The sequence below is a fragment of the Pongo pygmaeus genome, chromosome 2, assembly GCF_028885625.2.
Source record: "Pongo pygmaeus isolate AG05252 chromosome 2, NHGRI_mPonPyg2-v2.0_pri, whole genome shotgun sequence".
NCBI classification, from domain to species: Eukaryota; Metazoa; Chordata; class Mammalia; order Primates; family Hominidae; genus Pongo; species Pongo pygmaeus.
This window is the reverse complement of record NC_085930.1, coordinates 830,669-902,757: the sequence shown is the minus strand read 5'-3', so window position 1 is coordinate 902,757 and position 72,089 is coordinate 830,669. Positions and strand designations below refer to the sequence as shown.

Genomic DNA, 72,089 nt, shown 5'->3' with positions numbered 1-72,089 from the left:
CTATATTCTCTCTTCTTTCGTTTTAGTGATTGGCCAGGTCACACATGGCAGAAGAAAATAAGACTCTGGTGACTCACTTTGTCCTCACAGGACTTACAGATCATCCAGGGCTGCAGGTGCCCCTGTTCCTGGTGTTCTTGGTCATCTACCTCATCACCCTGGTGGGCAACCTTGGCCTGATGGCTCTCATCTGGAAGGACCCCCACCTTCACACCCCCATGTACTTATTTCTTGGCAGTTTAGCCTTTGCAGATGCATGCACTTCATCCTCTGTGACTCCTAAGACGCTTATCAATTTTTTATCAAAGAATCATATGCCATCCCTGGCTGAGTGTGCCACCCAGTTTTACTTTTTTGGTTCCAATGCAACCACAGAATGCTTCCTGCTGGTAGTGATGGCCTATGACCGCTGTGTAGCCATATGCAATCCCTTGCTTTATCCAGTGGTGATGTCCAATAGCCTCTGTACTCAGTTTATAGGTATTTCATATTTTATTGGTTTTCTGCATTCAGCGATTCATGTGGGTTTGTTATTTAGATTAACTTTCTGCAGGTCCAATATTATACATTATTTCTACTGTGAAATTTTACAGCTGTTCAAAATTTCTTGCACCAATCCTACAGTTAATATACTTCTGATTTTCATCTTTTCAGCATTTATACAAGTCTTCACTTTTATGACACTGATTGTCTCTTATTCCTATATTATCTCTGCCATCCTGAAAAAGAAGTCTGAGAAGGGTAGAAGCAAAGCCTTTTCCACTTGCAGTGCCCATCTGCTCTCTGTCTCTTTGTTCTATGGCACTCTCTTCTTCATGTATGTGAGTCCTAGGTCTGGATCAGCTGCAGATCAGGCCAAAATGTATTCCTTATTTTACACAATAATAATTCCTTTACTAAATCCTTTTATTTACAGCCTAAGGAACAAAGAGGTTATAGATGCCCTGAGAAGAATCATGAAGAAATAAATAGTTGTCAGACAACATTCAAACCATTTCTTCTTTATATTCTGCTGAGAAAACCCCAAGCCCTGTAGATTAGGACTAGTGGTCAGGGTGGTCCCTGAGCTCTGTGTAAAGGATCTCAGCTTCATATTATGTTTACTTGGATATGGATCCAGTGAAAGTCTGGTAACGTTTCCCAAAATTAGCTTATTTAGAAACGTTGTGCTTCATTTTAATCTGAGCATTTAGCTTTTGCAAAATAGCTATTTGCTAGGGACTTCCAAAGTTATAGGTAGTAACTGGCAATTTTACTGAGAAATATTTATAGTTGCACAAGAAAGACATAATTTTATCAGGATTATTTTTAACAAAATCCAAGCTATTATACCATATTACCTTGAAAAGAAAAGGGAGCGTTGAATTGTAGTTGTTTCCCCCAGTTTGAGAGGCTCCTGAGGCATGGACATCTAGACAGGCAGGTTATATTGCTGGGATTGGTGTGAACTGATTGCTGATCTAAAATGTTCCCAAGTATATTGTATCAGGTTTTAAGATTGTTTATTATATAAAGTATATTTTATGGAATGCAGCTGTACTGAAAAGTGGAGGTGAGGCAAACATACCTCCAGGTGCTAGGTGACAAGCAAGTTACTTAAGCTAAGAGACACTAGACCCTGCACTTTTCTTGTGCTAATTTGAGCTGTACTTATTTCAGTTTGCATTCAGTTATTGAAACTTGGGCAGTTGTGTCTGGGTATCCAAGACCTCTGTAATGCTGCTGCTTTGCATTATTTGGTATTCTTGCTTAAAGCTAAATAAACTTGGGTAATAAACATGGCTAAATAAACACTGGGTAAGTGTGATTGTCATTGTACACTTGAAACTTACTACGGTGGTCCAATGATTAAATGACGCTCATACAGAAGGATGGATAGGGAAAATCTTTTGAGACTTTAGTGCTGGGATGGCTGCTAACTTATTCTTGGTTTGTGGTAGTGAAAGATTTTTGAGGCAAATTTTGGGGGACAAATCTCATCAATGGAATTTAGATGATTTAGCTTCAAAGCTCTACTATTAAGCAAAATTAATTAATAAAAAAGGCAAATGGAAAATAGCTATATTTCTTGATTGTTATCAGTGATATTAGCACAATGGAAATTCTATCAGAAGAACACAAAAATTAGACTTGACTTATAAGAGGTGAGGAAAATATGAAAATAGAAGATGAGCTGTAACATGTTTTGCTGGAAATCTGGCAGAGATTATATTTACTTGTCAACTAGAAGTCACTTAGTGTGACCACTGACTTTTCAAGAGGTGTGAGGACAAGGCCAGATGACCACAGAAACTAGGAGGTACTGTTAAATAATTGAAGCATTTTGCCAACAGATAAACACTGGAAACCTGATGAGGTTTTGTTAGTCTGGATGCTCAGACTGTGTGTTCAAGGAAGTAATAATTTAAAGATAAGGAATCCATTCAGTTTGAATGGAATTATATGGCCAGCCTATATAAACTTTAGTATACATTTCTCATTCCCAATTATGATACACAATAGTTAAAGTAAAAATCCAACAAGCTTGCCTGCCCAATTCTTCCTCTTAATGGTAGATGGAGGATCCCTGCAGAGATAGTAGAAATATTCTAATGCAGACACTTTAGGTTGATTATAGATATAACATATAATTACTCTTAATGGAAAATGCCTTTAACACAAACTATGATAAATGCAGTGATAAGGACAGTTCATGATGCTTGGTACCCTTACATAATCTTCCTTTTATTAGAATATAATACTATACAGACGGCCATGACAAACATGTTAGCAAGCTGCTACTCTTGGATCTTGATGACAGAAGAAAGGTATGTAATATTTAAAAGGAAAGAAATGATCAAAAATGGTCTAGCTATGTGGAATTATTTTGGTGGCTAATGAAAGCAGTATGAAAAGGAAATAAACTGATGAAGGTGCTGTATAAAATATGGTGGTGAATTGTTACTGGCTAGGAGGTGGAAAACTCTTGGTACTTTGGACGACCATGCTTGCCTCACTGAACAAACTCGTCGAGTTTGTTCTATTTACTCCTGTTTGGGATATGTCAAAGAGTACTGGGAAAATAAAGTGGGTAAGCAAGGTGCAGAGGATACCTCTGTTAAGGCAATAGAATTTTTAAAAAGTTAAAATCTACTTACAAAATTTCAGCAGAGAAATCTAAAGATGTACACTTGTTCTAACTTAAATGGCTTTGGGGTGGTGAACAGAGTTTCCAGGGATTACCAGAAGCTGGAACACAATATATTGAGATACCAGCAAAAGGCAGAGAGGGCAACATTAAGGACGAAGATAAAACTTTGAGGATAATGTGATGCTGTCATAGTAGGTACCAGAGCTGTATTAAATAACAAGTTGGAAAATATGAAAGTAAGAATGCCCTGTAGAAATGTCACCTCTACACAAGTGTCTTATTGGATTTGATGTTATGTGAATAGAGAGATTCACCATTGCCTGCTGATTTCTAATCAGGTATCAATTGAGCATGTCTGTACCCATTTCTAATTTGACATACAAATGAGAACCTTTAGAATTGTGCAAATTTTCCTCTGCAGTGATAATTAAGCAAAACCAGATCTCAGGAGGACAATGACAAATTTCTTCTTTGATTAAAAAGATAGTAGAAACAGGAATATTAATCCCTATCAACTAATTATATAAAAGTCCTGTCTGGTCTCTAGGGAAAAAGACAGTTCATGAAGACTAACCATAGACTACTGAGGACTAAATAAGATCCTTCTTCTGATGATATTCTCTGTGGCATGAATGGTAAAAGTCGTTCAAGAAGTATAGCAAACTAAAGGTGACTGTCTACTATAGAGCTGGCCAAGGATTTTTATTTTCATTCCAGTTTCAGAAGAAAGTAAAACAATTTGCTTCTTTTTGTAAAGCCTGCAATACACATTTAAGATAATTAATTTTTCCAGTATAGACATGTATCTTGGCTAGGTAAGATCTAGACTTGATTCCTATAAGAGAAAATTAGTTTATTACATTGATAATATTATGATAATTTATCTTTCAGAGGAACTAAGAAATTAAAGACTTAAGAACTGTGATGACACATATGACTAACCCAAAGTGGCTAATCAACCTCATTAAACTATAGGGCCTTGCACAATCTGTAAAATTTTAGGGAATAATTTTGACTGGAATCACAATAGACATTCTACACACAACAGAATAAATTGCTGTCTTTGCAGCCCTGATGGATAAGAAGAGGACTATCTGCGTGTTGGTGAGTGCATTTATTGCACTTGAACATTTTATGAAGCCCCATATTGAGTTACTCAAAAGAAATCTGAGTTTTAATGAAGTCAGGAAAAACCATGAACTTTGAGACTTACAATCTATATTCCAAACAGTCTTTCTAGAACCACATCATCCATCATCCTAAAGTCCAAATGAATTTAAAAGTGTCTGTACAGCTGGAGTCCCTGGCAAACATCAACATTACCAAACAATGACACCATCAGGAATTTGGAATTTTTAATTACTTGATATGCAGCAACGAAAAGCCTTCTTGAAAGACAAGTGTAGGCCTGTTATTAGGCCTTGGTGGAAATAGCGCCCTCCATGGAAACACAGCAAATAATATTATTTTATTTTATTATTTATTGTTTGTTTGTTTCACTTTTTAAAAGAGCAGTTTTAGGTTTATAGCAAAATTGAAAAGAAGGTACAGAGATTTCCTGTATACCAGACACACGCATTATCCTGCATTATCAACACCCCCAACAGAGTAGCACATTCATTTCAGCTGATATGCCTATGTTGACATACCATAGGCACCCAAAGTCCATAGTTTACATTAGGGCTCAATCTTGGTTTTGTGCATTCTATGTGTTTGGACAAATGTATAATAACATGTACCCACTATACTAGCATCATATAGAATAAACCTGAGATAACTATTGTGTTATGAGCAATGTCAAATACATGTTTTAAAAAACCTGAGGCAAGTCAACAAAAGTCATTGATTAAATGAAAAGTATATATAGGAATATCCACTGATGATGGCTCTAGGGGAGTGCTTCATATTCGTGACCAGTTTTTAGCACTGCCACTGGGACTGAATATAAGACACCCCAAGGAGATACTAGCTGTTAGTACTGAATAATCTGAACCTTATAATTATTCCCCTGCTATAGAAAAGCATGCTACCTGGTTTATCAACAGAAGATCCAGAATTGAAGGACAAGATGCATTTTGAAAATCTGTAGTTACTTACTCCAAAAATAAAGGATAAGATCTTGGTTGAAGAATGTAGAAGTAAATATATACAATGGGCAGAATAAGGGTAGGGTATAAGAGCCTTCGCAGTCTTATCTGGTGGATCAAAATTTGATTTTCTCCTCATTTTCTGTTGAAATTAAGAAATATTTTGATTTATTTTAAATATTAAGAAAACCTTGCTTTCCTGAGATAAACCTGACTTGGTCATAATGTATTATTATTTTTATATGTGGTTGTATATTATTTATTAATGTTTTTATTAGGGATATCTAAATTTGAGATCATGAGGTATATCAGAATTTCTTTGTCTTTGTCTGGTTTTGATATGAGATGTTTCTGGCCTTCGAGTAAAAGTGTTCCCTACTCCTTCATTTTCTTAAAATGTTTGTGTAGGATGACTATTTTTTCCTTAAGTATTTGTTAAAATTTGCCAGTAGCTATTTGTTTTATGATGAGAATTTATATATTGCAGCTAGATGATTAAATTATTGTAATATTTTAGTATAATAATATTCCCTTTTTCAAATGTTTGTAGTATCCTTAATGATGTTCCTCTTTCATTCCTGGCATTGGTAGCTTATTTTCCTCTTTTTAAAAATAATTATTCTAGTAAGAGTCTCATCATTATTTTTGACCTTTTCAAGGAAATAGTTTTTAGTTTATTAATTTTTTTCAATTGTTTTTATTCCATTTTATTGACTTATTTATTTACTATTTCCTTCCTTTACCTTATTTTGGGCTTAATTTGCTTTTTCACTTTTTAACTTCTTAGAGAGTAAATGTAGATAAATGACTTTAGACCTTTGTTCTTTTTCCATATAAATATTTAAAGCTATACATTTCCATTTAGGTGCCACTTTTATCTGTATTGTATATTTGATATATTGTATTTTTATTTTCATTCAATTCAAAATGTTTTCTATGTGTAAGACCTTTAAACTGAACAATTCACCCAATAATAATGCAAATTCTTTGAAGTGCACATGGTACATTCACAATATAGACTACAAAATTGGCCATTAAATAATCCCAGTAGATTTTAAAGGATTGAAATAATACAAAGTGTGTTCTCTGACAACAATGGAATTAAATCAGAAATGAATAACAGATATTTGGAAAATCTCCATCTATTCAGAAATTAATGGACACACTTCTAAATAACCCATGGGGGAAAGAAGAAATCTAAAGAAAAATTATTTATATGTCCCCAACAATTTTGTATGTTGAAGTCCTAAACTCCAATTTGATAGTATTTGGAGGTGGAGCCTTTGAGAGGCAATGAGGTTTAGATGAGGTCATGAGAGCAGGGCTTTCCTGATAGGATTAGTGTCCTTATAAGAGAAGATACTGAAGCTTGCTCTCTTTCTCTCTGCCCTGTGAGGACACAGTGAGAAGCTACCATCTGCAAGCCAGGAAGAGAGCCCTTACCAGAATCCCAATCAAGAACTTACAGCCTTCAAGCTGAGAAAATTAATTTCGGTTGTTTAACACACCCAGTCTATGTTATTTTTTAATGACAGACTGAGAAAACTGATACCTATCTCATGCAATTCTTGAAATTCTTTTAAAAAATTTGTTTCACTCATCTTTGTTCCATCTTATTCTTTTCTTGTATTCTTTTGTATTATTGATTTTTTAGCATTCAATGTTATCTCTACTTTTAGCTTACTAGTTAAACCTCTTTTTAAATAGTTGCTCTCTGTTTAAAATATACAGTCAATTTTTCACAGTCTGCCTTCAAATAATATTTCTTCCTATGTGTAATGTAAGGACTTTATAACTGTGTGCCTCTGTCCTTTTTGTCTTTTTATTATTTTTGTCACATATTTAATTTCTACATGTTATGATTTTCACAATTGTTATTACTTGTGCTTTAAGGAGTCATTTATTTAGAAAGGCATTAAAAACAGAAAAATATTCACATATTTACCCATTTTTTTCTTCATTTCTTTGTGTAAACTCAAATTTCCATCTGCTTTCAATTATTTTCCCTTTTATTTTTGAAAGATATTTTCACTGAGGAAAGTCTTCTACAGTTCCTTTTTGCTCTCAGCACTTTTATTTTTTTATTCTGTTGTTTTCAGCTTGGAAAATTTTGACAAGAAATCCATTATCTTTATTTTTTCTGTTTAAGATGTGTTTTTTTCTGGATATTTTTCATATTTTGTCTTTCAGAAATTTAATTATGATGTGCCTTGGTGTAGTTTTATTTGTGCTTATGTTGTTTGGAGTTAATTGACCTTTGATCTCCTAATTTTAGTTTTAAAATTTGCAAAATTTTTGGCCATTATTTCTTCAGCAATATTTTTGTCCATTACTTTCCTTCTGGAATATGAATTTCATTATGTTGTACCACCTGATATTGACCAACAATGAGACTCTATTAATCTATTTTCAAACTTCTACAAATCTTTTTATGCTTCATATTGGATTGTTTATATTGCCATTTTTTCAAGTTCACTAATCCTTTTTTGTTTCTGCAGAGGCTAACCTTCTCTTAACCCTATCCAGGAAAATTTTAATATAAAATATGGCCTTTTTCATCTCTAGAAATTCCATTTGATTCTTCTTTATGTTTTTTATTTCTCTTCTTATTATGCTGACTTTTATTATATTGTTTTATAATAGCTGTTTTAATATGCTTGCCTGTCAATTCATCATTTCTGCCAGTTTAGCGTCTTTCTATTGATTGCATTTTCTTCTGATAATGTATCATGGTTTTTTACCTCTAAGTTGTCTAGAAATTTTTAATTGGAGTTTTGACATTATACATTTGGAAATTATTCTGGCAGGCAGTTACATTTTTGCATGTAAACTTACCCTTTTCAAGATTGTTTTTCAGGTTTTATTTGGTGAGTTTGTATTATCTTTAGAGCTAATTTAGCTCCATTACTTAGGCTTAGTCCTTCTGGGGTGTCTAATGAATGTCCCATGTATTCAAGGGTGTCTCTAAACTCTGATTATTGGTAACATGAAAAATTCATGCCTGTGTTATCTACTTGAATTTTTTAACTTACAGATACTGAGTTACTTTTTTTGCCCCCAGTTGTTTGCTTTTCCACTGAAGTTTTATTCATATGAAGATAGATGTTTAGACAAAACCTTATGTGTACCTTTATGCCGACCTACGTAGTGCTTTGTTTGCATAGCTTTCTCTTTTTTAGTACTTTTGTAAATTCTAGCTACAACAACTTCTCTTAGCTGAAGTCATTGTCTCCTCCTGTCAGCAAGATTGTCAGTTCTGTTTGTGTTCCTATTACTTAAGACACAGTCTGGAAATTGTCTCCAGGCAGAAATCTGAGGCAATTATAGCATTCACCTCATATATTCTCAGGGTTCACAGCTGTTCTCTTCTGCCTATTGTACACTATCTGAAAACAATAGTTGTTTTCTGTATTTGGTCCAATCTTCTATTGTTTACAGTGGAAGTGCAAGTCCCATAGGCATTACTTTTCCACTGAGGGAAATGGAAGTATAAGACACCGTTTTTTATCACTTATCTCTGATTAAAATCTTCTAATACTTCTTTTAGGCTATCCAAAGAGTCTGCATTTCTTAGTGTAGCATAAAGATTCATAAGGAAACCAAGCAAATTCTTCATACCTGCATTAAATATGTAATTTACTAGTTCTATAACTTTGCTCCTATTCTTCCTTTCTTCCTCAAGGAAAATGCTTCATCTTTATACTTTTCTAAACTGTGTCCATTACAATTACAATACAGCATGAATTCTGAAAGTGATCAGTTGCCTCTTTGAGCTTAATTTTGTTATTTATGTTAATTTGTTAATTTAGTTAATCATCCATGCAATTACTGAAGAAAAGTTATGATACATCTAACCACAATTTTTATTTTCAAGGAGTTCAGCCTAGGGGAGGAAATAGATTTATAAAAATAGTGACTGTAATAGAGATTAAAAATGCTGCAAAAGAACCAAGTACAGGCATAGAAGTGGTGCAGGAAAGAGTATTGCTCAACTCTTACATGGAGATAATGGGGAAGAATAAAAAATAACTTGCTAGAATCAGTGGCACTGAGGCAGAACTGGAAGCATAAGAGAGTTATAAGGTGTCCGCCAGATACTCATTTCAGAATGAGGGAGCACAATATGTAAAAATAGTGCTCTAAGTTTGAATCTGCAAGTGTTTAAATATAGACGGAACACAGGGAGAGAAGGAGACGGGAGTATCAGAGATAAGACTGGAGATGTAAGAAGGATTAGACGATGGGAAACCATTTATGCCATGATAATGAGTTGGACTTTATTATAGGTAAATGTGGTACCAAGGAAAGGTTATGAATTACTGATTAATAGCCATTATAAAATCTGGAACATTTTGTGCCATAATTCAATATATATTCTTAGCCAGGGGTAGTGGCAGGCACCTGTAATCCCAGCTACTCGGGAGGCTGAGGCAGGAGAATCACTTGAACTTGGGAGACAGAGGTTGCAGTGAGCCGATATCGCACCACTGCACTCCAGCCAGGGTGACAGAGTGACTTCATCTCAAAAACCAAACCAACTAACAAAAAACAATACATATTCAATATACAACATTCAATATATATTCAATATTCAACAATATTTTGGCCATTACTCTCTTTCTGGGATATCAATTGCATATATATATATCTGATGATAGCATGGAAAATAAATTGAAAATAAGGTAAGATTGGAGATCAATAGAACAATAAGGATATAATTACAAATTATTGAAAATATGTTTCCCTGAATTTCTGGAAATTCTGGTCTATTGAATATGTCTGGATTTATATGTTGCCATTGAAAAGGTCCTATGCCAACCTGGTTTTGTATTCTTTGCCTGAAAGCCCAGAGGGTATTTGTTTTACTTGATAACTTAATAGCTTTTAATGCTATGTTTCAAATTAATTGTTTCCCTTAATTTTCACAGGTGCATAGGTGCATAAGAAACTTACTGATATGTAGATTCATATTTTTTTATTTCTAGAAAATCTCATAATTTTAGTAATAATTCTATTTCATTGAATACTTTTTCAGAAACTCTAATTACATATATGTTGGATTTTATTCACCTGTAAGTGATATCAATCAGTTTTTCTCTGATAACTTTTTCTTTGTTTTCAGTTTTATATTTCTCACTTAGCTGTTTGTATGACTTTTCTTTTTTGTTGTTGCATTTAGGTCCCAGAAGATGGTTACATTTTTTCACATTTGAATTGTTTTAAGTCTGCCAGGCCCTATTTCTCCACGGGTTTTATATTTCATTCAAGTGGCAATCCAACACAATTTTCATCCACTTCATGAAATCGATCACATCTTTCTCAAGATCATTTCACACTAAAGTTAAGCATGTTTACTGTATCAGAAAATTAGTGGGTGAGATATTGGAACAATGGCTGAAGATAGACACTAGAGTGAAGCACGGAGAAATGGTTAAGGGGAAAGTAATTCTACAAGTGGTTGGTTCACTTAGAAATATTTGCGTTCTGACAATTCTTACTTGCCTAAACAGCATTGTCACTTCAGGAACTGGCATATTGAATGACATGATAACGTGAATCTTCCTGTTGACTCATCAGTTAATATCATAACTTTACCTCATTATATATACAAAAAATTAACATTTGAGCTAATTTGTAGGTATTTCTATTTTCATTACAATAGGTTTTGGGTGAACAGGTGGTATTTGGTTACATTGGTAAGTTCTTTTGTGGTGATTTCTGAGATTTTGATGCACCCATCACCGGAGTAGTATACACTGTAACCAGTGTGTTGTCTTTTATCCTTCACTCCCCTCTCACCCTTCCACCTGAGTCCCTTAAGTCCATTGTATCATTCTTACACCTTTGCATCCTCATAGCTTAGTTCTCACTTATAAATAAGAACATATGATGTTTGGCCTTCCATTCCTGAGTTACTTCACTTAGAATAATGGTTTCCAACTTCCAATTCAGGTTGCTGAAAATGACATCATTTTTTCCTCTTTTCATGGTGGAGTAGTATTCAATAGTATACATTTTCTTTATTCCTTGATTGATGGGCATTTGGGCTGGTTCCATATTTTTGGAATTGCTAATTGTGCTGCTGTAAACGTGTGTGCAAGTGTCTTTTTTATATAATGACTTCTTTTCCTCTGGGTAGATATGCAGTAGTGAGGTTGCTGGATCAAATGGTAGATTGACTTTTAGTTCTTTAAGGAATCTCCATACTGTTTTCCATAGTGGTTGTACTGTTTACAATCCCACCAGCAATGCATAAGTGTTCTCTTTTCACCACATCCATGCCAACATCTAATATTTTTGATTTTTAAATTATGGCCATTCCTGCAGGAGTAAGGTGGCATCACAATGTGGTTTTAATTTGCATTTCCCTGATAATTAGTGATGTTGAACATTTTTTCTTATGTTTGTTAGTCATTTGTATATCTTCTTTTGAGAATGATCTATTTCATCCTTAGCCCACTTTTTGATGGGATTATTTATTTTTTTCTCTTGCTTATTTGGAGTTCTTTGTAGATTTGAGGTATTAGTCTTTTGTTGGATGCAAATTTGTGAAAAATTTTCTCCCACTCTGTGAGTTGTCTGTTTAGGCTGCTGATTATTTTTTTGCTGTGCAGAATCTTTTTAGTTTAATTACGTCCCATCTGTTTATCTTTGTTTTTGTTGCATTTGCTTTTGGGTTATTGGTCATGAAGTCTTTGCCTATGCCAACATCTAGAAAGATTTTTCTGATGTTATCTTCTAGAATTTTTATAGTTTCAGGTCTTAGATTTGAGTCTTTGATGTATCTGGACTTGATTTTTGTATAAGGCAAGAGGTGAGGATCCAGTTTCAATCTTCTACATGTGGCTAGCCAATTATCCCAGCATCATTTGTTGAATAGGATGTCCTTTCCCCACTTTATGTTTTTCTTTGCTTTGTTGAAGATCAATGGGCTGTAAGTATTTGGCTTTATTTCTGGGTTCTCCATTTCATTCCATCGGTCTATGGGCTTATTTTTATATCAGTACCGTACTGTTTTGGTGGCTATAGCCTTACAGTATAGTTTGAAGTTGGGTCATGTGATGCCTCTAGGTTTGTTCCTTTTGCTTTGGCTATGCAAACTCTTTCTTGGCTCCATATACATTTTAGGATTGTTTTTTTCTGGTTTTGTGAAGAGTGATGGTGGTATTTTGATGGGAATTGCATTGAATTTGTAGATTGCTTTTGGCAGTATGGTATTTTCACGATATTGATTCTACATATCCATGAGCATGGGATATGTTTTCATTTGTTTGTGTTGTCTATGATTTCCTTCAGCAATGTTTTGAAGTTTTCCTTGTAGAGGTCTTTCACATACTTGGTTAGGTACGTTCCTAAGTAGTTTTTTTTTTTTTTTGGCAGCTATTGTGAAAGGGATTGAATTCTTGATTTGATTCTCGGCTTGGTCACTGTTGGTGTATAGCAGAGCTACTGATTTGTGTACATTAATTTTGTATCTTGAAACTTTGCTTAATGCATTTATCAGTTCTAAAAGCTTTTTGGATGAGTCTTTAAGGTTTTCTAGGTATATGATCATATCATCAGCAAACAGCAACAGTTTGACTTCCTCTTTACTAATTTGGATGCCCTTTATTTCTTTCTCTTGTGTGATTGCTCTGGCTAGGACTTCCAGTACTATATTGAATAGGAGTGGTGAAAGTGGGCATCCTTGTCTTGTTCCAGTTCTCAGGGGGAATGCTTTCAACTTTTCCCCATTCAGTATAATGTTGGCTGTGGGTTTGTCATAGATGGTGTTTATTATGTTAAGGTATGTCCCTTCTATGCCAAGTTCTTGATTTGATTCTCGGCTTGGTTACTGTTGGTGTATCGCAGAGCTACTGATTTATGCACATTAATCTTGTATCCTGAAATTTGCTGAACTTTCTTAATGTTTCTATTATTTATTTATGCATTAAAATGACCAAAATTTAGTGGTTCTTCAGCAATCTAATTATTATCTCTCACAATTCTATGGTTTGACCAGGGTCAGCAGGGCGGTCGTCAGTTGGTCTGCAGTCATCTGAGGTCACGATTGGTCTGGATTTTCCGAGATGACTCATTCACAAATCTGGTACATTGTTGAAGATGGCTAGAAGACTGGGCTCAGCTGAGAGGTTAAGATTTTTTAGCCTCCCTTTCTCTATGTATAGTTTCAGAACCTCTCTCACCATGTGATTTATCTGGCAGGATAACCTAACTTTAGATGAAGGCTCAGAGCTCCACAAAAGGCTAGTGGAAGCAACTTCTTAAGCTTGGACTGGCACAACGTAGCTTTTGCCACATAAAACACCCTTGGAGCAGGACATAATTGTAACACAGTTATAATTGTGTAACAATATAAAATATTAATAATGTATTATTAATAACTGTTGCAATATATTGTTTAAAGAGAGTCATTGAGAACCCCATTGGGGCTCTCAAAACATAAATGCCAGGAGATGCAGTTTGCAGGAACCGTCTTTGGAAAGTGGCTACTACATTCAATTTCTTTTAATATGTTTCAGTCAAATCTAGTTTTCCTTGGCACCTAATAATTGTCTTTATTTCTTAGAATAGTTTTGTCTTCTTTAATTATTTCCTGAACTTTTTCACATCTATATTTTAATCTTTTAGCTCATATCTGTTCTTAGTTTTAGAAGTTTTGATTTGAGGTTTTATTTAAAAATATCTGCTTGTTTAAGATGTTCAATTTTAGTTTGTGTCCTGTGTTACAATTATCCCTGCTCCATGGATGTTTTTAGGAGGAACAATATTCCTAAGCAGAAAGAAATGTATTGGGTTTTTTATTTTATAATTTATTTTTTTCTTTTAACACTTACCATGGGCATTCTCAGTTGCTTTCTGGCAATTTAAAATGTAAAATTTTTCAGGATCATCAATTACATTTATAGATAGACATGTATGAGTGGTTTGGATAGTTAACGAAATTTTGTTTGTTTTTATTTTATTTTGGTTTTGGTTTATCAGATATTTCTTCTATAGTGAAATGAAAGTTTCAAATTTTGGGGACCTTTCTTGGAGAAAATTTTAAAGTGTCTTCTAATTTTGATTGTCTTTTGTTTCTTTGGGACACTTAATTTCCTTTTTTTCTTTTACTCCCAAGCCTAAGAAGGGTTTCTCCCTCTTCTGTGTTCCCCCTTCCACAGAGGTTGAGCTTTCAGAGAGACTGCTTGTTTTACTCCTCTATACTCCCATGTCTCTTTCTTTTGATAGCTCATAGCCTTTGCTCTTTCTTATCAAGTTTTCTGTATTCCCTTCACTTAGGATGTAACTTCCTATTTCTCAGAGTGATTTTTGGGTTCTGCTACTTTGAGGCTTTAGTTCTTCTCTTCTTTTATTCTGTAGGCTCCATCTTCTCTTTAGTCTGGTCCAGTCTCCAGAGTAGATGTTTGGGCATAATTTACTGCTTATCTGTAAATTGAAGTTTATACTATTCTGTCTTCTAGTTATACTAAAGGTGTTTTGGAGGGATATATTTGTTCTTGTTCATCAATAAAGTTTTTGCTTTTTGTTTTTCCAATTTAAGGATGTGTGGAGAGATTTGGATTTTGCCAGTTTCCATTATCTTATGGAAACCATATGGATACAAATGATTAATTTGATTTTAAGAGCCACCATTATTTACTTTTTAATAAAATAGGGTACAAAAATAAATATCTACTGAGTCCATCATTTTAAAATCTCTGGATTAGAAGCATAGTATGGAGGTGAGTCAAATCTATTTAAAAAGCTTGGGACAGAAATGACTATTTTCTTCCAACAGGTAATAATGGTTGGAATAATTTTGACCTTCAGAGACCTTCGTATTTTAATAAAGATTTTTTACAGCAATATAGGGACCATAAAGACCTCCTTACCTGCTTGATTATCTGGACAGAAATGGTGTCAAGTCCCATTTTTTAAAAAATCATTTCTCACATCTTTGTCAACTATGATATATGCTATTGCTAAACCCGATGGCTAGGCTATTGATAGACTTCTATAGACTACTTGACGATTTGTGAATCTAGCTTTTATTCCACAGAAATTCTACTTTGCCAGCAGCCAGCATAATATTTTGTTCTGTTTTTTTGTTTTTTTGTTTTTTTTGAGACAGGGTCTTGTTCTGTCACCCAGGCTGAGTGCAATGGTGCAATCTCGACTCACTGCAACCTCCGCCTTCCAGGTTTAAATGATTCTCCTGCCTCAGCTTCCTGAGTAACTGGAACTACAGACATGAGCCACCATACCTGGTAATTTTTGTAATTTTAGTAAAGGTGGGGATTCACCAGATTGGCCAGGCTTGTCTCGAACTTCTGACCTCAATTGATCCACTCGCCTCGGCCTCCCAAAGTGCTGAGATTACAGGCGTGGACCACCGCGCCTGTCTTGCCAGTATAACGTTAAATACATCAGGCACTGTTAACAAAGAGGCATAATACTAAATCAATACTATGTTAATGTTCTTATTGGGGTTCTTATTTGCTTATGGATAAGCAAAACCTAATGTCAGTATAATATTAAAGCCCAAGCTAAGGCTGAAGAAGTAAAACTTGCCAATCTTCTCATAAAACTTAAATCTTCGAACAATGTCATATTTGGATTCTGCAGCAAGATTGATTCATGTCTTCTATACTTTAGATAAATATTTATCCATCCTGATACACAAGGATATCATTAGCTTGCCAACATGTTTATGTTGGGTATCACAGTGCAATCACAGAGGACTGATCACCATAAACAAAGAAGCAACCACTGTTTCTGTTTAGGGTAATATGAAACGAACACTAAACATAGGCAGGGAAGACAGATGGAACAGTTGAAAATTCGCAAATGTAAACACTTCTTTAGGACAAATTAGCTGCTACCAGATTTCACAGTTATCTGTTTAATTGTCAATACTGTGTGTAGTTTCATTTTATTAACTAATTCTTGGAGCATTAAAGATGATAAATTATCATGTATTCAATAAGGGGAATTAAAGTAAGTTGGGGATAAGCAAGACAAAACCTACTCTTTCCTAGTTTGATGAATGGTGAAGCTGGATTTTTACATATGTAAAAATATAATTTTTACATATGTTTTTAAATGGCTTAGAGAATATTGAAACAAGTTTTTCTGGGGGCAGTTAGCTTCCCTTTGTAGAGACCTCGGGTCAGTATCCAAGGTGGGTAAATGAATGAGAACAGGCTGACCCAAGGAAACCAGGTGGTTCTATTGAGGAGGAGATGCTGACACAAGAGAGCTTCTCCTTCCATGTAAGCCCATTGAAATCTTTTAGGGACTAAGGATGAAGGTGACTATGATGACTGAAATGCAGCCTGAGGTCAAGCTCTCTGTCACACCAGCCTTGAAAGTGATCATGTCTGTTCCTATGGAAAAAAACTTAATAAGTTGCCTTGAGAATGGTAGTCATTTGTGGTGACAAGAAATGACCCAAGGGAAATTTGCAGAAGTTTGGTGACAGGAAATTAGATAGCATTTTCACTAAATAACTTTCCAACTCTCGTATGAGGAGCAGTGGACGTTATTAGTAAGTAGGCCTTTCCATCAGTCCTCAAAACATCTCTAAATGAGTACTGGGCTGACAATGAGAGACTATGCCAAGATTTCAATTATATAGGGTTTTGTTTAATTCATATGAAGAAGCCTTTCAACACTTATTAATCCTAATTCAAATCATGTTCTTGTCAGCTGGAGATGATCAGTTTCTTCTTTCTTCCTGAACTCCATTAGTGTCAGGACTGCTCACTCAAATGTGATGTCAACGTCAGAATCTCTCACCCAACTGTCAGGTGAATTGATGGCATTAGTCTGCTAACTCCTAAAATATATTTGGAAATGACCAGTTCCCAATCTGTAATATTCATACTTTCAAGTTTCTTCTTATTATTATTGGTTTCAGAAACCATCTCAATCCTTTGAGTCACCAGTGTGACTTTCTCCAAAGTTTCAAAACTGAACCACGTGAGAAATACTTCCAAGAAATAAGAAAGTCAAACAATGTTTAATATTGGTATCTGCAATTTGCTCTGTCAAGTTTAAGAAGAAATCATGACAGGTTTATTTGTCTTTCTGCAACTTTCAACAAGAGAACAGAGAGAAGAAAAATAACATAATAAAAATATATTACACATATTCTAGACCATTGCACATTAAAAAAATCCCCTATGATGTTGCTTTATTTGATCTTGATACATTTTGTTCACTCCCTAATATTTTACACACACCTCATATTTTTCATAAATCTTCTCTAAGATATATAGGAGGGAAAGGCATAATATTTATTCTAAACTGTTCTCATCTCATGCTCAGATGAGTGGTTACCTAATTTTTTTTGCAAAATATCCCACATCCAGCATCCCATATCCAATAAATTGAGAAAAATTTATTTAACAGAGAAACTTGGTAAGAACAATGGAAGACAATGGCATTTGAGCTGGCTACTTCATGCATCCCCTCATGCACATTTGTGTTGCAGAAGACCTATTCCAACGGGCTGAAGAGCTGAGTGGCAACTGTCATTTCTCCCAGCTCTCTGGAGTAGAAGAGCTATCCAAGTAGATCTGGCAATGAAGAAATATTGGCAGATTCCATTTCTCTCAGCTCCATGCAGCAGAAGATTATATGGCGGCAGTTGGAGAGAGTGAGTAATGGATAGGTAGGTATAAAGAGATAAAGTTACCAGGCACGGTGGCTCATGCCTGTAATCCCAGCACTTTGGGAGGCTGAGGTGGGTGGATCACCTAAGGTCAGGAGTTCGAGACCAGCCTAACCAAGGTGGTGAAACCCTGTCTCTACTAAAAATGCAAAAATTAGCTGGATGTGGTGGTGGGTGCATGTAATCCCAGCTGCTTGGGAGGCTGAGGCAGGAGAATCGCTAGAACCCGGGAGGCAGAGGTTCCAGTGAGTTGAGATCATGCCATTGCACTGCAGCCTGGGGGACAGAGTGAGACTCCGTATCAAAAAAAAAAAAAAAAGAAAGATAAAATTTATGACTTGGCAATGGTTGATCCATAGATTTGAAGAGGAGTTCAACGTCAAGGATATCTTCCTGTTTATGGCTTGAATAACTGTCTAGTGGTGTTATTCCCCAAGATAAAAAACACTGAAAGATAACTGGGGATTCCAAATTTGGACATGGTGAATCTAATGTTCCTTTTAGACTTCCAAAAGGACATGTCAAGGAGATATTTGGATGATGGCATTGTAAATGAAAACAAGAGAAAAGAAAACAAACATTTCCTAAAGTCTGTTCATTGATATTCTGTATAGACGTCTGTACAGTATTCCCTTTGGATTACAAGTAGAGTTTTTAGTTGTTGCAGCTAGTTGCAGGGTAAAATGATGATTAAATCACAATGCCCAGTAGATTGAACTTAACTTTATCCTACAGGGAATCCTTTGGAAGTGTAAAGGGAATATCTTCCTTTCCTTTTCCTTTGGTTTTAAACAAAAACAAGTTTGGAAATAAAATACATATTATCTCCACTCATTTTGAAATTACTGGTTAAATTCAGTGTGTAAGTAACAATTACCTCATTTCTGCTTTTTTTAAGCTACTTTAGAAAATGTATCACTTTCCAATTTCCCAGTGTTTTTGTGGGAACTTGATGACAGTATAGTGATTTCTGCAGTTTCTATTATTTATCATTTTGCAATTTGTCTTTAGGTGATAATGAGGTATCTATATAAGAAACTAAAATTTCAGTGAGGCATTGAGATTTTCTCAACCAACCATAAAAACCTAGACAGATGGGACAGGATGTCTTTCTGTAGAGAAGACAAATTTCTCACAAAGTTTCATAAATAATATAGTTTAATAGAAGAAGGAAGTAAATGGGAAGACATTATAATAAAAATGATTAAACAGCTTTGAAATTTATTTTATAATATAGAGAGTTTAGAGCTGAGACACAAGCTATGCAGATTGTTATCTACGTGATTTGTGGTTTTGCAGAATGTAAATAATTGTAGCCTTTGAGTTAGTGGCTGTCTATAATACCTAGATTTTTAAATATCATGGAATCATGAGAGTAAAAGCTAAAGTCAATAAATACAGCTAGCATTATCTCCTTTACCCCAACTTGAAGGTATTTCTTTCATCTTCTTCTTAAGGAAAAAATTCCCAAACCTTACTACTTCTTGGCTTCATTATACCGAATTCATGAAATGAGACTAGAAATATCTATTATTTGGTGACTTGGATTGCAAAGAAAGTGAAGCCATTTTATTTAGGACAAAATCTCCACTTTGGAAAGAAAATTATATTTCCTTAATATAACCTATTTTCAGCAAATATACTCCAGTGAAACTGTTAGGTTTGGTGTATTATAACAGGGATCCTTATGGGTAAGTGTTTAGTTTGTTAAACTTATTAAACCTTTTGTTCAGCTTAGTGAAGATGGAGAATAACAACTTATCATTGTTCCTACTGTTTAAATAAACTAAATTCGTCTAATTCATTCTGGTATTACATTTCTATTTATTATAAATATGGCTATGAAATTATGAAATTGTTTTCTTCAATGAATGTTATAATTTATTTCAACTCAATTTTTGTGTTAAATATATCTTTGTTTCTCTTTCAAGGAACAAAGGAGATTATATGGTCATTTCAAAATATTTGGGAAATTCTACTCTAGGTATTTTTTCAGAGATAGTTTATAACCAAGTCATAGAAGAAAATCAATCTTATTACTTCATGAAAATATCAGATGCCATATTCATAATAGCAATAGAACCTATGAAACCCTTATGAGTAAAATTTAGTAAGAAAAGTGTTGAAAGTATATGAAAAAACTATGAAAACAACAACAACTATACTTGGATCTATCTTACATAATTTCCAGATATTTTTGACTATTTCAAAAAATCATTCCTGCTCTCAACAGTTGTCTATTACCAAATATTTAAATGTAAATTATCATGAAACATAAAAGATCATTAATAGATATTTTCTAAGAAAAATTTACAGATTATTTATTACTAATTTTACATTAGAACTATCAATGCCAAATATTCCTTACTAAAGGTAAAAATAGCATTTTATTATTCTTATTTCCATTAACATGCAGGTAATCATCATTTTGTATACATTTACCCCAAAACATTTGGGAACCTCTACACTGGAAATTCTTTCAAAGATAGTTTATAAGTTACAGAAAAAAATTAATCTTTATCTATGTTCATATCATATTTATTTATATTTATAAACAAAAAATTAAAAATAATATAAATGGAACTACGTAATTTATACTTCTTTCTATTTTGATTTTTTTACTTAATAATGCATTGAGAAAACGCTCCGATTTTTAATGGGTACAGCTCAAATCCATTTTCTTTATATCTGAAGACTATTCCACAGTCAGACTGTACCATAATTTATTCAGTCATTCTATAATTGATGAGTATTCTTTTTGTTTCCTGGCTTTGCCTTCATGAACGATGCTTTATTAGGTATCCTTGTGTTTCACGTTTGTGTCTGGTGACAATATTTCTAGAATATATATCCAGAAGTGAGATTGTTAGATCAAAGATATATAAATTACTAATTTTTATAGATAATGTCAGCTTTGAAAGGCAGCTAAAATTTATGTCCGTTATTTTAGATTTCTTTTTCACCTTTCTATCATCAGTAGATATTATTTCTCATTTTACTTTTTTGTTTATTTGACAAGCAAAAATGATGCAGCAATTTAAAAAATATCCTTATTTATTAAGGAGGTTGAACATTGTTTCATATATTTATTGGGTTTTTTTAACATATTTATATAGTCATGGTAAACATATCTGTTCATATTTTTCATCCATTTTTTTCATTGGGTTGTCTACTTGTTCCTGCCAAGTTGTAAGAGAGTATATGTGTTGTGTATATGTTTTTATAAGTATTAATGCAAATTACATTACAGATATTTTTCCAACATGTTTTGTCCTTTCCCATTGTTTATGAATTCTTTTGCCATGCCATAAAAATTAGGTAGCTATGCCTATATTCAATGATTAGCCTAATTCTCTTTCTCATGCAATGGTTTTGGATTTGCATCTTTTTCCATTGCAATGGTCTTCCACATGGTTTTAATATTCCCTCTGGAGGGTGGTAGAATATGCCACACCAAAATATGCCACTTTGGCAGATGGATTATTTTGAGCTAAAGGTACATAAAGAAACAGCAGATGGAAGAAGGGCATTCTAATTTCACCTCTTCTTCCTCAAAACAGGCGATTAAAAATTCCCATGTAAAAGATGCCCTCCCTGTACCAGAAGAAATGAAACATTATTTTCATTTTTTAATGAATTCTATCCAAGAGAATTCTATACAAACAACGCTTGTTAAAATAATTCTAATCTTCCTTTTACCTCGCTACATAATTTAGCTGCTTTTCCACAATTGCTTCTCTTTGTTCAACCTGGTATGAAAGCCTTTAGGTTTTGCCACATGTTCAGGTCTTCATTTACTTATGAGGACTTTTATGTTATGTAAAACTTCTATACATTTGTATGCTTTTCTCTTCTGAATCTGGCTTATGTCCATCTGATTCTCAGGCCAGCTGAAAACGCTGAGAGAGTAGAGGCAAAATTTTGCCTCCCCTACACCTCAAATATATGCATTCATTTCAGTATTTTCCAGTTTTAGTGTCAAATACCTAAACACACACTTTGTAAACAGATTTTACTAAGGGATGTAAGTTAGACTTTAAAAACCGTTAATTTAATGGGAAACTCAAAGGTATAAATACAATAAAATGCCACCGCTTTGTGTTATCTTTAGTGATTGCCTTTGTAACATGTTTTCTTATTACAGTGATGAGTATGGATATATCAGAGGGAAATAAGACTCTTGTGACAGAGTTTGGTCTCACAGGACTTACGGATCGACCATGGCTGCACGTCCTCTTCTTTGTTGTGTTTTTGATGGTCTATCTCATCACCATGGTGGGCAACCTTGGACTGATAGTTCTAATTTGGAAGGACCCCCGTCTTCACATGCCCATGTACTTATTCCTTGGTGGTTTAGCCTTTTCAGATGCTTGTACTTCAACCTCTGTAACCCCTAGGATGTTGGTCAATTTCTTAGACAAGACTGCAATGATATCCCTAGCTGAGTGCATCACTCAGTTTTACTTTTTTGCTTCCAGTGCAACTACAGAATGCTTCCTCCTGCTGGTGTTGGCCTATGACCGCTGTGTAGCCACATGTAATCCCTTGCTTTATCCAGCGGCGATGTCCAACGAACTCAGCGCTCAGTTGATAAGCATTTCATATGTAATGGGTTTCCTGCATCCCCTGGTTCATGTGAGTTGACTATTGCGACTAACTTTCTGCAGGTTTAACATAATACATTATTTCTACTGTGAAGTTTTACAACTGTTCAAAATTTCATGCAATGATCCATCTATTAACGCACAAATGATATTTATTTTTGGTCCTTTTATACAAATATCCACTTTAACGACTATCATAATCTCTTATACTCGTGTGCTCTTTGATATTCTGAAAAAAAAAAGTCTGAAAAGGGCAGAAGCAAAGCCTTCTCCGCATGCAGCGCCCATCTGCTTTCTGTCTCATTGTGCTATGGAACTCTGATCTTCATGTATGTGCGTCCTGCATCTGGCTTAGCTGAAGAGCAAGACAAAGTGTATTCTCTGTTTTACACGATTGTAATTCCCCTGCTAAACCCATTTATTTACAGCTTGAGAAATAAAGAAGTCATGCATGCACTGAGAAGAGTTATAAGGAAGTAAACAGTTCCAAAGGGAAATGTCAAATCATTTATTTTTTCACCCTTTGCATAAACAAGTCAACAAGTCTTGTGGTTAGCCATGGCTCTGCCATTTCATCAGAGGGCTAGTGGTCAGGGTGGTCACTGAGCAGTATGTGAAGAAACCCAGCTTTGTACACTGTTTACTTGGATTTGGGTCCAATTGAAGTGTCTTCACATCATCCATGGTTGATTTCTTTAAAAACATTTTACTTCCTTGTTTTCTGAACATTTAATCTTTGAAAATTTATTATTTTCCAGGGACCCTACACCTAAATTCCATTGAATAACCGACAATAATTGAAACCGTTATATAAGTGCCACTTAGTTCACAATCCTAGTTTACTGCACTAGGCTCTGTGATACTCTACCATACAAGAATAAAATGATGAAAACTCAGAGTCTTCCAGAAAAATTGTTCCAGAAATAAAAGTGACAAATAGTAATAAAAATTAAAAATTTAAAAAATGCTGTTTTTTAAAATTTTTTTATTATTTATTTATTATTATTATATTTTAAGTTTTAGGGTACATGTGCACAATGTGCAGGTTAGTTACATATGTATACATGTGCCATGCTGGTGCACTGCACCCACTAACTCGTCATCTAGCATTAGGTATATCTTCCAATGTTATCCCTCCCGCTTTCCCCCACCCGACAACAGTCCCCAGAGTGTGATGTTTCCCTTCCTGTGTCCATGTGTTCTCATTGTTCAATTCCTACCTATGAGTGAGATATGTGGTGTTTGGTTTTTTATTCTTGCGATAGTTTACTGAGAATGATGGTTTCTAGCTTCATCCATGTCCCTGCAAAGGACACGAACTCATCATTTTTTATGGCTGCATAGTATTCCATGGTGTATATGTGCCACATTTCTTAATCCAGTCTGTCATTGATGAACATTTGGGTTGGTTCCAAGTCTTTGCTATTGTGAATAGTGCCGCAATAAACATATGAGTGCATGTGTCTTTATAGTAGCATGATTTATAATCCTTTGGATGGTAATAGGATCGCTGGGTCAAATGGTATTTCTAGTTCTAGATCATTGAGGAATCGCCACACTGTCTTCCACAATGGTTGAACTAATTTACAGTCTCACCAACAGTTTAAAAGCATTCCTATTTCTCCACATCCCCTCCAGCTTCTGTTGTTTCCTGACTTTTTAATGATCACCATTCTAACTGGTGTGAGATGGTATCTCATTGTGGTTTTGATTTACATTTCTCTGATGACCAGTGATGATGAGCATTTTTTAATGTCTTTTGGCTGCATAAATGTCTTCTTTTGAGAAGTGTCTGTTCATATCCTTTGCCCACTTTTTGATGGGGTTGTTTGTTTTTTTCTTGTAAATTTGTTTAAGTTCTATGTAGATTCTGGATATTAATCCTTTGTCAGATGGGTAGATTGCAAAAACGTCCCATTCTGTAGGTTGCCTGTTCACTCTGATGATAGTTCATTTTGCTGTGCAGAAGCTCTTTAGTTTAATGAGATCCCATTTGTCTATTTTGGCTTTTGTTGCCATTGCTTTTGCTGTTTTAGTCATGAAGTCTTTGCCCATGTCTATGTCCTGAATAGTATTGCCTAGGTTTTCTTCTAGGGTTTTTATAGTTTTACATATGACATTTAAGTCTTTAATCCATCTTGGGTTAATTTTTGTGTAAAGTGTAAGGAAGGGATCCAGTTTCAGCTTTCTACGTATGGCTAGCCAGTTTTCCCAGCACCATTTATTAAATAGGGAATCCTTTCCCCATTGCTTGTTTTTGTCAAAGATCAGATGGTTGTAGATGTGTGGTATTATTTCTGAGGCCTCTGTTATGTTCCATTTTTCTATATATCTGTTTTGGTACCAGTACCATGCTGTTTTGGTACCAGTACCATGCTGTTTTGGTTACTGTAGCCTTGTAGTATAGTTTGAAGTCAGGTATGTGATGCTTCCAGCTTTGTTCTTTTTGCTTAGGATTGTCTTGGCTATGCAGGCTCTTTTTTGGTTCCATATGAAATTTAAAGTAGTTTTTTTCTAATTCTGTGAAGAAAGTCATTGGTAGCTTGATGGGGATGGCATTGAATTTATAAATTACCTTGGGCAGTATGGCCATTTTCACGATATTGATTCTATCCATGAGCATGGAATGTTCATCCATTTGTTCATGTCCTCTTTTATTTCATTGAGCAGTGGTTTGTAGTTCTCCTTGAAGAAGTCCTTCACACCCCTGTAAGTTGGATTCCTAGGTATTTTATTCTCTTTGTAGAAATTGTGAATGGGAGTTCGCTCATGATTTGGCTGTTTGTCTGTTGTGTATAGGAATGCTTGTGATTTTTGCACACTGATTTTGTATCCTGAGACTTTGCTGAAGTTGCTCATCAGCTTAAGGAGATTTTGGGCTGAGACGATGGGGTTTTCTAAATATACAATCATGTCTCTGCAAACAGAGGCAATTTGACTTCCTCTTTTCCTAATTGAATACTCTTTATTTCTTTCTCTTGCCTGATTGCCCTGGCCAGAACTTCCAGCACTATATTGAATAGGAGTGGTGAGAGAGGGCATCCTTGTCCTGTGTCTGTTTTCAAAGGGAATGCTTCCAGTTTTTGCCCATTCAGTAAGATGTTGGCTGTGGGTTTGTCATAAATAGCTCTTGTTTTCAGATACGTTCCAACAATACCTAGTTTATTGAGAGTTTTTAGCATGAAGGCTGTTCAATTTTGTCAAAGGCCTTTTCTGCATCTATTGAGATAATCATGTGGTTTTTGTCATTGGTTCTGTTTATGTGATGGATTATGTTTTTTGATTTGTGTATGTTGAACCAGTCTTGCATCCCAGGGATGAAGCCGACTTGATTGTGGTGGATAAGCTTTTTGATGTGCTGCTGGATTTAGTTTGCCAGTATTTTATTGATGATTTTTGCATTAATGTTCATCAGGGATATTGGCCTAAAATTCTGTTTTTTTGTTGTGTCTCTGCCAGGCTTTGGTATCAGGATGATGCTGGCCTCATAAAATGAATTAGGGAGGATTCCCTCTTTTTCTATTGATTGGAATAGTTTCAGGAGTGGTACCAGCTCCTCTTTGTACCTCTGGTAGAATTCGGCTGTGAATCCAACTGGTCCTGGACTTTTTTTGGTTGGTAGACTATTAATTATTGCCTCAATTTCAGCTCCTGTTTTGGTCTATTCAGAGATTCAGCTTCTTCCTGGTTTAGTCTTGGGAGGGTGTATGTGACCAGGAATTTATCCATTTCTTCTAGATTTTCTGGTTTATTTGCTTAGAGGTGTTTATAGTATTCTCTGATGGTAGTTTGTATTTCTGTGGGATCAGTGGTGATATCCCCTTTATCATTTTTTATTGAATCTATTTGATTCTTCTCTCTTTTCTTCTTTATTAGTCTGGCTAGTGGTCTATCTATTTTGTTGATAGTTTCAAAAAACCAGCTCCTGGATTCATTGATTTTTTGAAGGCTTTTCTGTGTCTCTATCTCCTTTAGTTCTGCTCTGATCTTAGTTGTTTCTTGCCTTCTGCTAGCTTTTGAATTTGTTTGCTCTTGCTTCTCTAGTTCTTTTAGTTGTGATGTTAGGGTGTCGATTTTGTTTTTTTATTTTTATTTATTTATTTTTTTGAGACAGAGTCTTGCTCTGTCGCCCAGGCTGGAGCACAGTGGCATGATCTCGGTTTACTGCAACCTCTCCCACCCGGGTTCAAGTGATTCTCCTGCCTCAGCCTCCTGAGTAGCTGGGACTTACAGGCATGCATCACTATGCCTAGCTAATTTTTGTATTTTTAGTAGATACAGGGTTTCACCATATTGGTTGGCCAGGATGGTCTGGATCTCTTGAACTCATGATCCACCTGCCTTGGCCTCCCAAAGGGCTGGGATTACAGGTGTGAGCCACTGCGCCTGGCCTAGGGTGTCAATTTTAGATCTTTCCTGTTTTATCTTGTGGGCATTTAGTGCTATAAATTTCCCTCTACACACTGCTTTAAATGTGTCCCAGAGATTGTGGTACATTGTCTCTTTGTTCTCATTGGTTTCAAAGAATATCTTTATTTCTGCTTTCATTTTGTTATTTACCCAGTAGTCATTCAGGAGCAGGTTGTTCAGTTTTGATGTAGTTATGTGGTTTTGAGTGAGTTTATCAATCCTGAGTTCTAATTTGATTGCACTGTGGTCTGAGAGATAGTTTGTTGTGATTTCTGTTCTTTTACATTTTCTGAGGAGTGTTTTACTTCCAATTATGTGGTCAATTTTAGACTAAGTGTAATGTGGTGCTGAGAAGAATGTATATTCTGTTGATTTGGGGTGGAGGGTTCTGTAGATGTCTATTAGGTCCATTTGGACCAGAGCTGAGTTCAAGTCCTGGCTATCCTTCTGTCTCATTGATCATCAGTCTAATATTGACAGTGGGGTGTTAAACTCTCCTATTAATATTGTGTGGCAGTCTAAGTCTCCTTGTAGGTCTCTAAGGACTTGCTTTATGAATTGAGTGCTCCTGTATTGGGTGCGTATATATTTAGGATAGTTAGCTTTTCTTGTTGAATTGATCCATTTACCATTACGTGTGGCCTTCTTTGTCTCTTTTGATCTTTGTCAGTTTAAAGTCCGTTTTATCAGAGAGTAAGATTGCAACCCTTGCTTTTTTTTTTTTTTGCTTTCCATTTGCTTGGTAGATCTTCCTCCATCCCTTTATTTTCATCCTATGTGTATCCCTGCACGTGAGAGAGGTCTCCTGAATACAGTACACCAATGGGTCTTGACTCTTTTTCTAATCTGCGAGTCTGTGTCTTTTAATTGGAGCATTTAGCCCATTTACATTTAAGGTTAATATTTTTATGTGTGAATTTGATCCTGTCATTAGGATGTTAGCTGGTTATTTTGCCCATTAATTGATCCAGTTTCTTCATAGTGTCAGTGACGTTTACCATTTGGCATGTTTTTGCAGTGGCTGGTACCGGTTGTTCCTTTCCATGTTTAGTGCTTCTTTCAGGAACTCTTGTAAGGCAGGCGTGGTGGTGACAAAATCTCTCAGCATTTGCTCGTCTGTAAAGATTTTATTTCTCCTTCACTTATGAAGCTTAGTTTGGCTGGATATGAGATTCTGGGTTAAAAATTCTTTTCTTTAAAAATGTTGAATATTGGCCCCCACTCTCTTCTGGCTTGTAGAGTTTCTGCTGAGAGATCCGCTGTTAGTGTGATGGGCTTCCCTTTGTGGGTAACCTGACCTTTCTCTCTGGCTGCCCTTAACATTTTTTCTTTCATTTCAACCTTGGTGAATCTGACAGTTATGTGTCTTGGGGTTGCTCTTCTCAAGGAGTACCCTTGTGGTGTTCTCTGTATTTCCTGAATTTGAATGTTGGCCTGCCTTGCTATGTTAGGGAAGTTCTCCTGGATAATATCCTGAAGAGTGTTTTCTAACTTGGTTCTGTTCTCCCTGTCACTTTCTGGTACACCAATCAAATGTATATTTGGTCTTTTCACATAGTCCATATTTCTTGGAGGCTTTGCTCATTTCTTTTCAGTCTTTTTTCTCTAATATTGTCTTCTCACTTTACTTCATTAATTTGATCTTCTATCACTGATATCCTTTCTTTCACTTGATTAAATCGGCTATTGAAGCTTATGCATGCATCACGAAGTTCTTGTGCTGTGGTTTTCAGCTCTGTCAGGTCATTGCAGGTCTTTTCTACACTGTTTATTCTAGTTAGCCATTCGTCTAACCTTTTTTCAAGGATTTTAGCTCCCTTGCGATGTGTTAGAACATGCTTCTTTAGCTCGGAGAAGTTTGTTATTACCGACCTTTTGAAGCCTACTTCTGTCAACTTGTCAAACACGTTCTCCATCCAGTTTTGTTCCCTTATTGGTGAGGACTGCAATCCTTTGGAGGAGAAGAGGTACTCTGGTTTTTGGAATTTTCAGCTTTTCTGGTCTGATTCTTCCCCATCTTTGTGGTTTCATCTACCTTTGGTCTTGATGGTGACCTACAGATGGGGTTTTGGTGTGGATGTCCTTTTTGTTGATGTTGATGCTGTTCCTTTCTGTTTGTTAGTTTTCCTCCTAGCAGTCAGGCCCCTCAGCTGCAGGTCTGTTGGAGTTTGCTGGCGGTCCACTCCAGACTCTATTTGCCTGGGTATCACCAGCAGAGGCTGAAGAATAGCAAATATTGCTGCCTGATCCATCCTCTGGAAGCTTTGTCCCAGAGGGGCACCCACCTGTTTGAGGTGTCTGTAGGCCCCTCCTGGGAAGTGTCTCCCAGTCAGGCTACACAGGGGGTCAGGCTCAAGACAGACTTGAGGAGGCAGTCCGTCTGTTCTCGGAGCTCAAACACCATGTTGAGAGAACCATTATTCTCTTCAGAGCTGTCAGACAGGGTTGTTTTTGTCTGCAGAAGCTGTCTGCTGCCTTTTGGTCTATGCCCTGCCCCCAGAGGTGGAATCTAGAGAGGCAGTAATCCTTGCTGAGCTGTGGCAGGCTCCACCCAGTTAAAGCTTCCCGGCCACTTTGTTTATACTGTGAGCTATTCAAGCCTCAGCAATGGCGGACTCTCCTCCCCACATCAAGCTGCAGTGTCACAGGTTGATCTCAGATGGCTGTGCTAGTAGTGAGCAAGGCTCTGTGGGCATGGGACCCACCAAGCCAGGCATTGGAGGGTATGTCCTGGTCTGCTCGTTGTTAAAACCATGGGAAAAGCACAGTATTTGGTCAAGAGTGTACCATCTCTCCAGGTACAGCCTGTCACGGCTTCCCTTGGCTAGGAGAGGGAAATCCCCTGACCTCTTGCACTTCCTGGATGAAGTGATGCCCCGCCCTGATTTGGCTCACCCTCCATGGGCTGCACCCACTGTCCAACCAGTCCCAATGAGATGAACCAGGTAGCTCAGTTGGAAATGCAGAAATCACCCATCTTCTGTGTCCATCTCACTGGGAGCTGCAGACTGGAGCTGTTCCTATTCGGCCATCTTGGAAGCAACTCGAATGTATTTTCTTTAGGAATATTATTGGCATCATGGAGATTCTGATTAAATTTCCCTTCTTGGTGGTTAACTTAACAATGACTATATAAGTTATAATTAATTTGCTATTACATTTTTAAAAAATTTTGAATTAGGGCCCTATTCCTATAATTTGTTGTTGATGGTCTGTTATAATCTCTTAAGTTCTTGTTATCATTTGACAAGAAATAAATTTATTTCCACTTGTACCTGTCTCAACCTTAAATTTTTTTTTTAGTTTGAGTGGCATTACATGTTTCTAATTTCTGCAGTGATACTTTATGACTGCATTGTTAAAACTACAACTGATTACTACATTCTTATTAACCTTCTAGTGGATATAATGGTAGCAAATACTTTGTTTTAAACTAATCATAATACTGTTATTTAATGCAGCAAAATTAATAACAGTTGTTGGATATTATTTAATGTCAGTGTGTGTTCAATATTCCCAATTTGCCTGAAAAATTTTGTTCTTTGGTTGAACCAGGATTTAAACAAGATGTGCACATTGTATTTATATTATGGTCTTTAATAGTTCCACTTTTAGTGATATTCACTGCTGGCCGTTCAGATGTTGTCATTGCAAGCCTTCCATTATTGTGTTCTCTATCAGCCCAAAACAAAATGATTTTAATGATTATTGGTTAGATCTTTTATTTCATCAGAGGTTGCAAAATGGGAATTCCCTAAGTGTATTATTCTTCTGCATTTGTTAGCTATAATTCTTCTACAAAGAAGAACTTTCTGTCGTGAATTTGGATTTCTGAAGTATGGTTCATGAAAGAGAGGCAGAATAAATTCCTGATTCTTTCCCTTCACTTATCTATTTTCAAAACATTTAGCTAGAGCTGTAGCAACTTCTCAAGGTGACCAATGAGGTTTATTTGTTTTTTTTCATTTGTTTAGAGGGGGTGTTACTATAAACTCAAAAATTTTAGTATATTTGATGTGATTAATCAATTGCAATAATTATACTTTTAAAGCTTAAATTATTACATAAAAGGAATTGCTTTAAGTTAGTTCCTGTGTCTTCTTTGGCCTTTTACACCATAGATTGGTTTTGCATGTTTTTGAACTTAGTATTATGGGAATCATGTGGTATGAAATACTTTAGATTGTGTCTAATATTTGGCTATTTCATTTAATGCTGTTGTGTAAATTCTGGTCAATGTGTTCTGGTACACAGGTATACACATTTTTGTTGGGCATATATGTAGGAATAAAACTTAAGTATCATAAAGTGTGCTTATTTTCAATATTTGGAGATATTACATTATCTATAAAAATCTGTACTCATCATCTTAGTTTATTAGCTGTTGCTTTGAATATCAATGATTCTTTGAGGGGAAAAACAGGTTAACTACTTTAGTCTCCCTTCTCTTCTGGATCTTGGCTCCATAATTGCCTTGCTGATCACTGATCCCTATAGACCAATTATTTCATAATATTTTGTCCAGCTTTTCTGTTTTTTACAGGAGGAAAAACAATCTACTCTGCCATTGCTATAAGCAGATATTATAATTTTTAAAGATAGTTATTTTTTGTTTCTGTTCCCTAATATTTTAAGATTTCTCCTATAATTTTGTGTGTGTGTGTGTGTGTGTGTGTGAGACAGGGTCTCACTCTGTTGCTCAGGCTGGAGTGCAGTAGTGTAATCCTGACTCACTGCAACCTCTACCTCCAAGTTCAAGTGATTATCCTGCCTCAGCCTCCCGAGTAGCTGGAACTACAGGCATGCACCACCATGCCTATCTAATTTTTGTATTTTTAGTAGAGACTGGGTTTTGCCATGTTGGCCAGGCTGGTCTCAAACTCCTGACCTCAAGTGACCCACTAGCCCCAACCTCCCAAAGTGCTGGGATTACAGGCATGAGCCACCACATCCAGCCTTTCCTATAATATTTTAAAAACATGATTTACTAGTAAATTTTTAATTTGTGCAAACTTTGTCAGAGTTGGTATTATTTTCTTTTTCTTATAACTTCTTTTATTTCTATTTTTTTAATTTTAGATTCAGGGGTACAGGTGCAGATTTGCTACATGGCTATACTGTGTGATGCTGAGGTTTGAGCTTCTAATGATCCCCATCCATCACCTAAGTAGTGAACATAGTACCCAACAGGTAATTTTTCAATCCTTGCCTCCTTCTCTCCTTCTCTCCTTCTCTCCTTTTGGAATCCCCAGTGTTTATTTTCACCATCTTTGTGTCTGTGTGTACCCGATGTTTAGCTCCCTCTTATAAGTGAGAACATGTGGTATTTTGTTTTCTGTCTCTGCGTTAGTTTGTTTAGGATAATGACCTCTAGCTCCATCCATGTTGCTACAAAGGACATGATTTCATTTCTTTTTATGGCTGTATAGTATTCCATGGTGTATATATACTACATTTTCTTTATCCAATTCAGATTTTATATCATTTTCTTAAAATTATTTGAAAAATTTAATCCTTTCTCTATGTTGTGGAATAATGGCATTGAAATGGTCTTATCCTTAAAATTTTGGTAACATTTTCCTGTAAAACCATCTTTTCTTGGCAATTTATTTTTACAAAGACTTGAGAGAGATTTCTCTAATTTTCCTGTCAAAATAGGCATTTTGATTTTTGTCTCTAATAGGGTCAAGTTTGGTGAGTTATATTGTTTTATTAAATTGTCAATTTTTTTCTAGGTTTACAAATTTATCTGCCTAGAATTGGACAAAGATTTTGTGTATGAAATTTGCACAAAACAGAGCTACCCACAGACAATACATTTTCCCTCCTCAGTAAGTGAGTCTTAATCACTATGCTCTAAGTATTTCTCAGAGGAAATCTTTGCAGCTCAAGAGAGCTGTAATAAATTCCCATATTTGTTGGACATTTGGGCTTTTAGTATCTTGTAACTGGTCATAGTTTGTTGTATTTTCTACTATGACTAAGGCAGTGAAAGGGAAAATTTTGTAACCCTTGCTGGTAATAATCAGACTTGGTAACTCTCACGGCCTGCTTTCAGAAGACATACTGTCGATTAGTTGGAGATTTCAGGGCTTCCATTTGGTTTCATGAACTCTGTTAGCTTCACTCACTGAGTATGTGTCCCTTCTCTCACCAGGCTGGCATGCCACACAGAAATGCAATGGGTCTGGAGATAAACTGGATGCTTGGACACTTTTAAAAGAGAACTCTTAATTTTTATAGTAAGATTTTTTAAAAAGCAATAAACTCATTTTTTTCACAGCAACATTGCATATGTGAGTCACAAATGAAATTCTGATTTTTAACTTCAACTCCTAGATTTATCTTATTGTCAAAAAATATCGGAATCATTCACCTGAAAAACCTGTTAATTACACTAGGCAAAAACTTTGTGTAGAATATTATTGAGTGTGAGGGAGGGGACATGTGAGCCTAAGGGTTTTGATTTTCCTTATAAGAGTCTTTCAAAGTTGTTTGAGAGTTTAAGTAGAGATGCTGTGATGGTCTGAGCAGTAGTGACATCAGCAATCTGGCATTTTGCCAAGATGACATTGGCTCAAATGTAGAGATTAGCAGGAGGACATGTTAGAAAAACACGTGGATTATTAAAAGGTCATTTAAGTATTCCAGACAGGTGACGGTTTTCTTGAATTTGGAGAGCAGTTGATGGTTTCATGAGACATTAAAGAGATAAAACAATGCGCTTGACAATGGCTTGATATCAGTTTAAGGGAGAGTTTTTTCTGTACGGTTGGTTTCCTCACAGTGAAACCTGAAAACACAAAGTGCGTGGTTTTAGTTGTTATACTTGCATTTACCTGGGGTGATTCATTGATTAGCTCATAATGCCCAGTAGAAAAACTTTGCCTTTATCCTACAGGGAATCTATTGGTACCTTTCACTGAGGGAATTCCCCACTGCTTCTTTTTTTCCCCATAAATAGATTTTAAAAAGAGTAAAAAATGTATCTTTTTGCTGTGGATATTTCCAAGGAAAATCTTTGCACAGTAACAATCACTTCAGCCTGCACCTTCCATTTTTCTTCATTTTAAGGATTTTAGGTGGAGTTGCAGTAGTAGATGTGAAAGCAATGGTGAATTCATCAGTTTGGCAATTTATAAAGATGACTCTGGCCCTAATCTATGGTATAGGAAATATAGGTATTTTTCTATTTTTTTTTTCAAGGAAACCACCAGCTTTCCTTCAGGAAAACTACCACCTTCTCAATCTTCAAAAGACTTACAGAAACTGAGTGGACACCTGAATCTGTCTAATTTTCACTATTTGCAGTCTGTCAATTTGCCTGTTTAAAAATAAAATATCCAGGTAAGAAATGAAAATCCTGGTAACCATGTGAAATTTTCTGTTTTCTTTCATGATAGACAGTTTTTGATGCCTACCATAAATACTAGGTTTTACTGCTGAAACATACACATTAAGATTTCTTTTTAATAGTAAACTTCGAATAATACAAGAAAGAGACAAATGAAAAATATAATAATGACTGAAAAGTTTCAGAGGTAATTTCATGCTGTAGAAACTTCCCTTTGTCAATATATGAACAATTAAATTATGCTGTTCAAGCTTCCTTGTTTTTTCATAGAATAATGAGAAGATGAGATAAAGTCATCAATGATAAATTTCTTAGGCTCCTTAATTCCAAACTAATAGGGAGATACATATGGAGATTTCATTTATCTATCTATCTATCTATCTATCTATCTAGTTTATCTAATCTATCATATCTATATCTATCATCTATCTCTATCTATCTATCTATCTATCTAGCTAGCTAGCTAGCTAGCTATCATCTATCTATCTAATTATCCATCTACTTTATCTAATCTATTATCTGTGTATCTATCTATCTATATTAAGGGAAAAGATTCAAAATACTTGATAGTTCTTGACCTAATTATCCAAATTGGAAATATCAATTATGGGCTGGGATTGAAAAGAAAGCTGGTCAGGCTCACTCAGAACACAACCTCCACTTTGGAAACTAAATGATGGGTCCATAGACTAAATTTTAGCTGAGACATGTCAATCAGTCTTCTTGCTGCTTGTGTTGTGTTTCCAGGGCTCCTTGGGAATATATACCTTCAAAGACAGATTTTTAAAACAAATATTCTCTCATTCTGTTCTCAGTGAAGATGGGAAATAACAACTCATCCTCCTTCTTAATGTGGACCTATTAAGAAAAAATTGCCTTTGGATATATTTTAAACAAATCCAATTTTAATCAACAGGTAAATTTCAAAAATGTATTTTAATCAACAAGAATTATGTGTATACAATTGTGTTATTCATTTTATTTTGAGAAACAACTAAATGTAAACACTAAATTATAGGTGCATTTTCTGCTTCTAGGTAATCTAAGACGCTTTCTATTCACCTCCAAATATCTTCAGATTTTTTCACTTAGATTTTCTTTAAGACAAAGTTTATAGTCACAGAACAAAATCAAACAAATTTCTTAAAAAATAACATCAAATATTCCATATATAATATTGACAAAAATTATACAATATTTAGCAATGTATCCAAAAGGTACTTGGATATGAAGAAAACTATTAAAACTTATACTTGATAACTTATTTATTTACCAACATTTTGACTACTCCCCTGCAAAAAATCACTCTTAATGGTTGGAATCAGATACCACTGAGAATATTTAAAAGAATTTGCTACATAATCAAAAAAATTGTGTGAGATACAGTTTTACAAAAAAATTGTTATTAATTTCTATTTTTTATTAAAATTTGTATTGCTGCCCACTAAGTACAGTAATAGTATTGTTATTCTTGTTTTGCTCCATTTCTCTTCCTCTCTATTAACAAGCTTATGCATATTCTTTAATGTAAAGCTTTATACATATAAAGAGATATATAATTGCATAAATAGGGTGATAACATATTTTGTTTTTATTACACCCTTTTTTAGGGGGACTGCTTATCTCTCTCATCTCCCTTATTCTCTCCTCTTCCTATACTCAGACAAGAAACATTAACAATATAATTTCATCCAATGTTTATGTTCATGTGGTTATATGCAAATAGGTGTGTGTGTTCACAGATACACATAGAATAAAATTTTTTAACAATTTATTATCTGTTAATGTGATCAAAACATAACCATTTCTCTACATCAGGCTTTTCTCACTTTACTAACAATTTTGGAAGTTTCTGAGTCAACTGGTAGAGCTGTAACTCACTTTTAAATGGCTGACACAATTTTGATTAGGATGATTACATCAGGATTTGTTCAACCTTTGCTTCATCCTGATTGGTTTTTATATTATTGCTAGTCTTTTGCCACCATGAATAATGTTTTGGTAGATCTCTCTTCCTATGAAGTGATGTTATTGCTCTAGAATAGATTACAGGCATGGATTGCTGAGTTGAAAGGTATGTGTATTTTTACTTAAAAACAAGTCAAATTTTATTTAAAAGACTTAGTAATTTATTTTCACCATTAAGTGTGAGAGCAATCTTTTCCAAATTCCTGCAAGCAGCAAATGTTGCTAACCTGAGGAGTGAAAAAGTTATATTTTATTGTTACTTTGTTAGTACATCATATATGCTGGAAAAGTTGAGCATTATTTTCCTAACTTTATTAGATATTTTAAAATATTTTCAGTGACTTGCCTTTTACTTCCTTTTTAATTTTTCTATGAATTATTTAACTTTTCTAATCAATTAGTAAGATTTCTTTGTATGTGACTAGCTACTAATTTTTATCTATCATATTTACTGTAAATATTTTTTCCAAACTTGTATTCATCTTTTACCTAGTAAGAGATTTGTCACATACTACATATTCATGAAATTAAAAATTAGATTAAATATGCCTATATCTTTCTTATAATTTATGGGATTCCTATCTTGGTTGGGTAATTAAATTATATTTATTTCATTAATTTTCTTAGAATGTTTAAATTGCTTATTTATTTATTTATTGTTTTTTGAGATGGAGTCTCGCTCTGTCACCCAGGTTGGAGTGTAGTGGCACAATCTCGGCTCACTGCAACAATCACCTCCTTGGTTCAAGTGATTCTCCTGTCTCAGCCTCCCGAGTAGCTGGGATTACAAGTGTGCACCACCATGCATGGCTAATTTTTTTTTTTTTTTTTTTTTTTTTAGTAGAGACGGGATTTCACCATGTTGGCCAGGCTGGTTTTGAACTCTTGATCTCAAGTGATCCTCCCACCTTGGCCTCCCAAAGAGCTGGGATTACAGTCATGAGCCACTGTGCCCAACCTAAATTGCTCTTTTAATTTTTACTTTCAAGTGCTTGATCTATTACAATTTTAAAATCAGGTATGAGAGAGAGAACTATTCTTACTTTATTTCCAGATAGATAGACACTTATTTACACTTGTACTATATATTGAATAAATCATTTTTTTCTCAATGATTCATCACCCATGCAATATACTAAATTTATATATATACTTGAAACTATCTCCCAGAGTCCTTATTTTGTTTTATTATTATATTTTTCTATTTCTAATCATGTCTTATTCTATGGAATGTCTTTATGTTTTAACACTACTGCACACTGTACTATTCATACTGTTCATATTGTCGCTTCAACTATTGTTATTTATTTAATTATAAAAAAATCAGCAAAAATAAGAATTTATCTTTTATAATTTTAATGACATTTTATTATATCTTTAATATATTATTTCATTTAATTTTAACATCTCGTGTGTATTAGAATTTCCAAGATAATTCTCCATAATAATGGTCATAGTGAGCATTTCAACCAGTTTTTAATGTGAAAGCTTTATTACTTAGAACATGTGTGCTCATTTAACAACATTTAGCATATCAAAATAGCTTATTCTATTTCAATTTAAAGTTTTTAAATTAGAAGATGATCATTAAATTGCAATAAAATTGTTCAAATTAAACAGTAAACCCACTTCTTTTATACTCGCAATGAAAGTCTTACTATATACATGTTTCTAATTTTTAGAATCAGTTTTCCAAACACTTATCATTTGGAAAGAATATTTACTGAAGGGTAAAGGGATACATAAACAAGGAAGATGCATTCCTTTTTTCAAATAAAATGTGACTACTTTCATCGTCTTTTATGACTGTGTTCTTCACTTACTTTTTCATTGCAGTGATCACCATGAGTGGGTATAATGGAAACAAATAAGACACAGATTAAGAACTTCGTCCTCCAAGGACTTACAGATCATCCAGAGCTGCAGGCGCCCCTGTTCCTGGTGTTCCTGGTGATCTACTTTATCACCATGGTGGGCAACCTTGGCCTGATGGCTCTCATCTGGAAGGATCCCCACCTTCACACCCCCATGTACTTATCCCTTGGCAGTTTAGCCTTTGCAGATGCATGCACTTCACCCTCTGTGACTCCCAAGATGCTTGTACATTTTTTATCTAAGAATCATATGATATCCCTGGTTGGGTGCATGATCCAGTTTTATATTTTTGCTTCCAGTGCAAACACAGAATGTTTCCTTCTGGTAGTGATGGCCTATGACCGTTATATGGCCATATGTAACCCTTTGCTTTATCCTCTAGTGATGTCCAATATCTTCTGCATTCAATTATTAGGTGTTTCATTTATTATTGGTTTTTTTCATTCTATAATGCATGTGGGTTTGTTATTTCGATTAACTTTCTGCAAGTCCAATGTAATACATTATTTCTACTGTGATATTTTACAACTGTTTAAAATTTCCTGTACTGACCCTGGAGTTAATATGCTCCTGGTTTTTGTATTTTCAGTCTTTATACAATCTTTCACTTTTATGACTATCATCATCTCTTACTCCTATGTCCTCTTGGCCATCCTGAAAAAGAAGTCTGAGAAGGGTAGAAGGAAAGCCTCTCCACTTGCAGTGCCCATCTGCTTTCTGTCTCTTTGTTCTACGGCACTCTCTTCTTCATGTATGTGCGTCCTGGGTCTGGATCAGCTGCAGATCAGGACAAAATGTATTCTTTATTTTACACGATAATAATTCCTCTGGTAAATCCTTTTATTTACAGTCTGAGGAATAAAGAGGTCATAGGTGCATTGAAGAGAATAATAAATAAATAAACAGTTTTTAAGGCAAATTTCCAACTTCTTCTTTTTAAACTTTGCAAAAATAGGGGGCCTCGAGTTATACAAATTAGCCTTGGCTTTACAATTTTAACAGAAGGTTGGTGTCCATGAGAGTTTCTGAGTGCTGCGTGATGAGAGTCTGCTCCAATAGAGATTTGCTTCAATGGAAAGGGGCCTTCATGTCACACAAAACTGAATTCCTTGTAAAATTCTTTCATGAAGAATAGAAAATCCTTTCTTTTAACTGAGCATTTAGAATTTAAGTGTTTACTTTGCAAATTCCTACTAGATTAGATATAGTAGTTTATAATTTTTCTGTGGCAGAAATTTGACTATTTCTTTTTTGGGTTTGTTATGACTGATCCCGAACAACTGTCCAGAGCCTGTGTTTTGAAAGTCTTGCTGCTTTTCAACTATTCAGAGACTCAGGTAAAGTGACTTCTTGGAGGAAGCTGCCCTTGAAGAGAAAACTTTCTTTGTAGTGAAGAAAAGTGTAGACTGTAGAACACTTGGTTATGTATCCCTTTAGACTTGGTAGAATTTAGGAGTAATGGAAAACGAGATAAAATAAAAAGTAGACTGTGGAATAAAAGTATGGCTTAAATTTGTGAGAACACAAGTACACCTTACCGGGGAAATTATAAGCAATAGTACTATTCAAGATTTTGTGGATTTTGGAAGATTTCAGGCTATGTGACCTCAAGAATTAATGGTCGGCTGTACTATATTTATGTACACTTAGTGTAGCAAAAACTCAGAAATTGTGTAATCACTATTCTTACAATTTCTTCAATTTTTATTATTCAAGTAAAACTATTTACTACTGCCTTTACACAATATAACATGTCTTCATTTGAGTAAGTGCCACTGTGGAATGGTTCTGATTTCTGAAATGCTTTTTAAAGGCCTTCAATATAATCTTTACTTTTCTGTCATTGACCATTCTGTAAGGAATGTATAGTGACTTTGTTGACAGAAGCAAAGTCTATGGACATAGGAACAGATAGTTTGTTGTTAGCGTATAGAAAAGCAACTGATTTCTGTATGTTCATTTTGTATCCTGCAACATCACTGAATTTGTATCAGTTTTAATAGTTTTTGGTGAAGTCATTAGAATTTTTCATGCAAAAGATCATGTAATCTGCAAAGAGAGACAATTGTCTTTCTCTCCTTCCAACTCAAATGCCTTTTATTTGTCATTTTTCTTGCCAAATTGCTCAGGTTTGAACTTCCAGTACTATGTTGAACAGAAATAGTGACAGTGGGCAATCTTGTTTTGCTCCTGATTTTGAAGGAAAATCTTTCAGCTTTTATTACTGAGTATGATAGCTGTGAGCTTATCATATGGATTTTATTAGGCAGAGGTACATTTCTTGTATACCTAATTTGTTGAGAGTTTTTATCATGAAAGGATGGTGAGTTTTGTCAAATGCTTTTTTCACGTCTATTGAGATAGTCCTATGGTGTGTTGTCCTTCATTCTGTTAGTGTGGCATTTCACATTCATTGATTTGCACACTTTGAAACATTCTTGCATCTAAAGAACCAATCACACTTGGTCATGATGTATGATGTTCCTTTTGTTGTATTAAATTTGGTTTGCCAATATTTTATTGAGAAGTTTGCATCTATGTTTATCAGAGATATTGGCCTGTAATTTTCTTTTCCTGTCCAGCTTCAGAGTTGTAGTTCAGAATGATTCTGGCCTTGTGAACAAGTTTGGAAGTATTCTTTCCTCTTTAATTTTCAGAAGAGTTTGAGAAGGATTGGTATTAATTCTTCTTTAAACGTTTTGTAGAATTCACCAATGATGCCATCTGATCCTGGGCTTTTTTTGTTAGGAGGGTTCTGATTACCAATTCTACCTTCTCACTCATTTTTGGTATGTTCAGGTTGCCTATTCATTATTCTCTTTTGGCTAGTTGTATGTGTCTAGGAATTTACCCATTTCTTCTAGGTTATCCATTTTTTTGGCAAATAAGTGCTCATAATAATCTCTTATGATCCTTTGTCTTTCTTTAAAATTAATTGTAATGTCTCCTCTTTCATTTCTTTATTTTATTTGTGTCTTTTTCCTTTGTTAGGTTTGTCAAATTTTAAAATCTTTTTAAAACACCAATCTTTGACCATTTCTATGTTTTTTTCTTGACTCCATTTCACTTATTTCTGCTCTTATCTTTACTATTGCTGTTGTCTTCCTTCTGCTAACTTTTGTTTGTCTTTCCTTTTCTAGTTCCTTTTGGTGTAAATTAGATTGCTTATTTGAGGTCTGCCTCAATGGAGGCACCTACTGCGATAAACTTCTTGCTCAGAACTGCTTTTGCTGCCTCCAGAAGTTTTGGGATGTTGTATTGCCATTGTCATTTTATCTCAAGATACTTTTAAATTTCCCTTTTGGTTTTTCCTTTAATGCATTGGTTTTTCTGGAATGTGTTATTTAATTTCTATGTACTAATGACTTTTCAATTTTCCTCTCTGTTTTGATTTCTAGTTTCATATCATTGTGACCAGAAAAAAACACAATATAATTTCAATCTTCTTAATTTTGTTAAGACTTGTTTTGTGGCCTAAAATATGATCTATCTTGATGAATGTTCTATGTGTACTTAAGAAGAATGTATATTCTGCTACTTTGTATGGAATGTTCGATATATGTCTGTCCACCTAGTCTAAAGTGTAATTTAGGTCTAAAGTTTCTTTACTGATTTTCTGTCCCAATGCTCTATCCATTGTTGGAAGTTGGATATTAAATTCCCTACTATCATTGTATTCTGTGTATTTCTCTCTTTACTTCTGTTAACTGTATTTTTAGGTGTGCCAGTGTTGGGTGCATGTATAATTGTTATATCTTCATGATGGATTGACCTCTTTATCACTATATAGTACCCTTCTTTATCTTGCTGCAATTTTGACTCAAAGTATATTTGGTCTCATATATGTATAGCAATCTGTTTTCTTTTGGTTTCCTTTTTCATTAAATATCTGTTTCCATTCCTTCACTTGCAGCCTGTAACTGTCCTTAAAGCTAAAGTGAATCTTCAGTGGGCTCAGTGGTTCGTGTCTGTAATCCAAGGACTTTGGGAGACTTGGGCAGAAGGATTGCTTGAGGGTAGGAATTTGAGACCACCATGGGCAGCATAGCAAGACCCTGTCTCTACAAAAAATTAAAATATTAGCCAGATGTGGTGGCATGCACCTGTAGTCCCAGCTACTTGTAGGCTGAGGTAAGAGCAGTGCTTGAGCCCAGGAGTTCAAGCCTGCATTGAGTTATGATTGTGCCACTGAGCTCCAGTTTGGGTGACGGAGTGAGACCCTGTCTCTAAACAAACAAGTAAATTAAGTCTCTTATAGCTAGCATATAGTAGCATCATATCTTTTATCCATTCAGCCACTCTATGTCTTTTGATGGGAAAATTTAAACTATTTTCATTTAAAGTAATTATTGATAGGTAATAATTATTGATGACATTTTATTAATTTTTTTCTTGTTGATTTTCAGGTCCTTTGTTTCTTCTTCCTCTTTCAGTGTCTTGCCTTGTGCTTTGTTGTTGTGTGTAGTGATATACTTTGATTCTATTCTTTTGGTGTGTCTTCAATTTGTTTTAATTTTGTGGTTACCAGAAGACTTACATAAAATATTTTCTAGTTACAATAGTGAGACAGCCAAGTATAAAGGGGTCCCCAGAGAACCTCTGACCAGTCTGCATTAAGAAGAATGCCCACTGGGGTGGAGCCTTGGGAAGTCTGTGCCCGTTTGCAGAAGGAAGGAGTCTGGCCCCTCCTCTTCCTGGGTGGAAACTGAGATTTAATCTATGAGGCAAGAAGCCTATACTAGCAGGACTGTCACTCTGCTGAGAGTCCCTGTTTCTCCCTTTCTTCCTTTTCACCCAATAAATTCCATTTTTCTCACCCTTCAAAGACCTGGCTCTTAGCTGAACTAAAGAGAAAGTCCTACAATAGCTTTGGCACCCAGAAAGTGGGGCTTGAGAAGGAGTGAGTGAAATGGGGACTCAAAACCTCTCACTGTTGCTTCTGAGCCTTTTGGTCCCAACTATGGCATTCCTCTTCTTTTTTTCCGGACAGTAACAGTGCCTATTTTTTCTTTTATAATACCTGAGCTCCCCAAAGGACACAGGTGTGCATGCAGGCCAGTTGGATGGGCAGCTCTCTGCTCCCCTTTCCCTACCAGCTGGGGTGCATGGCCATGTCTGCCACATGTGTGCATGGTGTCCAACATTCACACAGGGCGTGAATGAGCCACAGTGGCTGCCTGGGCCCCAAGGCACCTCGAGTGACTATCTAGCATTCTGTGCCATGCACCCAAGGAGTTTTCTCCTCCTTTGGCCAGGGAAGTCAGCTCTGTCCCACAGCAATTAAGCTTTTTTCCTCGGTGGAGGAACCAATTGCATAAAAATAAGAAGTTCTTCCTCAGGCTTGTTTAAATTGTTTTGTTTTTGTTCCTTTTTTCCACTCTGTCAGCAGTTAACTTTCAAACAAGGTTTTCTTTTTAGAAGATGTTTTACTAAGCTAGGAATGATGAGGATCACTGTTTATATTCTCTATAAACTTTTAATTGTGAAAAAGTATTTGTGAGGCTGGTCTTAAGCTGTAGCCAATCTGGTATGCTTTGCACATCTCTATGGTTTGTAGCAAACTTAGCTGCAGGCTTCCATCTTATTTTACATCCTAGGGGTGTGGCTTGTAACCCTCGAGCAAGGCTTTGTTTTGCAATCCTGCCTTAGGGAATGAGTCCTTTCTGGTTTTATATCTGCATGTTTTCCTAGCCCTGTCTCTTAAAGGGCTCATGGGTTTTCTTCTGCCTGTCTGTGTAGCTGTATGTGTTTTGTGTGTGTTTTCTATAAAAAGAGCTGTAATTAATTGGCCTAAAGAAAGACAGTTCTTGGATCAAATTTTTTTAAAGGGAATATAAAATCTCTGGTATCTTTCAGTTCATATTGCTTTAAACTTTGAGAAATAAAAACAACAGCCTTAAAGATTATTGGTAAAATGCAGATGCCATCAAAATGTAAATAGATGGACTAAATTATGCAGGCCAGATGCAAGGTTTTAAGTGTTTTAAGGTTATAACTGCTTTTTAGGTTTTGAGAACTATCTGACTTGCCTTCCTCACAACTGGTAAGGCCTGGGGACATACAGAAATAACCACACTCTTAATTATGCTGCAAGGAGTCAAACCTTGGCTGTACCTAGCATAGAATTAGAACGACTTACCAGGTTTTATATTAAAGTTGAAATTTCTAGTAGTTTCCATTATAATATGTAATGGAAACTACTGGAAATAGATTTACATGTGAGGTGTGTAAGAATGGTAAAATGTGCTTTTAATAAGATTATAAGAAGACACAAAATTGTAAATTCTTAAAGGATTGTTTTAAATTGCATAAGATAAAGCTAAAAGTTCAAGCAATTTGGTGGAAGGATTGTAAAATTAATCTTGCAAAAAAAATTTCATGTGTGAACATATTGGCTAAATTCAAAAAAGTTATATGGTTTTTCTGTAAATTGAGCATTGAAATAAAAGCACAACAAGGTTTTCTTAAGGCACTAATCTGCTGTTTAGCAAAATTTTTACAGGGTTATAAAAGGTTTTTGCTTCTTTTTTTTTTTTGAGTTGGAGTTTCCCTCTGTTGTGCAGGCTGGAGTGCGGTGGCACAATCTTGGCTCTCTGCAAACTCTGCCTCCCAGTTCAAGCGATTCTCCTACCTCAGCCTCCTGAGTAGCTGGGATTACAGGCACCTGCCCCCAGGCCTAGTTAATTTTTTGTACTTTTGGTAGAGATGGGTTTTCATCATGTTGGCCAGGCTTGTCTCAAACTCCTGACCTTAAGTGATCCACCCGCCTCAGTCTCCCAAAGTGCTGGGATTACAGGCATGAGCCACCATGCCCAGTCTAAAGGTTTTTGCTTCTTTAAAATCTGAGTCATCATTCTGGCAAAATAAATAATTTTTGATAATCTGGAATTCTATTTCATAACATCAAGTGTTTTAACCCTCTAACATATTTAATAGGCTTCCCAAAATCAAACTTAAGTTTCAAAATTGTCTTTCCTGATACTGTTTCAGAGACTCCAGAAGGGCCCTTGCAGTATCCATAAAAGAGATGTAAACAGAATTATTTGACATGTTTAGGTTCACAGGATTGCCAAAATGGTGTTCAATCCTCTTTAGGTTATATTTTGGTAAATAATAATAATATATGTTTCAAAATTGCATGGGATTTCTAAAATTCTGATGTCCAAGTATATGCTATGAATCATAATTAAGGTTATTAAGTTATTGTAAGCCATGGAGATAACCAAACTTCTTTGTCAGTTGTGTTTCTAACAACTACCCTGGACATTTTGTTATTCACAGACAATTGTTGTCTTGTTCTAATTCATTTCAAAAGATGGTTTATAATGAGCTACAGAACTTTGACAGGTGCTCTCAATACAGGTTTCTGATACCTTTGGAGATTGTGACATTGGAATAAAGAAAAATTTACAGGAGTCATGAAGAGCTGAAATGTTCACAAATATCAAGTGAATCGAGAACTACATGGACTGAACTGAGAAAGCTAAAGAATCTTTTTGGCTTTTGCTTGGAAAATTGCTGATCCTTATTTTGTTTCTCAGAGTCAAGGAAACTTATTTTGAACTATTTACAGCCTTTAATAATTGAGTAGGTATACTCCCATGAACCAACTTTGGAGCATATTTGTCTTTTTCTCTGCCTGGTTTCTCCAGAATTTGGAAACTATCTGAGAGTATTCTTAACTTATGGCAATATATATTTGTAGTTTAATAAGAATTCATTTTTCTTTTGCAACAGGATGCAATTGGAGAAACTGGTTATTTTACCAAGGCTTTGACTAGAAGGGTGTTGTTCCTTTTAAGGAGTCAATCTCAACTTGCAGAGCTGATAAACCCCCCTTGGGGATGCGGGGTGGAAACTGGCCTCATACCCTTGCCTACATAGTCCCTGTACTGGGTTTCTGACCTGTGGTCAGTAAAGAATGTCACTTTCCAGCAGGCCTAGGAGCTCCAAGTTTATCTTGGGATCTTAAGAAGAGAAGATCACTCAGTTCACAGGTATTTGAGGATAAAAACCCATGGCTGGGCTCAACTTTAATAGGTCTTATCTGAGACTCCTTGTGGAACAGAGTTACATCAAAGCCAGTCTAAAAGGCCTATGGAGAAATGATTACTCTTGCTGCACTTTATGCAAATAATCAGGCCAAGTATAAGACTAAAGTCTATTTTGCAAATCACTCAGTCCTATGATGACATAGTTTTTTCTTAACAAAAATGAGAACTGGAGGGACTTATCATACATTTGTCATTAAATTCTAAACTTATTAGTTGTTACTAAGTTTTTGCCTACATTTTAGACTAACCCTGCTTATTCCTGTGAACCAACCAGCAATCTCTGGCTGCAGCTCAGAAAGAACAAGAGGGATGGGTAATGTAAAAATCTACATCAATATTCTAGTTCTGAGCAATTATCCTGCAAATCCTGCCAGGTGATGGGAATACACATCATGTCCATCACCTGGAGGTTTCCTTTTTAAGAAAGTGAGACCAAGAGAGCTAACCAAAACCAAGTAAAATACACCTAAATCCTAGCAAGCATAACTATAGCCACCAGTTATCTGGATGTGTCACAAGACATCCTTTTCTCTCTCTTTTTGGAGGAGGACTCAGTTCCACAGTTTCATCTGAGCATTCAGCTTTTGATAAGGAATTCATGCAACAACCCCCCTCCACCTGCCCGAGACACATTTTTGACCCAAACTCAATTCCAAGCTTCGGGTAAAAACCCAAGGAAGGAAAACTGGATCTAAGGGATCCAGAGGCAGACAAAAACAGTGGTTAAAAGGAACAGTGCAAGTGAGAATGGGTAATTCCTGCTGATTAATCCAAACCTCCCATTTCATGGATAAAGGTCTTGCTAATATCCATGGAATAAATGAGGTCTAGGGAAATCCAAGGCTACTGACAGTAGGTGGGATAGAGACATAGGAGAGGGTGGATAATTCTTATTCTCTAGGTCCTCCCTGCTTCATGAGTGCAAGCCGGTTTGGCATCCATGGTGGCACCTGCCAAGGTTGCCGGGACTTGGGGATGCCAGGACAGAAGAGGGAAAGAGGATGCTCTTCCTTCTCTCCCTCATGTACCTCAGGTGTCTGCTAGGGAGTGATGGGAACCAGGGATGCCTGCTTCCCTCTTTCTAGATGGGTAGTAATTTATCTTCAGTCTGTACCTCTTTTGAATGTATCCTGAACCCCTGGAACTCCTTTGAAAAGCACCTTATTTTATCCTTTCTCCTCCTCTGCCCTCTCTTCACTGATAGACAATTGTGTCTCCATGCTATGAGACACTCCCCTCAGATGCATCCTCCAGACTGGAAAGAGTTAATTTCCCAAACCTTAAACTGGTTTGCTTAGGTTTGGGCTCAGAGGAAAGGAACATGCCAGCAAAAGGGTAAATTTTTTTTTCCATTTGGGCTTTTGGCCTCCCTCTCCAGGTGTAAACTGGCAAAAGGCCTTGGGATTTTTAAGCTGTTCTTACCCCTTCCCTTGTTTCATTTTGATAAATGTTTTCTCATAACTTGGTTTGTCTCTTCTTGCCTTCAGGCTGTCAAACTCCAAATGGTCATGCAACCAGAGCCTCAGTTGATGGCTTAGTCTGCTGGGAATCCTTAGATAGGCCTGTGAGGAAGATCTGACTGATGTTTCCTCAAAACAGCACCCCCTGTCAGCAGGAAGCAGTTAAGATGGATCTTTGTCCTTATCCTTACCCTGATTCTAATGGTAGTTAGATGTACTTCTTTTCAGGGGGCAATGAGACAGCCATGTATAAAGGGGTCCCCAGGAACCTCTGACCAGCCTAAGCACTGGGAATAATGTGCACCAGGGTGGGGCCTCGAGAAGTTTGCACCTGTTTACAGCCCGGAGGAGCTTGGCCCTTCCTTTTCCTGGGTGGAACCTGGGATTCAATCTGTGAGGTGGAAAGCCTATACTAGCAGGATTTTTGCTTGGCTGAGACTCCAGAGCAAGAGTCCCTGTTTTCCCTTTTTTTTCCCTTTTACCCAATAAATTCCATTTTTCTCATCCTTCAAAGTGTCTGTGAGCCTAATATTTCATGGCCATATGACAAGGACCTGGCTCTTAGCTGAACTAAGGAGAAAAGACCTACAGCAATAGTATATTTTAAGCTGATAATATCTCAACCCCAATTACACAGGAAAGTTCTCCAAGTTTTTCTGTCTCCTCTCCACATTTTATGTTGTTTATATAGTGAGTTACATCTTTTTATATTGTGTGTCCATTGACAAAATATTTGGCTCTAGATATTTTTAATACTTTTTTCTTTTGACCTCTATATTGAATTAGAAATTGCTCTTTATTTGCTTTAAGTACTATATACCTTCATTTTTGAGTATTCTGTATGTGATTATTTTTACTATTGCATTTTATAATTTCATATGCTTTAATGTTAATAGTTAGCATTCTTTTGTTTCAGCTTAAGAACTCCCTTTACCATTTTTGAAAGACAGGGCTAGTGGTGATGAATTTCCTCAGCTTTTGGTTATCTGAGAAAGTCTTTAACTGTCCTTCATTTATTAGAGATAACTTTACTAGATACAGTAAAGTTTCTGTAGCTAGTAAATACAGAAATTGCATTTACTAGTTTCTATTTACTGTAAATACAGAAACGGTATTTACTGTATTTACTATGACACTAGATACAGTATTCATGGTTGACAATTTTTATTTCACCACTTTAAATATACCATCCTATTCTCCTTTGGCCACAAGGTTTCTGCTGATAAATTCACTGATATCCTCATGAATTTTCCGTGGTATGTGACAAGTTGCTTTTCTCTTGCTGCTTTCAAAATTCTTTCTTAGTCTTTGACTTTTGACTATTTGATTATAATGTGTTTCAGTGAAGACCTCTTTTGATTTCATCTGTTTGGGGACTTTTGAGGTAAAATAATATGGATATTCATATCTTTCTCCAAATTTGGGAAATTTTCAGCTATTATTTATTCAAATAAATGTTCTGTCCCTTTCTCCTTTTTTTCTGCTTGACTCCCATAATGCTGATATTGGTTCACTTGATGATGTTCAATAAGTTCTGTAGGCTTTTTTTACTCTTTCATCCTGATTTTTTTGGGAGCAGGGAACAGGTGCACTTGTGGAGCGGGTAACACGTGCACTTGTTGCAGCAGTGGTGCCAGTGACTGATTTGTGGATTTGTACACATCATTTACAGAATCAAGTTGTAGGTCTCTTGGCCTTGCTGCAATGACTTAGCCCTAGGGGGATGGGATGCAACACTGGCATGAATCCAATGATGCCAGGACACAATGGAGGCAAGAGCCCCGTGGATGGGGTGCAATAGCATTGCAGCCCCAGGGATAGCAGGTCATAACTGGAAGTCAGGCACCTGAGGGCAGGCACACAACAGTTGTAGTGCAATGGGGTCTAAAGCAATGGAAGCATGGTACTCATGAGGGTGAATCGAAGCTCTGAGTCAATACTGGAGCATTCATCTTTAAGGGTATTTTAGAGAACTAACAACTATTGACATTCTCTAGTGTTTATACCCTCTAAACTGGTGACTCTAAAATTGTCAAATTAGGTCCCTCAGTCTAAAATTCATCAAGCCTTTACCTAGAAGCAAGGAAAATCTTGAATTCCTAATATAAGTAACATGCAAGGGATAGCACTTATAGTATACCAACCAAAGTATAATATACTCCTGGCAAAAAGTCCCAGATTCCAGGAATAAAGAGAGTATCTATAAACTTCCAGACAGAGAGACCAGTTATTAACAGAGAAAGGTAAATACAGTAATATCTGACTTTCTATATGTTGCACTGAAAGTACAGAAAATGGGGCCAGATTTATAAACTATTGAGGGAAAAATAAGGGCTTCTATGAATAGTATTGAGACAAGTGTTTGCAGAGGGATTGTGAATGGCTGTTCAGGCTGTGTGCGCTGTTCAATTCAAAAGCACTATTCACAGACACAATAGTGTGTTTCTGGCTGCCCTGTGTATAAGACACCATAAGTAATGAACCAATGGATGAAGATAATGTGACTAGGAATTGCTTTATAAGTGTTAGTTAGAGATGAAGACTATAACAAAAATTAGATAACATTCCATTACCATTTTAAAGGTATTTGGCAAAAATCAGAGAAGATTCTCTTTCAATTAAGAGGGCAAGTGTAAGTAGGTGTATGTATAAACTGTATACTATGACTCACTTTGAAACACTGTTTTTCAATTTCTTAAGCCTGTAAAAGCCAGTTTTATCATTTCTTTGATGACTTATGGAAAAACCAGAACTTCAGTTTTTTTGAGGATTGCTATAGTATCACTAGTGTTGAAGAGTTCATGAAATATGAGCCACAGATCACATTGCCCATTGATTCATATTGATTTCCTATCATGGATACTGTCTGTGTCCACCAATATTTTCTCTAATACTACATCTGAAGCTGAGGGCATGCTCTGATGGCTGAAGTCATTATACCCTCTCTTAAGACAGATTATAAGAGCTAGAAAATGAATGCTCCTCATAGAATCTCTCCTAGACTGCCTATAAAAAAGTAACTAATAGGAATTAGTTCATAAATGCTACCAATTTTTTGCTCTTTGGTTGAGATAAATTTAAATTTCATGCACTACACTGGCTCCCTTTTTTTTTAATTAAGCTGTTTGCCTACAATTGTAACTTGGCTGATAAGTTACCATTTAGTGGGTGCATTCCATTTCCTGTCTTACTTCACTTTTTCACTTATCAACTTTTCAAAAATAAATTACTTGTACTCAAATAATGTCTCAGGATTTTCTTCTGGTAGAACACAAACTAATATACCTCTGTTACCCTAAGTTAGAGTTGAATGTTTTATAGAGGAACCAAGTACAACTATGTATCCTGTTTTAATGACATAATGATTACTTTCACAGAAATATTATTGGTTGAGTGGTGACTCACTATTTTGGAAAGGTCTTGTCTATCCAGATGTTATTTAGATCTAAGAAGAATCTTAAAGTAGTTCATTCTTCTACCTCATACCTTTAAGGGCATGCCCTATCACTACCAAAGTTGAAAGTCAATGTCCATTTTAACTTCATATCTCAAATATATACTTCAGCTATTAAAAAAGAATTTTAGATTTTCATAATTCAGGATATACTATTTGTTTTTTAAAGTATTATTTATATTAATTTTTACTGTCCTACACACAATGACCAGATTTCAATTTAAAACAGTAAAATAAACAACAAAAGAGCAAGAAAGAACCCAAAGTAAAAAGAAAAAGCAGTCAAAAGAACCAGTCTCAGGTATAACTCAGAAACTGGAACTATCAGTCATGGAATTTAAAATGATTATGATTGATATGTTAAAGTTCTCATGTATGAACTGATAAAGAATTTCAGAGAGAGATGGAAAGTATTTTTGGAAAGTCAAGCAAAAATGCTAGAATTTTTTAAAAATATAACAGGAAGACAGATGAAAAGAATGCCTTTGGTGATATCATCAGTAAATTATACACAGCAGAGAAAAGAACAGTGAACCTGAATATAGATCAACAGATATTATCAAAATTAAACAAAAAAAAAGTAAAACCAAAATGGAACCTTCAGGTATCATGAAAGAATATCAAGTCATCTAAAGTATGTGTTATTAAAATCTTAAAGGAGAAGGGAGAGAGGCAGAAGAAATATTTGAAGATGTGATTGCCGTGAATTTTTCAAAAATAATGAAAGGAATCAAACTAAAGATCTGAAAAGCTCATACAACCTCAAGCACGATAAATACCAAAACAAACATATATCAGGAACAAATACAAATCCCGGATACATTTTGTTGAATTGTCTAAGAAGCAAAGATAAAAAGAAAAGTTTGAGGGGCCAGAGGAAAAAAAGAAAGTACACAAGCCAGATGGATTGAGTAACATTTCAAACTGGGTGGAGGAAAAACATGCCAACAGAGAATTCTATACTCAGCAAAAGATGCCTACCAGTTTCTCCATGGTGAGACATGTGACTTTGAATTTTGCCTTGTCAGCCCCACTAGATGATGGAGGCTATGGATCAGGATGGTGGAAGCTGGGCTTACTTGATTTCTGACCTGGCTGGGCTTCCAATAAATAGCGTGTCTCCCTGCCTCTCCTCCCTTCATCTCAAAGGACCAGAAAGTGGGCAGAGTTTGGGTGGACACTGAGGTATGGGGGATTCCCAGTGTTCTATGCTATGTGAGTTCTGCACAGGAATGGCATATTGCGCATCTCAGATTGGAATAGGGCTGGTAACCCATAGTGGCTAGAGACCTCTAAGCCCAAGGGCTAGGCCAGGGTCAGGGTTGACAGCAGCCCTGACTGGGCATCCCCTACACTTCAGCTCTGTTTCCCTGGTGTTGTGAACAAGGAAAAGCTGAAGGAAAAGCCAAGACATCAAAACTCTGTGGAAAGATCTGAAGCAATTTACCGAATTCCTGAAGCAGAAGAGTATCGCCTGCAGGAAGGTGTTCAGCTAAATAAACATCTGCTGTATTGAAGCTCTGCACCTTAGTTTTAAAAACACGTGTAAGCTGTGGTCCCTGCTGAAGAAGTTGATGGAGAGACAATAAAAAAAATTAGAGGATATGCAAAACAAAACCATCCTAAAGCAGGCTCTAGAGAGAAAGCAGGTGAGCACCAAGATTCAAATGATCAGGATTTAGAAGCACATGGTCTGAGTGTGGCTCTGTAATTGGTGCCAGAAAGGCACCAAGCAGTGAGTATTCGCAATGAGAAGACTTTGAGGCCACTGAGTATCCTTTCACAAGACCTGTGTGCTTTCCTCTGGTACCTTAGCCTCATTTTGGTACTTCAAACTATGGGGACCATCACATCAATACTCTGTACTTCTCAGTTCTTTTCACTCTTAAATGTAAAGCAGTCCCCTCTGTCTTGGACACCATTCTGAGCTCTCTCATGCATTCAGACTCCTCAATAAGAGAGGGTGTGGAACAGGAGAAAGGGGAGAAGCTGAGGAAACAAGACCTTGGGATTTGCCACAGAAATTTTGGGATTAAGCTATTGATTCACTAAAGACGAATTTGGGAACACAAAAAGTGGCTGTAGGGAGTTTTAGGGAAACTGGTTGGAAAGAAGGTAAAGGCCAATGTTGTTCTTGATTTTAATCCCAACGTTACTTATCACTTTTTTCTTAAATAATGAAGCCTGGGAAAACAAGGAAAAAGAAATGAAACAAAGACATTTAAGACAAAGCTGAAAAAATGTATTAGCATTAGACACTTAGGGTAAAAGAAAACCATGAAAGGAAGTTTTTCCGGCAGAAAGAATATGAAACCAAAGAGAAACTTTGTGCTACACAAAGAAATCAAGATATCTGAAAATCATTAAAATTAAGGTTCATATAGAAAATATTATTCTTATTATAAATTAATTTAAAAGATAATTGAATGTCCAAAAGAGTAGTAACATATTGTGTCTTTATAGTACAGGTGAAAGTAAAATATATAACAACATGGCATGAAAGGTTGGGGGGAAGAATAATGAGTATACTGCTTTTAGGTTATTATACTACTTATGTGGGTGGTATAATATTATTTGAAGGTAGATTTTGATTAATTAAAATGATGTATTGCATACACATAGAACACCACCAAAAAATAAACAACATATAAATAATAAACCACATATGAAGATAAAATGAAAAAAATTTATATTAATCCAAAGTCAGGCAGGAAAACAGGAAAAAGTGAACAAAAGACAGATGGAATAGATAGAAAAAAAGCACCTAGCAAGATGATAGCTTTTAACCTTGCATATCAATATATTTATTAGATATAAATGATATAAATACACCAAATGAAAGACAGATTGTCAGGTTGAATGCAAAAGCAAAATCTAACTATAAATTTTTGAGAATATTTTAATATAAAGACATTAATTAGAATTAAAAGAATGAAGAAAGACATATGATGCAAACACTAATAAAAAAAGCTGAGGTGGTTATCAAACAAAATAGACTTCAGGACAAGGAATATTACCAGAGATAAAGAGAGACGTTGCAAATTAATAAAGATCACTACAGACCAAATGAACTTAATAAAGGTATACAGGACTTTTCATTTAACAGCTAAAAATACACATTTTTTACAAGTGCAAAAGAACATACTTTAGGATAGCTCCCTTAGTAGGTCAAAAAACAAGCCTCAACAAATTTAAGAAGATTAAATCATATCAAGTGTCTTTTAAAACCACAATGTAATTAAACAAGTAATTAATAAAAAGAAAATTCAAAACTTCACAAATATGTGGAAACAAGAACCACCACTGAACCAAAAAGGGTATCAAGAGAGAATTTTAAAAAAATATTTTAAAAACAAACTAGCCCAAAGTCAACAGAATGAAGAAAATAATAAAGATCAGGGACAAACTAATAAAATAGAGACTAGAAGAAAAACAATATAAAATATCAGCAAAAGAGTTTACTTTCTGAAAAGATAGATGAAATCAACATAACTTTAGCTAATCTAAGACACAAAAAAAGAAGACTCAAATTAAAAAAAGATAAATGAAAGAAGAGACATTTCAATTGATACTGCAGAGAAAAGGATCACAACAGACTATGACCAATTATTTGTTAACAAATAGGATAATTGAAAATAAATGGATAAATTTCTAAAAAATGTACAACTTACCAAGACTAAATCATGAATAAATTAAAGCAATAATGAATTAAAGATTAAATCAGTAAAACAATCCCGTAAAAGAAAAACGCAGGGCCTGATGATTTCACTGCTGAATTATGCCAAAAATTTAAATAAGAATGAATACCAATTTTTCTCAACTCTTTCAAACAATTGAGGAAAAAGGACCAACACTTCAAAATACATTATACAAGTTCTGTGTCACTCTGATTCCAAAGCCAGACAAGCACACTGCAGGAAAAAGAAAATACAGGCCAATATCCTTTATGAAATTGCAAAATAGATGCAAAAACCCTCAACAAAATGCAAGCAAACAAAATTCAGCAGCACAATATAAAGATCATTCACCGTGACCAAGTGGGATTTAGCCATATGATGCAAGGATGCTTCAAAATATGTAAATCAAATAATACAATATACCATATTAACAGAATAAAAGGAAAAATCATATAATCATCTCAGTAGATGCAGAACAAGTATTTGACAAAATTTACTATTCTTTCATGAAATTCCTCTAAAAAAATGGAGGTAGAAAGAATGCACCACAACACATAAAATCCATATATAAAAAGCACACAGATAACATCACACAAACTGAAAGTTTTTAACCTAAAATGAGGAACAAGACAAGAATGCCTATTCTCACCAATTCCACTCAATATATTACTGGAAGTCCTAGCCAGAACAATTAGACAAGAAAATAAAATAAAAGGCATCCACATTAGGAAGAAGGAAATTAAATGGTCTCTCTCTGCAGATGACATAATTTTATATATACAAACCCCCAAAATTTTTACCCCAAAACTGCTAGAAATTATTTTAAAATTCAGTAAAATTGCAGGATGCAAAATCAGCATACAAAAAGCAATTTAATTTCTTTATATGAACAATAATCTATAAGAAAAATAAATCAAGAAAACAATTCTTTTATGGCAGCATCAAAAAAAGAATAAAATACTTAGAAAATGATTAAATAAATTAAATTTTGATAGCAACAAAAAGAATAAAATACTTAGAAATAAATTTAATAAGAGGAAAAAATTTGTACACTGAAAACTGTAAATATTGCTGAAATAAATTGAAAAAAGAAGTAAATGGAAAGACAACTCATTTTCATGTATCGAAAGAACAATTATTGTTAAAATGCCTATACTATCCAAAGTGATCTACAGATTTCATGCAATTCTTGTCATAATTTCAATGATATTTATAAAGAAAGAGAAAAAAATCCTAAAATTTTATTCGAACCCAAAATGACCACAAATAGCCAAAGCAATCTTGAGGAAAAACAGAGTCATAGGCACCACACTACCTGATTTCAAAATCTACTATGAGGCTAAAATAAAATGGCATTTATCTGTTGTACTGTCATAAAAACAGGCACATAGGCCAGAACTGAGAAGTTAGAAATAAATTTGCAAATTTTTGACAAAGGCACACACATACACACACACACACAATGGAAAAACGATAGTCTCTTCAATAAATGTTGTTTGGAAAACTGTATATCCACATGTAGAAAAATACAATTAGACCCTCATCTCACACCACATACAAAAATCAACTCAAAGGGGATTAAAAATTTAAATATGAGACCTAGGATTAAAGATTTAAATGTAAGACCTGAAGTGGTAAAACTACTGGAAGAAAACATAGGGGGAAAGGTCATGACATTGGTCTGAGCAGTGATTTTTTTGGATATGACTCCCAAATCACAGCCCACAAAAGTGAAAACAGACAAGTGGGATTACATCAAACTAAAAAGATTTTGCGTAGCACAGGAAATAATTAAGAATGAAGAGACAACCTAAAATGGGAGGAAATATTTGCAGAGCATACATCTGATAAGGGGTAATATCCAAAATATATAAGAAAGTCAAACAATTCAATAACAAGAATACACATAACCTGATTTTAAAAATGGGCAAAGGACTTGAACAGACATTTCTCAAAAGACTTGCAAATGGCCAACAACTACATAAAAACAATGCTCAACATTACTAATCATTAGAGAAATGCAAGTTAAACCAGAAGGAGATATCGTCTCATGCCTGTTAGAATGGCTATTATCAAAAAGATGAAAGATAACAAACACTGGTAAAAATGTGAGAAAAGGGAAGCTTTGTATACTGTTGCTGGGAATATAAATTAGTAAAGCTATCATGGAAAACCATATGCATACCTAAAAAAACTACAAACAGAACTACCATGTGACCCAATAATCTCACTACTGCGTATACATTCAAAGGATATAGAATCATATGTTAAAGAGACATTAGCATTTCTATGTTAATTGCAGCATTACTCACAACTGCCAAGATATGCAATCAACTTAAGCACTCATCAACTGATAAATAGAGAAACTGTGGCATATATACACAATGGAATATTATTCTGTCTCAAAAAAAGGAAATCTTGTAATTTTGGCAACATGGGTAAACCTGTAGGACATTATAGTAAGTGAAATAAGCCAGGGAGAGAACAACAAATATCACATGTTCTCACTTACATGTGGAATCTGAAAAAGTTGAATTAAAAAATGCAGAGAGTAAAATAGTGGTTACTAGAGGCTGGAGATAAGGAGATTGGAGAGATACTGGTTAAAGAATACCAAATTTCAGTTGGACAGGAGGAATAAATTCAAGAGATCAATTATACATTGCAATGATTATAGTTAGTAACAATATATTATATACTTGAAAATTCCTAAGAAAGTAGATTTTAAGTGTTCTCATCACAAAAAAAAAAGCTATGTGGGGTAATGTATATGTTAATTAGATTAATTTAGCCATTTTACAAGGTATACATATATCAAAACCTCACACGAAAGCAAAAGGTTGGGAGCTGCAGAGCTGATGGTATAGACCTCACTCCTAGTCTGAGGGCCTGAGAATGAGGCGCATAAAGGGCAGTGGAAGAACAATATCTCTGTTCAGTCAGTCAGGAAGAAAGCAAATTCAAATTCAATCTTCCTCTGCCTTTTAGTTCCATTTGAGCCCAGAACAGATTGGATAATTCCCACCTTCATTGGGGAGTGCCATCTGCTTTATTCAGACCACTAATTCAAATGTTAATATCTATTGGAAACACCCTCAAGACACCCAGAGATAATGTTTAACCAGATATCTGGGAATCCCTTGGCCAAGTCAAGGTGACACAGAGAGATCCATTACTTGTCTCCCTATTGTCGACTTGGCACCCACATGCATCTTCTCAAACCACAGTAAATGACTGAATAAATACAAAAATGTCACAATTCTGGCTAGCATAATGAAACTATCCTGCATAAAACTCACTGTACACCTCCAGAAGAGGACATTAAGTCTTTAGGTATTATTTGCTCTCCTTGAACTCTGGAAAGTGAAATTGCCAGATGTAAAATTAGCAGTACTTAAAAACCATGATATAAAAATATATTTTATGTTACATGATAAAGGACCATGAAAGGAAAGAAAACAAAGGTATTTTCTATGTATGCAGAAGTGTATACAAACATATATTAATAACAAAAAAGGAGGAAATGCTCCTGACAATTATAGTCTTCATTTATTATTATTCTTGACAAAACTGGGTTAGTATTAGCCTTACCTGGATTAGGTTGTTGAAGTTTCTTAATGACCTTAATCACAAGAACTGATAATACTGAGAGATCCCTTAAGGGAGCTTCTGTATTACAGGCATACTCTTCTTTACCTCTGCTGTGGAGTAGTAGCCCTATTTCTCCTTGATTGTCAGTATCAATCACTCCACTCAGCATAGTCATTTGTTTATTTGCCTGTTGATTCAGAGGAATAAAGAGACCAAAGTGGCCTGGTGGCAGTCTTAACTTCCAGCTCAATGGAATCACCATTGTACCTCCTAGTATAAATATTCTCCTTTTGGAGCTAAGATTTTTAGGAGAGAAGAGGATAAGAGTGCAGTAACAAGAAGCAAAATTTTCTAGTGGGTCACTAGAGGTGGTGAATGGTGTCACTCCCATTTCCACCATTTCCATTTCTGGACCCATGAATCCAGCTCATAAGAGAAGTAGCAACGTATATTGAATGTGAATCCAGATAATATATGGCATTCCGCAGAACCTTGCTCAGCCCTGCAAATGATTACCACCTAATTGGTGCTATAAACGAGTCCTCAAAAAGTCATTTCACTATTCTATTCTACTTGCTGCTTCAGGATGGTGGGGAACATAGTAACATCGTAAGACCAGTGAATTCCATGAACTTGGTCCCATTGCTCCAATTCATTTGCTGTGAAGTGAGTTCCTTAATCACGAGGTATGTTGTGTGGAATACCATGACATTCAAGAAGAAATTCTGTAGGTCCATGGATGGTAGCTTCAACAGAAGCATTGTGCATAGAGAAGCCATTTCTGTATCCAGAGTGAGTATCTATTCTATTAGGAACAAAACACTGCTTCTTTCATGATAGAAACAGTCCAATGTAATCAACTTGACATCTAGTTTAATGATTACGGATTGAGGACTCAGTGTTGGCTTCTTTTTCTGGTTGATTGAGCACCTCACAGTGGCCCTAGACAGGTTGCTTTGGTAATTGGAAATCCACGTAGCTAAGCCCAGGCAAACCTCCATCCCTATCACTATAGCCACTTGAGGCTAACTGGTATCATAGAATGGGTCATTCTATCTTCTTGATTATTAAAATTCTCCTCAGCTGGGGATTTTAATAATCAAGAGGATACACTGGTGAACATCCATATGAGCTACAAACACTGTCTTTAGTCCATTTGTGCTGCTATAGCAGAATACCACAAAGACAGTAATTTACAGGAAACAAAAATGTGCTTTTTCAGAGTTCTGGAGGGTAGGAGGTCAAAGACCAAGATGTCAAGATGTCATCAGACTGGATTTTCTGGTGAGGACTGTGATCTGCTTCCAAAATAGGTCCTTCTTGCTGCATCCTCTGGAGGTGGAGAAACACTGCATCCTTACGTGGTCGAAGGTGGAAGGGCAAGCAAATTGAAGCCTCTTTTATAAGGTCCTTAATACCATTGAAAATCGAAGGATCCCTGATGACCTAATTACCTCTTAAATTTACAACATTTAGGAGGTAATTTAAAAGGTACATCACATTGGTTGTTAAGTTTCAATACCTTAATTTTGGAGGTAAAACGAACAATAGCATACTGCTCACGGCCTCCCAAAATTCATGTCCTTTTCATATGCAGAATACATTAAATTCTATCTCAATAGCCCAAAAAGTTTTAGCTCATGTTAGCATTAACTCAAAAGTCTAAAGTCTCATCAAGGTATCAACTAAATCAGGTATGAGTAAGAACTAAAGGTATGTTTCATTTTGAGGTAAATTACTTTCTAGCTATAAGCTTGTGAAATCAAACAAGTTACATGCTTTCAAAATACATGATGGGCCAAGCACAGAACAAATATTTAAATTCCAAAAGAGAGAAATAGAAAAGAAGGAATAACAGGTCTCAAGTAAGTCCAAAACCCAACAGTGCAAACAACATTAAATCTTAAAGCTTCAGTATACCCTTGATGTTATGTCCCACTTTCCAAATACACCATGTTAGGGGTTGCATCAATAAGGCTCCTGGTTCCTTGCTTCTCTGGCTTTTTTGAGTGCATCTTACACTGCAGCTCCTATGGATTGCAGTCCAGTGCCTGTAGTTCTCCCAGGATGCCACTGTAGCTAGCAGCTATACAGGTCTGAGGTCTTCTGGCAGCTCTGTTTCCACAGATCTACTGAAAATTGCCCCACTTGGGAGTCTCTGTGGGGGCTCTGACCCTGTGACAGGTCTCTGCTTGGGTGTTGAGATTATCTGAGGCATCCTCTGAAATCTAGGTGGAGAAATCCATGTGCCCGTTCTGCATGCTTGTGAATAAGCATCACATGAATCTCACCAAGGCTTACCAATTCTGCACTGCGGGGCAGTAGTTTGAGCTGCAGGTGGGCCCAACCTGAGACACAACTCAGCTGGCAAAGGAGTTCTGTGTCATAATGCAGAGAGCAGAGACTTGAGGTGGCCCTAGGCAGTGAGTTCCAAGTTCCCCTCAAGGTCCTGGCACTCTGGGACTGTAATACACATGACAGGCTTGAAGATCTCTAAAATACCTTTGGAGTCATTTTCCCATTGTCTTGATGAATAGCACTTGGTTTCCTTCTTTTTATATTAATATCGTGATCAAACAATTACTTGGCCACACCATTGACTTTCTTTTTGAAACATACTTTATTATTCTTTACATGGCCAGGCTGAAAATTTTCTAAATCTTTACATTCTCCTTCCTTTTTGATTACAAACCTCATCTTTTAATAGCTCCTCTCTCCTTACATTTTACTATAAGCCATTAAGAGAAGCCATGCAACAACCCTCAACACTTTGCTGCTTATAGATTTTTTCTACCAAATATTATAATTCATCGCACTTAAGATTTGCCTTCCACAAAGTCCTAAGTAAGACACGGACACAATTCAGCCAAGTACTTTGCCACTTTATATCAAGGAGAGTGTTTCCTCTAATTTCCAATAAGATAGTCCTCATTTCCATCTAAGACATCATCAGAATATTTTTTATCATCCATATTTCTACCCACATTCTGTTCATGACCACTCTAGTAATCTCTGAGAAGAATGAGGCTTTCCCTACCGCTCTTCTCTTGTGAATTCTAACCAGACTTGTCCTTAATGCTTCATTCCTGAAAAATACAGGCTTTTTCCATCATTCACTTCAGAACTGCTATAGCCTCCACTCATTACCTCTTTCCAAGACACTTCCACACTTTAGGTATTTGTTATAGGAACACTCCACTTCTTGGTACCTATTTCTGTCTTGGCCTATTTGTGCTGCTATAACAGAATGCCAGAGACTACATATTTATAAATGATGAAAATTTATTTTATTATAGCTCTAGGAGCTGGTATTTTCAAGATCCAGATGCTGACAGGTTTGGTTGTCTTGTAGGGGTCCCGTCCCTACTTCTAAGATGGTGCCTTGAAAACTCTTCTGGAGGAGAGGAACACTGGGTTCTCATGTGGTGAAAGGCAGAAGAGCAAGGAAACTGAAGGCTGTGTGAAACCTTTTTTATAAGGGCTTTAAGCCCATCAACAAGGAAAGAAGCCCTTATGACCTAAGCACCTACTAAACGCCCCACCTCTTAATACTGTCACATGGGCCATTGTTTCAACACCTGAATTTTGGAGGGGAAACATTCAAGCCATAGCAGATAGCTACATAATTTATACCCAGTTAGAGACATCTCTCCAAGCACCTTCTCTCAAATATCCTTTTCACCAGTATTCTAATTATGTTCCTTCCAAGTCCCTGATCATCCAGCCTAACCATTAGCCATAGCCTATAAATTGATACATAATCACACATTTATTTATTTCTCCTTTTAAGCAAATTGGACAACCAAGTACATCAGTTAGGATTTTTCTAACTGGGAGGATTTCCCTTCACCACTGTCCTTCGGAAATGTCCCAGAAAGGAGCTGTACTGCTGCAGCCACCTGCCTGAATATGGTGCACAACCATTTGTATCCAGGTCTGAGTCTTCTCTTCCACTGTCAATTGATTATAAGAAACTCCCTATGAAGCTATTGCTGAAGGCTTGCAGAGATAAGGCAGTGTAGCATAAGTAGGGACCATGAGCATTTGGGACACTTCTTCATATAATTTACCTTTGCGTTAGTCTGTTCTTGCATTACTATAAAGAAATATCAGAGACTGGGTAATTTATAATGAGAAGAGGTTTAATGGACTCACAGTTGCACAGTCTGTACAGGAAGCATGGTTGAGGGGGCCTCAGGAAACTTACAATCATGGGGGAAGCTGAAGGGGAAGCATGTATGTTGTACATGTCCAGAGAAGGAGGAAGAGAGAGAAGGGAGGAGGTGCTACACACTTTTAAACAACCAGATTTTGTGAGAACTCACTATCATGAGAACCGAAAGGGGGGAGTTTGCCCCTATGATCCAATCACCACTTACCTGGACCCTCTCCAACATTGGGGATTGGAATTCAACGTGAAATTTGGGTAGAGCAGCAAATCCAAACCATATCACCATCCATGATCCAAGTGCAGGCGATTTTATTTCTTTAATAAATACTTTTGCTGTCAAGAAAGGTACATGTCACTATTTAAATATGAAATATAAATATTACTAGTAGGTAAATTAGGTTTTATTTTTTGAATGGATGCTCCTTAACATGTTATTCTGTCAATACTTTAAAGAAGACTCTGAACATGCTATCACCATTTTCAAAATCGTTCAATAATACTTCATTGGTTTTCCTGTAAGTTGGGGTAAAGAACATATTCTTGAACTACCCGACGAGGTCCCACCCATGCTGGCCTCTCTGAACACACTTGGTCCTTCCTGCTTCTCTCTTTGCATACCAGCCACATTTATTATTTGTTGTTTCTTCAATGATCAAGGCTCTCTGATAATCTAGGTTTTCCCATCATGAAGACCTGTTGAATGGCAAATGTCCACAGGCATTGCTTTGTTAAAAATAAAGGCTCTTGAGAGACCCACCCCAGAACTACTGAAACAGAATCTGCGTTTTGACAACATCACTAGGAAAGTCATAGGCATTACAGTTTGAGAAGCACAGACCTAGGACACCTCCCACTGCAAGCCACTCCCTGGCTTTGTTTTACATTTGCTCTTTGTCTTCTTCCTAGTAAAGTTTCCCATTGGATTTTAGTTTATAATGGGGGATCTACATATATGTCTAAAATTTGCATGTCTGAAATTTGCATGGGAAGGACAACTGTATTTGAGGTTGCTCCCAAAGAGGATCTAGAACTTTGGCCTTATTCAAATTATGTTTTGGTTACTTCAAACAAGGCTATACTAATTAAAGCACTAACAGTAAATTTTACATATAAACTAAAGTTTGAACAAATATGCCAGAAGTGACATCCATGGTGGTAAATAGTAACATAAAGTGTTATTTCAATTGTTAAAACTAGAAGTGTCTACCATGAAATGGTTTGTGATTCCAGAAGTCTGTAATGCCCTTGGGGACAACCTGAACTTACACTTGTGCAAATGCACAATGCCCATTAGAACAGCTTCAATTTGTCCTACAGGGAGTCCTCTGACACTGTTATGAGAATTTCAGTTTTTCACTCCTTCCTCTTCTGGCAAAAGACCCCAGTGGCACAACTGGGTCATTTACGTGCTCAAAGCATATTTAATAAACAACGTTTTTCTATGCTTGGAAAAAGAAACCTTCAAAAAGAATGAGTATGCAATGAATGGCTACCTGTGTTATTGACATTGCTGTGCTACTGTATGTATTTTTTTTTAGAAAGCACAACACGTTTAAAGGATATCCACAATTTCCTTCAATATATGGGTAAGGAAGAAATAACCTCTCTAATTTTTATTATAATTTATAGAAATGTTGATAATGCCATTTAATTCATTAAAATTTTAGATTGGATAAAAAGCTGTCATAATAGCAAGTCAGAAACTGGATGACTCTGACTGGACCATTTTTATATTTTAGTTTTATGACTGTAACATGGATAAAGAGTTATAAGAGTGAATTGTTCCTTTAATATTTTACTATTTTGTTAATCTTGTTTATATAAATTAGGGCATTAAACAACTAAAACTTGGTTTAAAGATTCAGATCATAATGATTCTTAGAATTATTTCTTGGAATTATTCTCATATAAATACCCATTCCTTTGAATTAACCACATTCTCCAATTAAAACTTTTAAGGTGAGTCACTTACATATTAACTCCTGTATCCCTACACTCATGTTTGACAATAACTTGAGAGCTCACACTGTAAATTTTATTGATGTGAATAAAGGTTGCATTAAGTAGAGTCCTGGTATTTTGGCTTTGGCTGCCTTGAAACCAATATCTTTTGTCCCTCTCTCCATATTCCAAATGTAGGATCAGTGTATTTAACTGGCCATCCTAGATCATGTCCCTTCACTTTAGATGTAAGAAAAATGGAAAATGAGTTTCTAGTTCTTTTGCCATTAGGTTACCTCTGACAGCCACTATGACTTCGATGGCAAAAAAGGAGATCACACCTTGACCATTTACAGGACATATGTCCACTTTGTTACCTCCTTAATATAACTTGCTCAAGTTGATTTTCTTGCCATTCTTTTTGGTTCTTTTTTACTCTCCAAGGATGCATCATTTTTAACTATGCGTTTGACTGCCTTTGACTACCACAATGAATCCAAGTAATCATTTCTATTGAGCTCTAATAGGCTCATATTACTGATTGGAACATATCTAGTTGTCCAGATGATGCTCACTCCAAAAACTTGTCAGCACACCTGAGTTCTCAATGTTTGATGTCCATTTTCCCAGTCACCAAGGGGGACTCCTCTCTCCTTCACTGACCACTTACTTCCTACAAAATATGTCACAGAATACTAGAGACTCTACATTCTGAATTCTTTAGAATCTATTTCTTTGTCTTAATGTCTCTTTCAATGTCATATCTCACAAAGACTATACATTTAACACGCATTTGAATCCCCCGGAGGGTGTTTTCAAAATGCAGATCCCTAATCCTAATTCCTTAAATAACTTCTACATTAAAACCTCATAACATTTTTCATAAAAACTCACTCAGATAATTTTTATGTGTAATGTGATTTGGGATTGCCTGGGCCTTACTAACAAGTTTCCAATTAATATCCCTGAGTACAGTTTCCTCTTCTTGCAGCATATTTTCTACACTATCAAAAACTAAAGTAAAAAAAATTAGGATGTAATTTCCCATCTTAAAATTTTTGGCATATGCTTATTGTATGAAGAATAAAGGTTAAGATTCTTCACATGGCATTTATTTTATTTATTTTTAATTCAGACCCTTCAAAAATCTTTCCTGTTGGCATTGTATCATATGCCAGTCACACAATTTTTCTACTGCACTCAATAGTGTCCATATAAATGTAGTGCATAGAGAGAATGCCTCTCGTTTTACCTAAATCTGCTAATTACTGCACAGTTTCAAACCAAAATATATCATTTTTTCATTTCTTTATTGCAACAAATAGAGATTCATCAGCTATAAGACTGATCAAAAAATTGGAGAGGGTTCTGATCAATTTAGGGTTTACTTCAACACCTCTTCCCCAATTTCAACTCATAATGTCATTGCAAATGTTCCCTTTCATTTGTTGCATTTTATTTTAGAGGACATGCAGTGAGGACATGGAAGAGGAAAATGCAACATTTCTGACAGAGTTTGTTCTCACAGGATTTTTATATCAACCGCAGTGGAAAATACCCCTGTTCCTGGCATTCTTGGTAATATATCTCATCACCATGATGGGGAATCTTGGTCTGATTGCTGTCATCTGGAAAGACCCTCACCTTCATATCTCAATGTACTTACTCCTCGGGAATTTAGCTTTTGTGGATGCTTGGATATCATCCACAGTGACCCCAAAGATGCTGATGACCTTCTTAGCTAAGACTAAGATGATATCTCTCTCTGAATGCAAGATACAGTTGTTTTCATTTGCAATTGGTGTAACCACAGAATGTTTTCTCTTGGCAACAATGGCGTATGATCGCTATGTAGCCATATGCAGACCTTTACTTTATCCAGCCATTATGACCAATGGACTGTGCATCCGGCTATTAGTCTTGTCATTTCTAGGTGGCCTTCTTCATGCTTTAATTCATGAAGGTTTTTTTTACATATTAACCTTCTGTAATTCCAACATAATACATCACTTTTACTGTGACATTATCCCATTGTTAAAAATTTCCTGTACTGATTCTTCTATTAATTTTCTAATGGTTTTTATTTTCTCAGGTTCAATTCAAGTTTTCACCATTGGGACTGTTCTTATATCTTATACATTTGTCCTCTTTACAATCTTGAAAAAGAAGTCTGTCAAAGGTATAAGAAAACCTTCTCCACCTGTGGAGCTCATCTCTTTTCTGTATCTTTATACTATGGCCCCCTTGCCTTCATGTATGTGGGCTCTGCATCCCCACGGGCTGATGACCAAGATATGATGGAGTCTCTATTTTACACTGTCATAGTTCCTTTATTAAATCCGATTATCTACAGCCTGAGAAATAAGCAAGTAATAGATTCATTCACAAAAATGTTCAAAAGAAATAATGTTTAGATCTCTTACTCATCTCTCTTCTCTATTTACTAAAATGGTCACAAAATTGTGCAAATTAGAGGTACCTATGTTTTTGCCAGTATTAAAAGATTTTGCAATTATAACTGTCCTAGCACTTTAATGACCTATGATATTAGTACCTATTTAACTAATTAAAATATTCCTATGTTATTCCAAAGGATTTGAGAAATTTTAGTCAAGTGTTCATAATAGAATAATGATAGCAGAAAGCAAATAAAAATATTGTACAGTATGGTATGTTAATCGATGTGTCTTATAAATGCATCAAGTGCCAAATAGTCTAGTTCATCTGATAAGCACTTAAGTATGATGTTTTTGATACTAACACAACTGTATCACCCAAGATGTCTGTCATATTTATCTTCATAGTGAAGGCTGATTTGTGTTTAGAGGAAGACAGGTAGATCCCAAGAATTCTGCTAGCTTTCAAGAGGTCTTTCATTCCACTTAATTGCAAAAGAGTGAATTTTACTTCTTGTAGGAAGTCAACTCACATATCAAACAGAGTAACAGAAATGGAAATGCAATGAGGACAAAATGAGAAGTGTTTAACATTGAAGGCACTGCCAATGTGCAAGAGGGCAAGAGGGGGCTGTTAACTCTGTGTGCTTATATGAGTAAGAAGAGGCACGCAGCTTCTAACTTTCTAAGATCGCTTCTAAGGGACTTAGCAGCTGTGATAGCATTTTCATACAATCTGAAAAGCTTCCCCAAATTGGAAAATTAAATGAATATACAGAACTTAGTTTGAAGTAGTCATAGGAAAGAAAAGACAAATGGCATAGTAGGAAGAAAAGGGTCGTAATCTTCCTAGAAAAAATAAATGAAGCTACTAAGATTTTAAGTCAGTCATGTTACAAGGTTATTTGGAATGTGTTCTTGACAACCAGGGGCTTTAAATTTTTATCACCAAAGTTCAAAGAATTTTAAGATGACACGACATCATAGTGTCCAGTGATTGGGAAGAAAAATGTGAAAAATGAAGAAGAGTTTGGATATTTTCTGCTTCAAAAAGTCCTTGTTACCTTTCTTTTCACTTCATAGTCTTGAAGTATGTGAGTCATCCATCTACCATTCCACTCTGCCCTTTATCTTTCGACACTGAAATTCATTTCACTTTGTCACTGATACCAAGGCCCTTACCCTAAAAATTACTCACATGTTGTTTTGAAAACCTCTAGTTATTTCTCCATCCTTCTAGCACTCATTTATTCCCCCATTTTGCTGTCAGATTGTTTTTCGATTCTTTCAATCTTTTTTTGTTGGATTGTCATTGCTACCTGATTATATGTATATGTGTTTTAGGTGTCAATATATGTATACATACTCTTATGTATACATGAGAGGAGAAAAAGGCTTTTGTTGACTTAATGTGGAAGTAACGCAAAAAGAAACTCTTTTGGTTAAAGTGGAGCAGTAGCATTATTTGGATTATTCCAGTAGAAAGTTCCTACTTAGAGGCTAGTTGATGATTTCAGATTGGTTAAAGTAAACTTTTGTTAAGAACCTACCATCAGAGTGAACAGGCAACTACAGAATGGGAGAAAATCTTTGCAATCTATTCATCTGACAAAGGGCTAATATCCAGAATCTACAAGGAATTTAAACAAATTTACAAGACAACCCTGTCAAAACGTGGGTGAAGGATATGAACAGACATTTCTCAAAAGAAGACATTTATGTGACCAACAAACATATGAAAAAAAGCTCGTCATCACTGGGCATTAGAGAAATGCAAATCAAAACCACAATGAGATACCATCTCACACCAGTTAGAATGGCGATCATTAAAAAGTCAGGAAACCACAGATGCTGAATAGGATGTGGAGAAATGGGAATGCTTTTATACTGCTGGTGGGAATGTAATTAGTTAACCATTGTGGAAGACAGTGTGGTGATTCCTCAAGGATCTGAAACCAGAAATACCATTTGACCCATCAATCCCATTATTGATTAAATACCCAAAGACTTATTTATCATTCTGTTATAAAGACACATGAAGACGTATGTTTATTGTGCAGTTTTCACAATAGCAAGCACTTGGAACCAACCCAAAGGCCCATCAATGATAGACTGGATAAAGAAAATGTGGCACATATACACCATGCAATACTATGAAGCCATAAAGAAGAATGAGTTCATGTCCTTTGCAGGGACAAGGATGAAGCTGTAAACCATCATTCTCAGCAAACTCACACAGGAACAGAAAACTAAACACCGCATGTTCTCACTTATAAGTGGGAGTTGAACAATGGGAACACATGGACACAGGGAGGTGAACATCACACACCGGGGTCTGTCAGGGGGTGGAGGGAAGGGGAGGGAGAGCATTAGGACAAACACCTAATGCATGCGGAGCTTAAAACCTAGATGATGGATGCAGCAAACCACCATGGCACATGTATACCTGTGTAACAACCTGCAAGATCTGCACATGTATCCCAGAATTTAAAGTATAAAGAAAAAGAAAAAGTTAACTTTTGTTTTACCATTTACAATGAGTTGGGTTTCTGTGTGCTTACGTAGAAACCCACTTTGCTGGGCCACCTCAGCCTAATGTACTTCCATTTTATTATTGAATAAATTAGTATTCAAATTTATTATTTACTATTTTCTCCCTTTTGTTTCACTTCTCAATTATGGGATATTGACGGGATATTACGGGAATTATGGGAAATGGGATATTGACCAACACTCAGGCACACAGAGCACTTTCTCACCACCAGAGCTGGTTGTCTTTGTCTCAGCATAAGTTACAATTTCTAGTCTCTTAAAGCAGTGTTTCTTTTATTGGACACTTTGTTTATGTCATTTTAATCTTATGGAGAAAACCTGGTAACTGTGATGGCTATGAATTTGCATTTCAGACTCTTGAGAAAATACAGCATACCAGGAAGATTACAGTGATGACCCTCATGAAGAAAATATCAAGGGACTGGGAATTACCCCACAGCCAAAGTGCCCATGAATGAAATAAAACAAATAAAAAGTTAATGGCTATAGGCCAGGTGTGGTGGCTCACACCTCTAATCCCAGCACTTTGGGAGATGGAGGTGGGTGGATCACTTGAGGTCAGGAGTTCCAGACCAGCCTGGCCAACATGGTGAAACCTGTCTCTACTAAAATACAAAAAATTAGCCGGGGGTGGTGGCAGGCACCTGTGATCCCAGCTACTTTTGAGGCTGAGGCAGATGAATCGCTTGAACCCATGGGGCTGAGGTTGCAGTGATGGTGCTACTGCACTCCAGCCTGGGCAAAAGAGCGATACTCTGTCTCAGGAAAACAACAACAAAAAAAGATTAATGTTTATAACAATCTGTAAACTTAGTGTCTGAGTCCAAAGGGCAGTTAGTTGAGATTTTTAGATTTTAAGCTTAAAGCATCTTTTGATGATGGAATAAAATGGCAGTTGCAATCTCTTGATTTTTCTGTTTTGCTGTCTGAATGTCTCTGATTATGTTATTCGATATTTTGGTGAGCTTTTTAGCAGCCCACTCAGCTGCATGTATGAAGATTGTCCTCTGAAGTTTATATCAAGTTTTCCACACCAAGCTCATAGGGCTTCATGAAAAAGGCAATTTATAGGTAGATAATGAAACTCAAAGATAACAGACAGAAGTTGAATTTAATAGTGGATGCACTATAATTTTCTACTGAAATATATTTTGGGGTATTAATTTGGCAGATCATCAGCTTCCCAATGTAGCTTTTGTTTTGTAACTAGGTTAATGAATTGAAGGTGGATCCCACTGATGAATAGGACAAGTATTTTCTATGCTGAACTCAACATGAATTGACAAGAATGTTTTACAAATCATACTTCTAATCTTGCCTTATAGTCAGAGATTAGTTCCTCCTGTTTTGTCTATAAGATTACATGTCAGACCAGTGAATTTTTGAAGAAATACTTGGGGAATGGATTCCAGAGGATTATTTGTTATTTTCCCACCCCGTTTTGCTCCTTTTCTGGAAGATTGAGGGTTTGGATCTTTGCTATCTATCTTAGGTGCCTCACATTTGGCTTCAGCTATAGGATTAACCAGGTTAGAGTATCATGTTACTAAATACATAAAGATCAGGGAGTACTGGATTATATGATCCTGGAAGAATTCTAAATTCCACAGAAAACTTCTGACACTTTTGCTTGGGACAGGGATATTTTTCTCTATTGCTCTGAGCTCAGATTTTGACCAAGGTGTAAAGGTGGTTAAAGAAGGCAGGCTTGGTTCATCTGAGGAACTGAGGTTTTAAGGCATTTATCTAGTTTCCTTTATTTTAATGGGTGAAAATGTAACTGAGCAAAAGGCTTAGTAGACTCTGAGTTAAAAGGTGGAATATGATAGAGTGAAATATAGTTGAAACCACTTTTGCAAAAATGATGACAGAAAAATCTCACATAGGAATATTATGACAGTGAATCTGAAAAAGGAAAATCAGGTAGTGCTTCTAATCTCCAAGCTGCCCTTCTTCATTCCTGAATGTAGGTCCAACTACCTCTGGGAGGAATTTATAGTTTGACTTTGAAACAAAGATGATAACCGTCTCTCCTCAAAGCAAACTTCCTCCTAGCTTGGGGATCTGACCACCTTTATAAAACTCACAGATTATCACAAGATTAGAAATTATGGCTCCTGATCATGCAACCAGAGGCCACAGATTTCTAACCTTCCTAATTGCTCCTACAGATAATATTTGTACTGTGAAATCTAAGATTGGTGTTCAAGGTATTTGGTATATCCTGAATTCTAAATCAGCTGGCACCATGCAGAATGGTAAAAGGACTCCTCTAGTTGTGAGACCCCCACACAGGATTCACAAGAAGACAGTTTCAACCTCTGTGATTTTATCCCCAACCCAACCAATCAGCTTTCCTTATTCCTTAGACCCCTGCCCAACAAACTGTGTTTAGAAAACCCTACCCTCTGAATTTTTGGAAAGGGTGATTTGAGTAACAATAAAACTGGAATCTCCCATTTGGCCAGCTCTATATGCATTAAACTCTCTATTGCAATTCCTCTGTCTTGCTAATGGTCTCTATCTAGGTGTCAGGCAAAAAGATCCTATTGGGTGGGTCCATAGAGACAGTGAGCAGTTTGAGTTAAGTCAGTCAATGATCTACACCTAGACTTTCTGGAAATTATATATAAACTAATTGGATAGAATGATAGAATGCCATTATGAAGATATAGTGACAGTACCAACTAGGTGGCAATGCATTGC

At 35.8% G+C, this 72,089-nt stretch overlaps 3 protein-coding genes, 1 long non-coding RNA gene and 1 pseudogene across 4 annotated transcripts; 4 read left to right on the top strand and 1 right to left on the bottom strand.

Moving 5' to 3' along the window:
- Positions 1-44: 44 nt before the first annotated feature.
- Positions 45-968, top strand: LOC129033307 (olfactory receptor 5AC1). The gene has a single exon (XM_054481586.1). It carries the CDS (start codon positions 45-47, stop codon positions 966-968), a length of 924 nt encoding a protein of 307 aa, XP_054337561.1.
- A 21,059-nt stretch (positions 969-22,027) lies between these two features.
- On the top strand, positions 22,028-22,959 carry LOC129033306 (olfactory receptor 5AC2). Its single transcript, XM_054481585.1, is given in 2 exon segments — positions 22,028-22,711; positions 22,714-22,959. Coding segments are annotated over 2 exon segments (930 nt in total).
- Positions 22,960-31,972: 9,013 nt separating this feature from the next.
- Positions 31,973-65,122, bottom strand: LOC134739116 (uncharacterized). The gene is made up of 3 exons (XR_010125625.1): positions 65,031-65,122; positions 62,702-62,826; positions 31,973-33,682 (listed from the first exon to the last, which is right to left on the bottom strand). It is a non-coding gene; the product is annotated as an uncharacterized LOC134739116 (long non-coding RNA).
- Positions 34,034-38,988, top strand: LOC129034229 (olfactory receptor 5AC1-like; annotated as a pseudogene).
- A 743-nt stretch (positions 65,123-65,865) lies between the features above and the next one.
- LOC129033304 (olfactory receptor 5H14-like) lies at positions 65,866-66,848 on the top strand. Its single transcript, XM_054481584.1, is given in 2 exon segments — positions 65,866-66,622; positions 66,625-66,848. Coding segments are annotated over 2 exon segments (930 nt in total). The 5' UTR covers positions 65,866-65,916.
- Positions 66,849-72,089: the final 5,241 nt, after the last annotated feature.

Bases quoted from the DNA above. Each gene is read 5' to 3' on its own strand.
- LOC129033307 (XM_054481586.1), top strand. From the start codon at position 45: ATGGCAGAAGAAAATAAGACTCTGGTGACTCACTTTGTCCTCACAGGA.